The 72,089-nt window shown below is 40.9% G+C and overlaps 1 protein-coding gene and 1 long non-coding RNA gene across 2 annotated transcripts; both read right to left on the minus strand.

Annotated features, from left to right (window-relative positions):
• Window positions 1-4,715: 4,715 nt before the first annotated feature.
• LOC135461989 (uncharacterized) lies at window positions 4,716-19,384 on the minus strand. Its single transcript, XR_010443418.1, has 3 exons — window positions 19,207-19,384; window positions 7,504-7,623; window positions 4,716-6,727 (listed from the first exon to the last, which is right to left on the minus strand). It is a non-coding gene; the product is annotated as an uncharacterized LOC135461989 (long non-coding RNA).
• A 4,362-nt stretch (window positions 19,385-23,746) lies between these two features.
• On the minus strand, window positions 23,747-53,706 carry LOC135465100 (latent-transforming growth factor beta-binding protein 4-like). The gene is made up of 5 exons (XM_064742583.1): window positions 53,605-53,706; window positions 37,999-38,118; window positions 33,945-34,076; window positions 25,635-25,766; window positions 23,747-23,820 (listed from the first exon to the last, which is right to left on the minus strand). The coding sequence occupies exons 1-5, from the start codon at window positions 53,669-53,671 to the stop codon at window positions 23,747-23,749; spliced, it is 525 nt and encodes a 174-aa protein (XP_064598653.1). The 5' UTR covers window positions 53,672-53,706.
• Window positions 53,707-72,089: the final 18,383 nt, after the last annotated feature.

The raw sequence follows: 72,089 nt of genomic DNA on the forward strand, positions 1-72,089 counted from the left end.
TCATGTACTGTTAGTCTGCGGACCTTTGTGAAAGCATAACAGGCCCTGTTATATGTGTACAGCGCGGACCTGATCGAAAGCACCTTGTTCAATGCTCTGTTTATTTAACTGGCTGTTCATTGACTGTTAATTCTGTGTTTAAAAATAGTTGAATCCACCTGGGACGTATATAAGCCGTGTTTTCTGTGCAGAGTGGAGGTATTTTTGCTGCATCCACTGGGAGCCAGGAGAGTGTGCCACGCTCTCGTATCGAGTCCATTATATTTATATGAGCTGGTGATGCCAGTTTCATTTGGGAGGACAGATTTTTATGCCGGCACCGTTTGTGTACCACAGTAGTACTGATGTCTGGTTTATGTGAATTTCTGCGGAAGTCACGTTTATTGGTGTTCGGATCTTTATTATGATTACACAGTGTTGACTGTAGTTTGTTTAACACGCTGACCTCACCTTACCGACAAGGTCGTCAAGGACTCTAAACTGAAGTTTTCAGTTTTGTAAAGGACGTTCGTTCTGCCACAAGGTGACATTATTCTACGGCTCGTTTGTGAGTTTCTGCGGGAAACTGTTCTAAAGTGGATTATACCTCCATGCCTGTATTTACCCTGTGTTGTGCTCTGCGGGTGTGACGTCATTCAAAGGCTTGACTGTTCCAGTTCTGTGTAACCTGTGTACGCGTTCGCTAACCTAGCGAAGTACCTGACTAGGACAATTTGTGACTTGTGTGAATTGTGTGCTTATCCCATGGTCTTTACGTTGGATCTCCTGGAATACGTTCCTTGGGATGCAAAGGTGAACTGGAAACTTTTAAAGACCTGTAATACTGATGTGTATGTTTTTTTATGTTGTTGTTGTTGAACTGTCTGTAAAACTGTACGTCTCACTTTATATATAAAGCCATTGTTTACATTGTAATATTGAGTCACTGAGTCTGTTTTCTGTTGCTGTTTACAATACCGTAACAGTGACCCACAGGGGACACGTAATTCCTGTCATCATATGAAACTGCCCTGAAAAAATGTGAGTACACGGATTATACCTAGCCCTTTCCCACCGTTCTGAGTTGGTAATTAGTGTTGGTTGATTAGTGCCCCATCCCCGCCGAAACACAAAACATGCCCCTTTGCATTATTAAGATTCATGTAAGTTATAGTTGGGAAGCTAATCCGCATAACATGGGGTCAAGTCGACGAGAGAGAAATTTAGAGATTTACAGACCTGTCACACTTTTATTTTTATTTATGAATTAAAATGAAGAAAGAATCAAGCTGCAATTGTTGCAAACTTGTAAATTCCAAAACTATCTCAAATCATGATAGTGTCAAACAGGCAAGCTAATGACTGCTTCACTGATTGTCTTAAGCTTACTAACTACACTGCATTATACGGGGAAAAGTGTTGTCCGTTTACAGGTCCAGAATTAGGTGTAACAATTAAATCATTTAATGTTTCTCAGTGATAAAGATCTGATTTACAAGTATCTATCTTCAAATGCAGTAAACGGTTTTGCAAGCCTCACGCACGTGTGGTTTTGTAACGAGATAGTCCAGACAGTTTCAAAACTCGTTTTCATAAAATGGCGATCATAAACCCAACGTGCATCGATTGAACATTGTGTTCGCATGTGTGGAATTGGATACCTTCACACTATGCCCATTGCCAGCTTCATATTACAACAATTTTTAAACATTGTATTTGTGCAGGGTTATTTCCATTCCATTTCATTTTCTGAGAACTCAAAGTCACGTGTGCGTAATTGTCTTAAAGGTAACTGACAGCGTAGAGAATCCAACATTAACCAGTTAGATGAGCTTATTTTGATTCGCCCGCCCGTTGTAATAATGAGTCGTCACTATTGCGAAATTTCTCGCCAAATGTATACTATTAGACGGGAGTTTTGACCTGACACACTGTCACATGGACAGTGATGAGTGTTCGCATTTTCTTGAGATTTTGCTTTTGACTTTGTTACAAAATCTTTGCAGTAGAGGCATCATGTGTACATAGAGTCATGCAAATATATCACAGTGATATCCACGAGACACATTTAATCCATTTACCGCGGTAAGAATTGAAAACAATTACCAAACCAACACGTGGTCCGATTAGTGTCTGCAGTGATTGACGGGTCTCAGAAACAATGTTGGAACTTCAAAGGAAATACCCAGAGCTGTGCAATGTTGAAAATGGCTTAAGACTGACCATTTATTTGGTGTCTCCACTGTAAAGGGCTGCAAATTATCTGTGAGGTCTACGTGAAGTATTTGATTGTCATTAAAACCCTGGCGCCCCAGTTGTCCACATCTCTGTCCGAGTCGAGTGTCAAGTTCCCACATGTGAGGCGAGGCTTCGATGTTGAGTTAGCCCTGAAAACGATTACCCATTCCGCCATTTCACACACCCAACGCTCATAGGGGCGTCCTCTGTGGTAAGGCGGCAAATCCTGTCCGAAATTTTGGAAGAGTTAAGGTACCCATCAGAACTTTCAGCCGTAGAAAACTCACCCACACACTCCCCTTTAGTCAGTGTATACCCATCAGGACTGTCATTATTACAGTGGTACATAACTCACCCACACACTCTTCGAGGGGCCTCCGTGGCTCAGTTTATCGCGCTAACGCAGCGTATTGACCCAGGAGTCTCTCACCAATGCGGTCGCTGTGAGTTCAAGTCCAGCTAATGCTGGCTTCCTCTCCGGCCGTACGTGGGAAGGTCTGTCAACAACCTGCGGATGGCCGTGGGTTTCCCCCGGGCTCTGCCCGGTTTTCACCCACCATAATGCTGGCCGCCGTCGTATAATTGAAATATTCTTGAGTACGGCGTAAAACACCAATCAAACAAACAAATCAAACACACACTCTTCGTTAGTCAGTGTAACCAGTGTATACCCATCAGGACAGTTATCACTATATCTAGTCCACGTACGATGTCTAACAATCGTACGGTGTCTCATGTACGGTGTTTAACAATAGAACAATTAATAGAACATTAATTTTTCACAACGGGATCATCTTCAGAAATCACAGAAAATGAACACATTTCAATCTGACTCCCACACATAATGCATGCCAGCATCGTTATGATAAGGTCGCAAGAGCCTTGGCCTCTGCTGAAAAGATTGAGGATGGGTATGGAACATGACGAGAATAGACTTATTGCGCAAAAAACAGCTGAAGACACAAACTACCCCCATCTTTCCACCCACTAGTATATAAACATTTTAATACAGATAGTTGGCTTTAATCTCGGAAAAATTTATAAATGATAAGAGTCATTTGACCTCTTATGTTTTCGTAGATACATATTACCTTAGTTTTATTCGAAATATTGGTGATTTTAGGGCAGCCATGTTGTATTTATACAAATCAGGATCTGCTCCTCTACTTAGATTTTGGTAGACAATTTGCAAATTGTGGTGAACAAATAGTTTTGTCAGTTACTCCTAACATGTTTCACAAAGCTGTCCAAATACCATAGTTATTCTGCATGCTCGAGTGGTTCCCTTACCCTTTCCGCAAAACTGTATTTAACACTACATACGGGTATAGAATAAAAGGGTCATACATAGAAGGCCTATAATGGAATAGATTGCTCTCCGAAAAATCAAAGCCTGCTGTCCCAGATCCGTTTTCAGTTCACAGTTATAGTCTAAATTGATCAGAAAAAATACCATTAGGCAGATAGCCTGTAGACAAACCGAATAACATTTACATGTTGTCACGTTGGCAGCAAATTAAAAAAAATTCGGCTATGTACCAAACCTTATATACAAGCTATGTAGTGTAATACAATGTATGGATGGCTGCAAAGAGTATGTCTCATATATATGTTCTCCTAATTATTTGGTTTGCACTGCAGTAGCGATTGGCTCAACCAGTGTATCTTGTGTATGTATTTCCAAAAGTTAGCTTTGTTTTGCGCAGACCTTGTCTTCTTTACTGTAGGCTAACCAGGCCAGGGTGATTGACAGATATCGACATATGCAGTGGCCCAGGTGTTGACTTTCTAACTACGGCCGAGCTATCAGAAGAGCAGTCAGTCTGTGCATGGCAGATCGTGGATTGAGACGTGAAAGTACAAACTTGCTGTTAGACGGGCCGTGTTTTTGCATTATTTCTTACATGAAGCGGGGCAAGTCTGCCAAGGAATGGCCGTTTTTCACTGGGCATAGCGTAACATCATAAAGCTCGCGGATGTATTCGCGGGAATGCGAATGGCCGGCCGACTGCATCAGTGACAAACGGTGTAAGGTCAAATCGAAACTTTGAAAGCCGTGTATCTGGATGTGTTGATTTTCGACCAATAACTTATGCTCTCATATGAAAGATATAAGCGTAAAGAAAAGGCTTGTGTAAATTTGAAGTGCGAATTGCGACTGCCTTGGGAACTTAGTGAGGTATATAAAAGTGTGGATGGTAGGGGAAATGCTGGAGAAATTTCTCCGACTTGACCTAGTACACAAGGATTTAAACGCTAACCAGCTGTGTGGTGTGACGCAGATGTGTCTGGGGCAGTCGAGCGGCGAAGATGATCGACGTCAAGAAATGGACATCAGGCAGATCGCGCTGGGTTTGCTTTTCTTTCTTTCTGTCTTTCTTTTCTCTTATCGCGCACGCCTGTCAGTCATGTCAGAGTTCGATCCCAGCTTAGCCAGTTTGTCAGGCGATGAAAATGTTGTGAATTTCAAGGTTTTAAGTAGGCTGCTAGGCGTTCTCATGACGAATCTGGTGGTTTTTGCGTCCTCCAACGCACGGTTTTGTCGCCAATTGCCATATAAGTGCGAAAAAGTGCAATTTTTGCCCATGTTTGGAGGTCACGTGACACAAAACCACTGCGTGCTGAAAATCATTGAAGTGTGTCAATAAATGTTTGATGTCCCCTTGTTATATGATGCATTTTAAATGCATTTGCGACTAGTATGAACGCACGAAAATTTAAGCATGTATAGTTTTGCCGCAAATTGCGATCAAAACACGAAAAAGCGCAATTCCCACCATATTTGGAGGTCTGTTGCGAGAAAATCGTTCCACCTGTAAAGCTGAACATCACTGAGTACAAAGCGCTACACATGTACTCTATGTGTACAAAAGTATGGCTGCCTAGCCCCGTTGTCAAGAGGGAGGAGGGTGCCAGGTAGTCTGTGCATGGCAGGTCGTGGATTGATACGTGGAAGTATGAACTTGCTGTTACAAGGGCCGTGTATTACTGGGTGGGGAAAACGTCTTCAATCCGATCCGGGATCCCGGCCTAGGATCTACTGTTCGCAGATCCATTCTAGTTACACCTGATTTTATTAATTTATACTTGCATTGCATTCGTCAAAACCGTATAAAAAGTTCATTGCAGGAATATCTGAAATTTGACGTTCGTGGTTGCTGGCCACACCCTCCAAACCCAGCAGATGAGGATTATAGCTCGTGAATTTAAATAAACTTCATGCACATCTCCATGACATAGGACTGAAATAATGTCAATGTGGCGTTATCCCTCATGCACTCATTACAAGCACCAAACGCTACACCGATGACCTATAGGAGTACAGAATGAAATGAATCGAGCAGTGATGGAAATATGTCTTGCTAAACTCACTAGAATTAAAGGAGGCAGGTGATAATCATTATGCTTGGCTCACAAGCGAGCTGACCGATTCACTTTGACATAGCTCACCACAGATTGTGCGGCTGAATTCTAGTTACTTATTTGATTATTCGATTGGTGTTTAACGCCCTATCCAACAGTATTTAAAATGCAAGTGTTGAAATGCCGACATATTCTAAGTGTTATAAACACGTTAAATGCGTAAAATATGAGCCGCCGTCGTACCACTGGAATATTCGTGAGCACAGCGTAAAACATCAATCAAATAAATGAAGTAAAATATGAGAGTCATTATTTTAAAATATTGTACACGGGCAGGGAGTGAAATATTGGTGGATTATAAGATTATTTAATCTATGCTGCTGAATGCAACATTCAAAGTTGTTACTTTGGCATTAAAACATGTTAAACTACAAAATGTCATAATCATTTTGTAAGGATAAACTTCCAACACTTTACAACTTAGTCTGTCAACTTTAGAAAGTTGTAACGTGATGCTATGAATGGCTCCCTCACTACTGCAAAAATACTGAATTATGAAAGTCATACATTCCGTTTTACGACACCATGTAAAAGCTCAAAGTGAATACTATATTAGTGAATATTTATTTAATTGATTTAATTGGCGTTATACGCCACACTCAAGAATATGTCACTTATACAACGGCGACCAGCATTATTTGTGGAGGAAATCGGATAGAACCCGGGAGAAACCAACCATCCACTGGTTGCCAACAGGCCTTTCCACGTACGTTTATTGAAGGAAGACCTTTCCGCGTACGTATACTGAGGGAAGGCCTTTCCACGTAGGTATATTGAGGGAAGGCCTTTCCACGTACGTATATTGAGGGAAGGCCTTTCCGCGTACGTATATTGAGGGAAGGCCTTTCCACGTACGTGTATTGGGGGAGGACATTTCCGCGCACGTATACTGAGGGAAGTTACAAGTTACAAAATGAACTCTTAGCTTCTAGCTAAAGGTCTCTAATTTCGCTGATGATCTTGTTACCTGTACAGCTGCTCCCATCTCCAGTAAATCCGACGTTACATTTACAGCTGTAACTACCAGGTACGTTCATACAAACAGCATTTGGAGAGCAGGCGTCAGGCTCCGTACACTCGTTGGCATCTACAAACGTACATGAAAAGAAACGTTAGTTCATGGATGGTAGTGGGACATTGGAAAACAAACTTATTGCCAGTTAACCATTAACAACTCACACAAAAGTTATGATATGAGATTATATTAGTTAGCAATACCTTCACTTCATAGAATTTGTACAATATTGCGTTTTCTGTGCGATGTTAGAATAGATTATCGTACTCAGATATAAGACTGTTACGCAATACCACTTAGGATACGAATTTGCGCATCGAATACTAATATCTTAATGCTTTGCTCAACCTATTGCAAGTCATGGAAAAGATCTTAAAATCTGTATTCTATATTGCTATTTACTCCATGATATCCACGTAGATATGGATGGCACGGCCATGAGAAAAGTCATTATTTGTTTGCATGACGCCATGTTTTACACCCTACTCAAGAACCCGCCGGAATCCTACTACTATCCGCAGGTTACTGACAGACTTTCCCACGTACAGCCGGAGGGAAATTTAGCATGGGTTGACCTTGAACTCACCGTTTTGGTGAGAGATTCCTGGGTCATTCCGCCGAGCTGGCACGATAACCACCTCGGTCACGGAGGTTCCCAGAAGGATCATTAAATCTTACAGATATTAACACTATTTCAAAGCAGGATATGGTTACTTCGTTTGGATAGAATTAATCCCATGTTTGTGCAGACGATTCTATCATGGCGATGAGAAAGATGACTATGTCGACAAATGTAGGTATGTGGGCATGCTATATGTATGATAATACCATGTTAAGTTTATATTTACCTTCACATTGGCTTCCGTTCCCATGGTAACCAACCTTACATGTACAGTTGTAGCTTCCAACAGTATTGTTACAGTCCGCATTAGCAGAACAGGAGTTATCCCCATTACATTCGTCTACATCTAAAGACAAATGTGATATGTATTAGTTCCATGTTCCAATCCTAAGGCGTTAAAATATCGTGATGGAGACAATTGTATTACCAATAGAGGCGACCTGCAGCCCGGTCTATTAAGGCGGCACTCGACGACACTCAGGTTCGATCCTTCCAATTGGCCTTATATCACTGTATGTCACTGACGAAAATATCAAGTATTAGATGAACAACAGTGCTGATGAAGCAGATCCAGATTTATGGTTTACCTTCTTGTCCACGATAACCATCCTGACGTATACAGCATTGCCACAGACAACATTTAATGATGGAGCAGCGATGAAATCTAAGATTCTGAATAAATTAATTACACATACATGTTCATCTGATCATTCAGTGTCGATTCCATTACATAATTTACCTTGTGTCCTGGGTAGAAATAACTACTACGTGACGTATTCTGCTTTTGAGGAAAAAAACTAAGCTAATAGACTAAACTGAAATCCCACAATCCTTAGCTATTTAAATCTCCACACCTTCAACTGTATAATGGTTGGGGTGTTCATTGGCGGCAGCACTTTGGCGGCTTGGACCCTGAGACAAGAAGACACAGTATATGTATACACACCTAATCACTCGTCGTCGTCATATGAGTGAAAAATTGCAAAGTGCAACGTAAGCAACCAGCCATTTATTTATTTTATGGGTGTTTTACGTCGCACTTCTGAATTACTAATATACGAGGGCGACCAGCTCTATGGTGGGAGGGAACCGGACATAGCCCGGCGGAAATCCACTGCCATCCGCAGATTCCGACGCGAATATACATGATACTGTGTTTACCCACTGTCAGTTTTTACAGTTGTGTAAAAGTAGATAGTCCCAGCAAAGCCTTCTTTGTAACTTTTAAACATGCCAATGTGAGTAATAACCCACAGTTTTATTGCCAAAGGTGCTAGGCACTATATCCACAAATACGACACTTACCTGTACACACGATCCCATTCCCCTTAAAACCAGATTTACAGGTACATCCATAACTTCCGATTGTATTGAAACAGTCAGCATTATCTGAACAAGGTGAAATGCCATCACATTCGTTTCTATCTGGAAATGAGCAAAACTAAGGCCTAAACTACACGATGAGTGAATCATACATAGTGTACGTATATTAAATCATTATTTTCCACCATATGTCCATACACAGGATCATCTTCAGAAATCACACGGTATGAACACATTTAAATCTGAATCCAACAGATAATCCATGCCAAAATCGTTATGATAAGGTCAGAAGTCGGTTTGGCTGAAAAGATTGAAGATGGGTATGGAACAAGACGAGAATAGACTTATTGCACAAAAAACAGCTGAAGAAACAAACTATCCCCATCGTTCGACCCACTGGTATAAATACATTTAAAATCCAGATAGTTAGCTTTAATCTCGGAAAAATTAATAAATTGTAAGTGTCATTTGACCTCTTATGTTTTCGTAGATACATATTACCTTGTTTTATTCGAAATATTGGTGTTTTTAGGGCGGTCATGTTGTATTTATACAAATTAGGCTCTGTTCCTCTACTTAGATTTAGCAAGTCATTCTGGACAGTGATCTGAGATATATGCCACCAAAAAATTCTTTTGCAAATTGTGGTGAACAAATATTTTTGTCAGTTATCCTAACATGTTCACAAAACTGTCCAAATACCATAGTTATTCTGCATGCTCGAATGGTTCCCTTACCCTTTCCGCAGAACTGATTTAACTTTACATGCGGGTACAGAATAAAAGGGTCATATAGAGGAGGCCTAGGATGGAATAGATTGCTCTCCGAAAAATCAAAGCCTGCTGTCCTAGATCCGTTTTTAATTCACAGTTAAAGTCTAAATTGATCAGAAAAAATACCATTAGGCAGATAGCCTATAGACAAACCGAATATCATTTACATGTTGTCACGTGGGCAGCAAATAAGAAATTTCGGCTATGTGTCATATTCTGTATCTAATTTTATATAATGATTAATATACCTAAACATGGAGTATTACACGCACACATATAACAGTGTATAGAGATCATTTCTATATATGTAAACGTGTACAATTGTAGCCACCTCACCCACATATACTTTGGTAACTCTGTTCCATCAGTAACCCGTGAAAAACTCTTTCCAGCATGTGAATGACACTGGAGAATTCTGACACAGCCTTAAACCACACTAAACCTGGTTGCACTCATTTATATGTCACACAAACATACAAGACATTCATTGTAAGTATTAATATACAACTTGAAGCCGCCACAGCAGTTTCTGTTAAACCAATTATTATATGGGTAAATAAAAAACCTGTGCCCGTAACAATACCTTATCTTAGCGGCTAAGCATGTAATCTGCAGACACTGAAGCCGCAGAGCTTTTGGCAGCAGCCAGTCAAAAATGGCGGGAAAGAATATGAGGGTCTCAAGTCTGTGTGTGAATTTACCTTACACGGAAACTATAATCGATTTGTCAGAAACAATTAAACGTTTATATTCCGTCAAGACATTTACACATGTTCAGTTTGTTTCAAATTCATGTTAGCATGTATATTACTTTAACACCGTGGTAAAATACTGTTGACAATATTTTATCGCCGGGTTTAAGGTAACCTCTCTACAGCCTCTCACACTGATTTCCCAGGCCCTAACCCTGCACTTACATGTACGTTACTATAGTGTGAGACTTTAATACATAGCAACAATATTGTAAATTGTTGTAAAGCTGTTGAAATCATTTGCATTTTTGGTCAACTTTAGAATCCTGCCATTTTTACCAACTTCTCAACGCGTGTGAAATGCTGTATGGCCCAAGGTGACCCGCAGGGAACACGTAATTCCTGTCATCATATGAGATTGCCCTGAAAAAATGTGAGCACACGGATTATACCTAGTCCTTTCCCACCGTTCTGAATTAGTGATTAGTGTTGGTTAATTAGTGTACGTTATGCACGTGTCCCCGCCGAAACACAAAACATGCCCCTTTGCATTATTAAGCTTCATGTTGGGAAGCTAATCCGGATAAAATGGGGTCAAGTCGGCGAGAGAGAAGTTTAGAGATTTCCAGACCAGTCACACCTTTATTTTTATTCATGAATTATAATGAAGAAAGAATCAAGCGGCAGTTGTTGCAAACCTGTCAATTCCAAAACTATCTCAGATCATGATACTGTCAAACAGGCAAGCTAATGACTGCTTCACTGATTGTCTTAAGCTTACTAGCTGCACTGCATTATACGAGGAAAAGTGTTGTCCGTTTACAGATCCAGAAATAGATGTAACAATTAAATCATTAAATGCTTTTCACTCATAAAGATCAGATTTACAGGTATCTATCTTCAAATGCAGTAAACTGTTTTGCAAGCCTCACGCACGTGTTGTTTCAGACAGTCCAGACAGTTTCAGTTCCCGTTTTCATAAAATGGTGATCATAAAGCACACATGCATCGACTGAACATTGTATTCGCATGTGTGGAATTGGATACCTTCACACTATGCCCACTGCCAGCTTCATATTACAACAATTTTTAAACATTGTATTTGTGCAAGGCTATTTCCAGTCCATGTCATTTTCTGAGAGCGCATAATCACGTGTGCGTAAATGTGTTACAGGTAACTGAAAACGAACAGAATTCAACATTAACCAATAAGATGAACTTATTCTTATTGGCCCGCCCCTTGTAATAATGAGTCGTCACTATTGCGAAATTTCTCGCCAAATCTATACTAGCAGACGAGAGTTTTGACTTGACACACTTTCACGTGAACAGTGATGAGTCTGCACATTTTCTGGAGACTTTGCTTTTGACTTTGTTGCAAAATAATTTCAGTAGAGCCATCATGTGCACATAGAGTCACGCAAATGTATCACAGTGATATCCACGACACATTTAATCCGTTTACTGCAGTAAGAATTGAAAACAATTACCAAAACAACACGTGGTCCGATTAGTCTCTGCAGTGATTGACGGGTCCCACAAACAATGTTGGAACTTCAAAGGCTATACCCAGAGCTGTGCAATGTTGCAATTTGCATATCAATACAACTCGGCTGTATATATTTGATTACCCTCAGCCTCCTATCTCCTCACCGAAATTTCCTTAGACTCAATATTGTTGTTAGATTATTAGAGCCTACATTTGTAAAGTGTGAAGACGTAGATCTATGTATGTTCTGATGCAAACAAGCTGAGTAAAAATGGATTTTCTGATGACAGCAAACCTGTAATGCCGAGCCTAATTTCGATAAGTCAGAGCAGTACACAGTGTTAGACAGTGTTTTGTTCAAGGTAAAAAAACGAGTTCGCCAAAAGACGCCCCCTTACCTTTTTCTTTCTACCCTGTCACCCTCTTACAAAGCTCTGCCCAGGTTTACCCAGCTGTGTTTTAGGCGACATTATCCCGGTAAATCGTGAGTAGAGACCGAATAGGTATATTTCAAATTATGATTCTTTTGTTTCTCTTTCTGTAAGCCAAAAAAAATGAGACCTATTTTCAGTCAATCAACATATTTTTAAACAAGAGTAAAATATTTTTATTCCTGTGCGATTCGGACAAAATAAAATTTTTGATCGGTTTTAGTGGCGCATTCATACATATACAGGCCTTGGCGGTTGGTTGAAAATTGCTTCAGATTGACCACTTATTGGGTGTCTCCACTGTAAAGGGCTGCAAATTATCTGTCAAGTCTACGGGAAGGTTTTGACTGTCATTAAAACCCCGGCGCCTCAGTTGTCCACATCTCTGTCCGGGTCGAGTGTCAAGTTCCCACATGTGAGGCGAGGCTTCGATGTTGAGTTAGCCCTGAAAACGATTACCCATTCCCTCATTTCATACCCCCAACGCTAGTAGGAGCGCCCCCTGTGGTAAGGCCGCAAATCCTGTCCGAAATTTTGGAAGAATTACGGTACCCATCAGAACTGTCATCATTACAGAGGTAGTTAACTCACTCAAACACTCCCCGTTAGTCAGCGTCATCAGTGTATAACCATCAGGACAGACATCACTAGAGTGGTAGATAACTCACTCCCAGACTCTATGTTAGTCAGTGTAAACCCTACAGGACAGTCATCACTACATTGGTAGATAACTCACTCACACCCTCTGTATTAGTCAGTGTTATCAGTGTATACCCATAAGTACAGTCATCACTACAGTGGCAAATAACTCTCCCGCACACTTCCCGTTAGTCACCGTATACCCGTCAGGACAGTATTGACTTCAGCGATAGATAACTCACCCACTCACTCCCCGTTAGTCAGTGTATGTCCATTAGTACACTTATAACCAATAGCGGTAGATAACTCATCCACACCGCCGCAGATACTCAGTGTAATCAGTGTTTACCCACTAGGACAGTGTTTGGTTATCTACCGATGTAGTTATGATTCTTCATGAGGTAGCAATATTTTAGCCACATCGTGACAATGTCCTTTATATATGTACACGCATTCAATTATTGTTTCCCTTAATTTCATATAATTCGTCGATAATACAATCGTTTTATTGGCTCACAACAGCCCACGTTAGTTAGCTGGGTTCTTAAACCAGATAACTGATAATCTTTAATCATTAATGATTTTGAAGTCATCAATTATCACTCAACATTCAGAAGTATGGGGTGAGAATATTTCGTCTCGAAAGACATAGAAAAGTCTATAAAATGTTCCATTATCCTTAGCCCACATTCGGTAATTCTGTATGGCGCGAGTGAATGCTTATGGTTTAACGTTGTATTTAACAATTTTCCAATCATATAACGACTAGGGAGTCCTTAGATTTATTTATTGATTTATTTATTTGATTGGTGTTTTACGCCGTACTCAAGAATATTTCACTTATAAGACGGCGGTCAGCATTATAGTGGGTGGAAACCGGGCAGAGCCCGGGGAAAACCCACGACCATCCGCAGGTTGCTGGCGGAGTCACAGTCTCGGTGAGTCACAGTGGTTGTACCGAATTTCTTAACTACCTGTTCGGTCTCCATGTTTCTTCACGTAGGTAAAAATAGAAATCTAGCATTCTGGGCAAGATTGGCGTAAAGAACAGAGCTCTCGCGTGTGTTGTAGAATTATGTGTTCTGAACCCGAATTAGTTAATACTTTTATGAATTAACCCACGGGCCATGTAATGAGCTTTTGTTGCCGGTATTGATATAATGAATGAACCTAATGTAGCAATATTTTAGCCACATCGTGGCGATTTTCGTTATATATGTACACGTATTCAATTTCCCTTGTATCAGATATCATATAATTCGTCGATAATACAATTAGCTCACAACAGCCCACGTTAGTTAGCATGGTTCTTAAACCCGATAACTTAGAATCTTTAATCAACAATAATTTTGAAGTCATCAACTGTCACTCAGTATTAAGAAGTATGGAATGAGTGCATTTCGTCCCATTTGACAAAGAAATGTCTATACATGTTCCATTATCCTTAGCACACATACGGTATTCTTGTATGCAGTGAGTGAGTGCTTATGGCTTAACGTCGTATTTAACATTCAGTCATATGACAAGGGAGTCCTTAGAGTGCATGTATCTGCAATGTGCCTCCTTGTTGCAGGACGGATTTCCACTTCACTGAGACGACTTACTGAAGGCAAGTTACCCTGCCCACCCGAGTCATTATACTGATATGGGTCAACGAGTCGTTGCACTAACCCCTTCATGCTAAACGCCAAGCGAGAAAGCTACAACTTCCTGTTTTAAGGCCTTAAAGGATTGACCCTGACCCTTCCGCCCCCAAAAGGACCCTCTACCAACAGAGCCATCGGAGCCGGTAAATACTGTATGGGATATCACGTTGACCTCATCTGTTATGCCTTTTTAAGCTATCCAAAGCGCACTTTCCACACCATCACTTTCTCTAGTAAGAGGATACAATGTACTCTAATTCTTTAAATGTTACATCGCTTCTATCAGACATTTATATATATCGGACCACCAGTTTTTCTTGACACATTTCATGAGGCAGCCCACATGCATGTAATATAGATATTCTGTTCGAACGGTCCCTTTATATCCTTCCCATAATACTGACTTGCAACTGAAATCTTTTAAATAATTTACGCCATGAAATTGTCGAACTGAATACATGCATCCATTGACAATTCATAAACGATACATTATGGATATTTATGTTCAGTTAAAGATTGCAGTTATTAAAAACAATCGATGATACATGCTTACTCAGCAAAATGTTATAATACTATCTTGGATATGATAAAAGTAGTGAGTAGATTAAATGTATAAACACTTCAAACTCAACGTCAGCCACTTATCTGAAATGTTTGGTATCGAAAATTGCTATTGTTGTACAAATGTACAAATCAATCATGGGTTAGAATTTTTCATAAATTATGTAAATTTTATCATTTAGGTAACGTTAAACACGCTATGCCACGGAGTTTTATCAAAAAATCCACATTGGCTAATTAAATGATTTTTTCTGTATTTACCAAGGATAACTTGAATTAATTGCTTTCGGTACATAATCAGGCTCCTACCTGTACTATATATAGTATTAAAATGAAAAAGCTGTAATGCGACCAGTTTTATAATGTTTAGAACTTTTTATCGACTTTAAGCGCTAGCCCGTCTAGTCCAGTAAATATACAGAATGACCCACCGTACATTGCAAAAGAATTTATTTCGGTTTCATTTGTCTCAGAAATGAAAAAGCACACATATTAAATGTCTACCAAAATTAAATTAGCAGAACAGTGTCTAATTTGCATCAATCTACTAAAGTACAATTTGAGGCTGAGAACTGAGAAATTTAATATGAACATTCTAATTAGCCAATTTTTATGAATGCCTTAAGAATTCTGAATATGTGTTCTACAGAATATGGAGTGATATTTACCCACACACATAACCTTATATATCCTCTATGGACGAGTCCTGGGCGCGCAGGAAAGGGACTCGCAAGCTCGTCCCTTTCCGGCACCCAGGACGAGTCCATAAAAGACCATACAATCCAATAACCTATTTATTATACACCCACTTGTCAAACACGTAAGTAAATAAGCTCGAACGCTAAACAGATTGGGTAAAACCGTGCTAATTATTTCATATCGCGTAACAATAGCGGATAACCGGTTGCGGATGAATATGGAATACTGAATGGAGCACTTTCATTGGCTGACGGAAAACTGGGTCAGGCGCACGTGGCCAAAGCGGTATTTTACAAAGAGAAGTGTAAAGAAAAGGACTGCAGACGTTTCAGTGAAAATCAAAAAACAGTTATTGAAAACTGTGCCACCGAACAGACTAGCGTAATCTTTACAGGATGAGGACGAAAGAGAAGTAGAGTTTGCTGAGAAAGTTAGCTGATTATCCTTGGGATTCTGCGCGGAAGTTGATGACATCGGAGTCGTGAAAACTTCGTTTATGTGCACTTGAACTGACCGGCCAGGGAGTGGAAGCGCGGGAGATGGTTGACTGAAGGCGCGATTGCCCTTAAGTAAACTCGACATTTGCTTCTGCTCTACGTGATCTAATTTAGAATCATATTCCTGGATGCTAGCAAGGGATTTGTGTCCGGCGACCTGCATAATTTTATGTGGGGCGACGCCAGATTTTACAAGGGTTTTGACGGCTGTTTTTCGGACCGAGTGTTTAGTTGTCCGGCCTTTCAATCCAGCAGCCTCGGCTGCCCTCTTCATTAGCTCTCCCAAATGATCCTCTCCCATTAGAATCGAGTAATACCACACAGCTGCATCAGGTTTGAGGTGACATTCGGAAATCTGCTTGTTGACAAACAAAAAGTAGTCCGTACGTCTGACGTCACAGTTACAACTGTCCAGTATATTAAAAATATTAGACAGTTGTGTTTACTACATAATATAGTAGGCGCTGGACACTTAAGTGTATAATAAATACATTTATAATCCGGAAAGTTAGCTTTAATCTCGGATAAAAACTTATAAACTACATGTATAAGAGTGACTTGATGTCATGTGTTTACGTAGATACATGTTACTTTAGTTTTCAGGGAAAACCGATGTAGGGGTGTAGACACAAAAAAACACCATATACAATCGTCGAAATTAGAGAAACATTAAACACCGATCACTGATTAGTGTAGTCAAACAACACGGCATACCTATTTTCTTTTTTCACAAGATTCCACATAAGATGGGCAAATGAGTAAATAAAATTAACACTGTTAAAATTTAGAAATACGTTTGATTTAAAATATTAGGGATTTTAGGACGGCCATGTTTCATTTATGCAAATTAGGCTGTGCTCCACTTCTTAGATTTTGGTAGACCTTTAACAAGTCATTCTGGATATCTCTGAGAGATATGCCTCCAAAACAAATTCTTTTGCAGTTTGTGGTCAGCTAAGCCAATTTTCGTTTTATCTTGGCTGGACTAGTTGACAGACAAGACAGATATTCTGTGAAAGATAATTATTTGTGCTATTCTAAAATAGCAACAAAAATTCCGTTGGGTTTTGGCAGCTGATCGATCTTTTGACAAAAAATATCCGTTATAGGCTCATTTCAAAGCACTGTGCGGCCTGAGACATTCCGCGTGTGTCAACCTACAGTTTTCACATTACATTGGCTGGTGTCATTTAGAAAGTGGTTTTTAGGAAAAAGATTTTATAATCGTATTTTCCAGCAACCTGCGGATGGTCGTGGGTTTCCCCCGGGCTCTGCCCGGTTTCCACCCGCCATAATGCTGACCGCCGTCGTATAAGTGAAATATTTTTGATTACGGCGTAAAACACCAATCAAATAAATAAATAAGTAAATTATAATCGTAATTAGGATCGCACTTTCTGGACTTAGCACAGATTCTGGCGTTGAAAAGCGACTAGTCCTGGGAGCCGTTCCGTTTCGGAGCCATAGAAGTGATGTTTAACATTCAGCTACTCTTCTTTCTGTTGGGAACCTGTTAATTGAATGGTCTAAACTGTTGGCATGTATTGTTAGCCAGGTGTCTGAATTTGTAATCGCTGAATCCAAAACCCGATTTTTGCATCAGCCAAGTTTAGTCTTTTTCAACTGTCTGTAAAATCAGCCATATCCGCTACCACAATTGTCTTCAGTCAGCGACAAGCTCTACACATGAATATGTTTGAAGTTCATAACCTTTCTAGGAAAATGAAGCTAGAACACTTTCTTTTATTCGTAACGTTAAAGTCCATAAGCTTAGTTTCGATGGCATAAATCAATTGCCGCGGATGACGTTACAATTAATAAAAAAACCAGTAGCATGATGGGTATTGGGCGGAGTTCAACCCTGTTTCTGACACTGCCACATTTGAAATCGTTTGCACGTTTTAATATAATATAACATTAATAACTGAATTTTACTTTATGTCTTGTAGTATGTGATCTCACGACAGTATAGTTTTAGAGATGGATATTAGGAAATTAAAGGGATCTACTTATTCGCACAGACAGTAGTGTAGGCTGTGTTATTGCATGGAGTTTGTTCAAACCGCTTTTTTATGCAACCATTGTAAAACAAATTACTCTCCACGCTTATTGTCCAGCATGCAACTTGTTTTTTAAAAATTATGACGTCACCTGAGGCAATGAGTTCTTGGTGTCGAAACTGAGCTTATGGACTTTAATATTATGAGCTGAAAAAAGTGTTCTGACTGCAATTTCTTTGTAATAATATGGACGTTCAACATGTCAATGTGTAGAGCTCTGGTTGTTACGTGACACTGGCTAAAGGCAATTTTGGTAGCGAGTATAACTGATTTTACAGGCACCTGAATCGAGATCGCGACTTATCTCTCATCGACATGTTGGCGATGTTCCTCATTACATATGAACTGCATGATAATGTTTCGTTATCATGCACGTGCAATTCGCCGATGACACAATCTTTACACATAAGGGGCCTAGAATGGAACATATTCACAGCTGCACACCGCCTGTAAACAAACCGTATATCATATGCATGTTGACACGTGGGCAGTATATAAGACATTTCAGCTATGTATCTTACCTTATCTGATTTCATGCAATGAGTAATATACCTAAACATGGAGCATTACACGCACACATATAACGGTGTATATAAACCATTTCTGTATATGTGTACGTGTAGAAATGTAGTCACCTCACCCACACATACTCTGTTAACTCTGTTCCATCTGTAACACGTGAAAAACTCTTTCCAGCATGTGAATGACACTGGTCAATTCTGACACAGCCTTAAACCACACAGAACCTGGTTGCACTCATTTATGTCTCAAACATACAAGACATTCATTGTAACCATTAACATACAATCTGAAAGCCGCCACAGTAGTTTCTGTTAACCAGTTATTATATGGCTAAATTAGACCTCTGCCCGAAACAGCACCATTATCTTAGCGGTTAAACATCAGGTCCTCTATCAAAAGTTGAACACCACCCCCAAAAGCGTAAGAGGGAAGTGGGTGGGAAGGGGGGGGGGGGGGTGGAGTAATGATTTTCTTGCATGTATGCACGTGCGTCCACGTAACAGTCTAAGGGAAATATCGAAGACAATCATTTCCTCGTTATTTCTATATTGGAGTCAACCATTTCTACATCTACGTGCAGGAGTCTAGCCAACTCACCCACACACGCTGCGTTAAAACCGTTCCGTCTGTATCCCGTGACACATTGGTACAGACATGTGAATGACCCCACAGAATTCTGACACACCCTTAAGCCACATGGGCCCTCATCGCACTCGTTTATATCTGAAATGATGAAACATACAGATCATTCACTGTAATATACCATACAACCTACAAAGCCGCAGTAGCAATCTCTATATATAACCCATAATTATTTCGGCAAATCAGACATCTGACCCTAACAATACTTGCGTGCACTTTTAAATTTTCTAAAAAATTTGGATACTTGTATCCATTCTTGCTTCATAGATAACACATTATCTCGGTCATGAGTACATTTACTTTCAGTAACAAAAATCGGCAATACATGCAGATACAGTAAAAATGTTATGATTAGTCTGAGATATCACAAAAAATACTAAGGAGATAAATGTTTTATACTTCACATCCAAAGTCCTCCTCTTATATCTCAAACGTTTGCTGTTAAAAATTACTAGTGTTTTTCACAAATAAATCAATCAATATCGGTTGGAATTTTTTCATCGATTATATAAATTTAAGCAATTCAGTAACGTTTAACAGGTTCTGCTGCAGATCTGAGACAGAAAAAAGCCACACTGGCTAACCAGATAAAACAGATAACACGTACAAAGCCGAGACTGATATTTTGTGATAAGTAATTATTTGGTTTATTCTAAAATAAAAGAAAAACTTTCAGTAGGATTTGGGCTGATCGATGCTTTGCCAAAACTCACCGTTTTCAGCATCACACTATTAAAAGGGCGATTGACAACTTGTTTGGGAGTCTCAACAATAATTGTGTTTAATAATGATCACAACGAACTATAAGTAATTATGGTGAAAAAAAGATGATCTGAATTATCAAAATAACCTACCGAGTCTACCGTATGCCCTTGCTAGCAAAGAAGTTATTTGAAAATGGCGTTTTTAGAAATTTGGTTACTGTCCGAGTGGGTGCGCCAGTTATATTTGTGTCAATTACGACGTTATGGTCTTTTTTGTTACCGCATAATGAAGTGATATCAGTTCAGAAATGCTTTAAAATCACGGAAAACCAGTTTTCGTTACGTACAGCTTTCACACTTTGAGGACAACAGGCAACAGGGTCGAGTACCAGGTTTGTGAAAGTAAAGATTCAGACCGGTTAATGAGGAAGCTAGGAAGCTAAGCTGGGAGTATGGCCGACCGATCCCAGGCCGATCTCCTAGTGCTGAGCGCTATTGTTAGTGTTCTATGGCGCCGGCGGAAATCCCCGACCACCTGCAGATTCCGACATGAATAAACATGAAAGTGCGTTTACCCACTATCAGTTTTTAAAGTTATTTAAAATTTATATTTATTTATTCATTTATATGGCAAACAAACATACAAGACATTCATTGTAACCATTAACATACAACCTAAAAGCCGCCACAGTAGTTTTATTTATTTCATTTATTTGATTGGTGTTTTACGCCGTACTCAAGAATATTTCACTTATACGACGTCGACCAACATAATGGCGGCCGGAAGCCGGGCAGGGCCCGGGGGAAACCCACGACCATCCGCAGGTTGCTGCAGGACCTTCCCCCCGCAGCAGTTACTGTCAAACCAATTATTATATGAGAAAATTAGACCTCTGCTCGAAACAATACCTTATCTTAGCGGCTAAGCATGTTATCTGCGAACACTGGAACCCCAGTGTTTCTGGCAGAGGCCATCCAAAAATGGCGAGACACAATATGGGCGTCTCAAGTCTGTGTGTGAATGTGTGTGATTTGTCTGAAACAATCAAACGTTTATAATCCATCAAGATATTTACATATGTTTAGTTTGTTTGAAATTCATGTTTCCATGTATATTACTTTGACACTATGGAGAATATTGTCGACAATATTTTATCACGGGTAATCAAGGTATCAAGGTAACCCCTCTAGAGCCTCTCACACTGGTTTCCCAGGCCCTAATCCTTCATCTACACCGTTACAATAGTGTGAGACTTCAACGCATTTCAAAAGTGTTGTAAATTGTAGTAAAGCTGTTGCAATCAATTGCATTTCATGTCAACTTTATAATCCTGCCATTTGTTTACAAAGTTCCCAGCACGTGTGAAATGCTGTATGGCCCAAGGTGACCTGCAGGGAACATGTAATTTCTGTCGCCATGTGAGACTGCCCTGAACAGATGGCAGTACACGCACTATACCTCGTCTCTCACACAGTTTGGAGCTGGCGATTAGTGTTGAATGATTAGTGCCTTCTCCCCGCCGAAACACAAAACACAGTCTCTTTGCATTATTAGGCTTCATGTAGGTAATGGTTGAGAAGCTAAGCCGGATAACCGGATGGTTTGGAAGCTAATCCGGTGTCAGGTTAGCGAGAGTGATGTTCGAAGACTTCCCGACCAGTCACACCTTTATTTTTATTTATGAATTATAATGAAGAAAGAATCAAGCGGCAGTTGTTACAAACCTGTAAATTCCAAAACTGTCTCAAATCATGATCCTGTCAAACAAGCAAGCTAATGACTGCTTCTCTGATTGTCTTAAGCTTACTAACTACATTACATTATACGGGGGGAAAGTGTTGTCCGTTTACAGACCCAGAAATAGATGTAACAATTAAATCATTAAATGCTTTTCACTCATAAAGATCTGACTGACAAGTATGTGTTGTCAAGCTCGCTTAAAATGCAGTGAACTGTTTTGCAAGCATCACGCACCTGTTGTTTCGTAACAAGGTAGTCCAGACAGTTTCAGTTCTCGTTTTCATAAATGGCGATCATAAACCCAACGTCCATCGGTCGAACACTGTCTTCGCATGTGTGGAACTGAACACCTTCACACTATACCCATTAGCAGCTTCATATTACAACATATTTTAAACATTGTTTTTGTGCAAGGCTATTTCCATTCCATGTCATTTCTGGGAGCGACATGTATTTGTATTTATGCATCATAAATGAATGGATGATATTTATATGGGAGGTATATAAAGGTATATATAACCATTTAGGGTGTAAAGTCTCTTTTCGCTGAGAGTCTGCCATTTTTGGTGTGCAGACGTATGCTTCGTATCAAAATGGTGGAAACTGTCTAACTATTGGGCAGCTATGAGTTTTAATTTTGAAGGTTTGAAACTCTGGGCGAGAGGACATCAGAGTATAGGTGGTGATGACGCTGTGAGTGACGTCCGCTTGGTGTTGCTGCGATTTAATTCAGGCCTACAACGTTTCCATGGGTTAGATGTTATATTACATATTATAGGGCTGAATGTTACATTTGTTATATATTTATTTAACTGACTGTTGCATAACTACGTGCTCAAGAATTTTTCAGAAAGTTACATTTGTGGCACATCCATTGTCACAGCATCTACAGTGTCGAATGCAAAAGAAAAGATATTTCAGTGTAACTGAAGCCGGCTACAATTTTCCGATTGTATGACCTGTGCGTCGCTTCAGTGCATGCTTGGAGGTTTGCAAGTCGCATGCTAGTCATATAACTGGAAAAGAAGAGTAAAACAGAACTGGAAAAAGAAGTAGCCTTACGAATGTGTCAGTACCTTTGACTTACACTTTTGACTTACACTGAACACCTTCACACTATACCCATTAGCAGCTTCATATTACAACAAATTTTAAACATTGTATTTGTGCAAGGCTATTTCCATTCCATGTCATTTTCTGGGAGCGCACAACCACGTGTACGTAAATGTCTTATATGTAACTGACAGAGTACAAAATTCAACATTAACCAATTAGATGAACTTATTTTGATTGGCCCGCTCCTTGTAATAATGAGTCGTTACTATTGCGAAATTTCTCGCCAAATCTATACTAGCAGACAGGAGTTTTCACTTGACACACTTTCACGTGAACAGTGATGAGTCTGCGCATTTTCTGGAGACTTTGCTTTTGACTCTGGTACAAAATCATTTAGATCCATTTTGAGTGGAGCCATCTTGTGTACATAGAGTCATGCAAATGTAACACAGTGATATTCACGACACATTTAATCCATTTACCGCGCTAAGAATTGAAAATAATTACCAAAACAACACGTGGTCCGATTAGTCTCTGCAGTGATTGACGGGCCCCACAAACAATGTTGGAACTTCAAAGGCTATATCCAGAGCTGTGCAAAGTTGCGATTTGCATATCAATACAACTCGGCTGTTTATATTTGATTACCATTAGACAGTTCTAAACTGACACTCACCGAAATTTACACAGACTGAATGCTATTGTTAGATTATCAGAGCCTACATTTGTAAATACACTGGAGAAGGCATTCTTATGGATGTACAACTTCTTGGTTTATTTAACACAACGTTTCGATGCAGTTACTAGCATCGTTATCAAGTGAATGACATCAAAATTACTACTGCGCTTATATATAGCAAGAGATGCAAATGTCAACAGATAAAACAAAAAGAGGAGGGTAAACAGTGCTCAGGGGATTAAGGTGTCCTGGGGTGGGTGTTGGCGTACTGACTAGGCTCGGTGGGGTTCCTGAGCGGTTTGGAGGATTAGCAGATCATAAGCTGAGGGGAGGTAGATGCCGTGATCTCTGTTCAGGCTGGGCTTTAAGAATTACGGTACCCATCAGAACTGTCATCATAACAGAGGTAGTTAACTCACTCAAACACTCCCCGTTAGTCAGCGTCATCAGTGTAAACCCTACAGGACACTCATCACTACATTGGTAGATAGCTCACCCACACACTCTGTGTTAGTCAGTGTTATCAGTGTATACCCATCAGTACAGTCATCACTACAGTGGCAAGTAACTCTCCCGCACACTCCCCGTTAGTCACCGTATACCCGTCAGGACAGTTTTGACTTCATCGATAGATAACTCACCACTCACTCACCGTTAGCCCGTGTATGTCCATCAGTACACTTGTAACTAATAGCGGTAAATAACTCATCCACACCACCCCCGATAGTCAGTGTAATCAGTGTATACCCACCAGGACAGTGTTTGGTTGAGTTATCTACCCATGTAGTTACGATTCTTCATAAGGTATTCTATTAATTTTTCCCTTGTTTCAGATATCATATAATTCGTCGATAATACAATCGTTTCATTGGCTCACAACAGCCCACGTTAGTTAGCAGGGTTCTTAAACCCGATAACTTAGAATCTTTAATCATCAATGATTTTGAAGTCATCAATTATCACTCAATAATAAAAAGTATGGAATGTGTATATTTCGTTCAAAAAGATATAGAAAGGTCTATACATGTTCCATTATCCTTAGCCCACATAGCTCACATCCTGTGTGGAGTGAGTGAGTGCTTATGGCTTAACGTCGTATTTAACATTCAGTCATATGACAAGGGAGTCCTTAGAGTGCATGTATCTGCAATGTGCCTCCATGTTGCAGGACACTTTCCACTTCACTGAGGCGACTTACTGAAGGCAAGTAAGTCCACCCACCCGAGTCATTACACTGATATGGGTCAACGAGTCGTTGCACTAACCACTTAAGGCTGAACGCCAAGCGAGAAAGCTACAACTTCCCGTTTTAAGGTCTTAGGTGTGTCCGACCCAGGGTTGACCCTGACCTTCTACTGCCCCTGAATTGGACGGTCTACCAACACAGCCATCGTAGCCGGTAATTACTGTATGGGATAACTCATCTATTATGCCTTTTCAAGCTATCCAAAGCGCACTTTCCACACCATCACTTTCTCTAGTAAGAGGATACAATGTACTCTAATTCTTTAAATGTTACATCGCTTCTATCAGACATTTATATATATCGGACCACCAGTTTTCTTGACACATTTCATAAGGCAGCCCACATGCATGTATTATAGATATTCTGTTCAAACGGTCTCTTTATATCCTTCACATAGAACTGACGTGTCACTGCATGCGATTGAACTTAAGTGATCGCATCAAATGATGTAGATAGTCCTCCGAAGTCAGAGCCTGCTGTTCTAAATTTGTTCTCAAACCCTTGCTACAGTCTGACTGAATAGAAAAAACTATTACCACAGACAGCCCGCCTATAAATAAACTGAACATCGTATCTTATTGCACAGTTTGTCACAAGGGCAGCAATTTGCGAATATCGCCTATGTATAATGTTATATCTCATTTCACACATTTGTGTATCATGGCTAAACATAAGGTGTTATGAATGCTCTGTGGGTAACTGTGTTCCATGCACCCCGAAATACTCCTGCATGAATTATTGCTATACTGAAGAATTATGCAGCGTTAAAGAGACATGAATTGATAAAGAGTAAAAAATGTCTCTAGGCACGTGCAACCTGGATATATGTAACACTGCAAGGAAAACTTAACAGTAAGCTATTTCTGTGTAGGAGTCAACCATTTCTATGTAGGAGTCATATTTTTCTATGTCGGAGTCAATCATGTTAATATACCTGTGGGAATGTAGCCAACTCACCGACACACGCTAAGTTACCACTGTTCCATCTGTATGTGTAACCCGTGATACACTCAGACAGACATCTGTATGACCCTGGAGTATTCTGACACTTTCTGAGGCCACACGGATGCTGCTCGCACTCATCTATATCTGAAACAACGTAACATACAGGACATTAATTGTAATGGGTAAACCTACAGCCTGGTAATTAAGATTGCACTTTCTGGACTTTTTCTCAGATTCCGGTGGTGAAAAGCGACCAGCTCTGGGATCCGTTCCGGAGCCATAGAGGGGACGTTTAACAGTCAGCTACTCTTCTCTGTGTTGGGGGCCTGTTGGCTGTATGGTCTAGACTGTTGGCATGTATTGCTAGCCAAGTGTCTGTATTTGTGATCGCTGATCCCAAACCCCGATTTTGTATCAGCCAAGTATAGTCTATTTCTCTTAGAGTCGCTTATATTCATCTGTCTGTAAAATCAGCTATACTCGCTACCAAGATTGCCTTCAGTCAGTGACACGTAGCAACATGGATATGCTTGAAGTTCATACTCTTGCTAGGAAGGCGAAATTAGAGCACTTTGTCTGATCCATAACGTTAAAGTCCATAAGCTTAGTTTCGATGGCATGAATCAATTGCTGCGGATGACGTTATAATTATTAAAACCAGTAGCATGCTGGGTATTAGGCGGAGTTCAACTTGTTTTGAATGAGGATGACACCAGTTACCTGAACTCCTGTCGACTCCGAGCAAACCCTGTTTCTGACACTGCCATATTTGGAATCGTTAATTTTAATATAATATAAGATAAATTTAATAAAAGAATTTTACCTTATCTCTTGTAGTATATGATCTCACGGCAGTATAGTTTTAGAGATGGATATTAGGAAATTAGCGAACTACTTATTCGCACAGACAGTAGTGTAGGATGTGCTATTGCACGGAGTTTGTTCTGACCACTTCTTGGTGTGGTCATTGTAAAATAAATTACTCCCATCCCCATTTCCCAGCATGCAACTTGTTTTTGAATACTTATGACGTCACCCGAGTCAAAGAATTATTGGTGTCGAAAGTAAGCTTATCGAGTTTAACAATATGAATTAAAAAAAATTATTCTCGGTGCAATTTCTTTTTAATAACACGGACGTCCAACGTATCAATGTGTAGAGCTCGTGTTGTTACGTGACACTGGCTAAAGGCAATTTTGGAAGTGAGTATGATTGATTTTACCTGAATATAGGCGACACTCTAAAAGAAATATACCATAGTAGTAGAATCTGTGCTATTTAAAGACAGCGTAAAATCATATAACTGCCACAATGATTAACATCAACCAGATTGGGATCAGAACATGCCATTCTACAACACAGGCTTTACAATACTTGAGCTATGCGACAATTTCGTCACCCTAAAAGAGACTGGGGAATTTCGTAAACCTTTTGTTCTGGACTGGGGTAATCCGAAGCGTCCTCATCGAGAATTATGTCTCATTGCCATGTTGGCGATGTTCCTCATTACATAGGAATTGCATGGAAATGTTTCCTATTTACTATATCATGCACGTACTATTCGCCGATGACACAATCCTTACAATCCTTGCTCTCTCAAATCAAGGCCTGCTGTCCTAAATCCGTTTTTAATTCCCAGTTAAAGTCTGAATTGGTCAGAAAAAATACCATTAGGCACACCGCCAGTAGACAAACCAAATACCACGGGCTTGTTGTCACCTGGGCGGCAAAAAAGAAATTTCAGCTATGTATCATACCTTATCTTATTTCATGCAATGAATAAAATACCTAAACATGGAGCATTACACGCACACATATAACAGTGTATATAAACCATTTCTATAATATATGTGTACGTGTAGAAATGTAGCCACCTCACCCACATATACTTTGGTAACTCTGTTCCATCTGTAACCCGTCAAAGACTCTTTCCAGCATGTGAATGACCCTGGAGAATTCTAACACAGCCTTAAACCACACAAAACCTGGTTGCACTGGTTTATGTCTCAAACATACAAGACATTCATTGTAAGTATTAACATAGAACCTGAAAGCCGCCACAGTAGTTTCTGTAAAACCAGTTATTACACGGGCAAATTAGACCTCTGCCCAAAACAATACCATTATCTTAGCCGCTAAACATAAGGTCCTCTATCAAAAGTTGACTTATATGCAGGTAAACTTTTTGTGTCAGCCATCAGTATATGTCAGACCAGGCAACTTGTACACAAATAGTTTTGTTACCCAGAACTCGGTTGGGGGTCTGTTCCTGTCAGTAACAACATGATAAAACCAAAATAATGATTTTCTTTCATGCATGAACGTGCTTCCATGTTACAGTCTAAGGGAAATATCGAAGACAATCGTTATGTTTGCCGCAGTCAATCATTTCTACGCTGCAGTCAACCATTTCTACATATAAGTGCAGTTTCAAAATATTTCCTGCGTTAGATCTGTTTTATTCTTCCCGGCTTAGCTTTCAAAAATACAGATCGGTACTCTTCCATTCACTAACCATGAATTCGGTCTTTCGAGTGAGCTGTCCTCGACATGTCAAAGATGTACGCTGTCAAAACGTGTTTCCTTTCATCCTACAGTAATTCTGACTACATATCACCTAGTTATTCGTGGATGATAAAAAACATACTGTTGCAGTAAACACAAATGCACCTGTCGCACCGAAAACAAGTCAGACATTGCAAACAAAGAGCATTACGTCTGGTCCAGACGGTTGACATGTATTGATGGTGATTCGGAGTGTGACTTTGTGTTCGGTGGTTCCAAACCCGATTTTGTATCAGCCAATTTTCAGGATTTGTGCTATACCCAGCCGGTGTATAATCCCTATAACAGCGATAGCTTTGTCACACTTGTATAGTTTTCAGACAGTTGGTCAACAAACAGTTTAAACCGTCCTCACGTCTCTCCATAACAGAAAACAATAATCAAACGAGCAGCGATTAAATTCAGGCCTACAACGTTTCCATGGGTTAGATGTTATATTACATATTATAGGGCTGAATGTTATATTTGTTATATATTTATTTAACTGACTGTTGCATAACTACGTGCTCAAGAATTTTTCAGAAAGTTACATTTGTGGCACATAAATTGTCACAACATCTTCAGTGTCGAATGCAAAAGAAAAGATATTTCAGTGTAAATGAAGCCGGCTACAATTTTCCGATTTTATGACCTGTGCGTCGCTTCAGTGCATGTTTGGAGCTTTGCAAGTCGCATGCTTGTCATATAACTGGAAAAGAAGAGTAAAACACAACTGGAAAAAGAAGTAGCCTTACGAATGTGTCAGTACCTTTGACTTAACCTTGGAGTCAGTTTCTCTATTTGAGGTGCACCATTTCTCGCACCGAGGCCAATTCTCGTCCTTATTATACTAGGTCCTTTTGTTTTACTGATGTTTAGTGTTAATATATTGGTGACAAGTGAGTCATTCAACTTTTGTAGCTCACTTGACATTGCATTTGGTTAGTTGTGTCATTAACCACAATATGTACAGAAGTACCGTCAGCAAATCGTAGTAAGTTCAGTAAAGTTGTGGATTTTATGATATCGTTTATATACACAACAAAAGGAGCATATCCTAGTGCTGAGCGCCATTGTTAGTGTTGTATGACACCGGCGGAAATCTACGATCCCCTGCAGAGTCCCACACGAATAAGCATGATACTGCGTTTACCCTCTTTCAGTTATTAAAGTTGTTTAAAAGTAGATAAAACTCTTTACAGCATGTGACTGACCCTCGAGAAATTCTGACAGCGCCAAAGTCACACAAAACGTGGTTGCACTCATTTATATGGCAAACAAACATACAAGACGTTCATTGTGAACATTCACAAACAACCTAAAAGCCGCCACAGTAGTTCTATTTATTTGATTGGTGTTTTACGCCGTACTCAAGAATATTTCACTTATACGACGGCGGCCAGCATTATGGTGGGCGGAAACCGGGCAGAGCCTGGGGGAAACCTACGACCATCCTCAGATTCCTGCAACACCTTCCCCCCACAGTAGTTTCTGTCAAACCAATTATTATATGGGTAAATTAGACCTCTGCCCAAAACAATACCTTATCTTAGCGGCTAAGCATGTAATCTGCGAACACTGGAATCCCAGTGTTTCTGGCAGCAGCCAGTCAAAATGGCGGGAAGTAATATGAATGTCTCAAGTCTGTGTGTGAATTTACCTTACACGGAAACTAAACTCGATTTGTCTGAAACAATCAAACGTTTATAATCCGTCAAGACATTTACACATGTTCAGTTTGTTTCAAATTCATGTTTGCATGTATATTACTTCAACACTATGGTAAGTAATATCGACAATATTTTAAAACGGGGTTGAAGGTAACCCCTCTAGAGCCTCTCACACTGATTTCCCACGCCCTAACCCTTCACCTACACCGTTACCATAGTGTGAGACTTTAACGCATTGCAACAATGTTGTAAATTGTTGTAAAGCTGTTGCAATCATTTGCATTTCAAGTCAATAATCCTGCCATTCGTTTACAAAGTTCCCAGTACGTATGAAATGCTGAATGGCCCAAGGTGAGCTGCAGGAAACACATAATTTCTGTCATCACATAAGATTGCCCTGACCAGATGTCAGTTCACGGATTATACCTAGTTCTTTACACAGTCCTGAGCTGGTGATTAGTGTTGGTTGATTAGTGCCTCCTCCCCACCGAAACACAAAACAAAAATCTTTGCATTATTAAACTTCATGTACGGTATGGTTGGAAAACCAATCCACATAACATGGGGTCGAGTGAACGAGAGTGATATTTGAAGCGTTGCCCGTTTACAAACCCATAAATAGATGTAACAATTAAATCATTAAATGCTTTTCACTCATAAAGATCTGATTAACAAGTATGTGTCGTCAAGCTCGCTTAAAATGCAGTGAACTGTTTTGCAAGCATCACGCACCTGTTGTTTCGTAACAAGGTAGTCCAGACAGTTTCAGTTCTCGTTTTCATAAATGGCGATCATAAACCCAACGTCCATCGGTCGAACACTGTCTTCGCATGTGTGGAACTGAACACCTTCACACTATACCCATTAGCAGCTTAATATTACAACAAATTTTAAACATTGTATTTGTGCAAGGCTATTTCCATTCCATGTCATTTTCTGGGAGCGCACAACCACGTGTACGTAAATGTCTTATATGTAACTGACAGAGTACAAAATTCAACATTAACCAATTAGATGAACCTATTTTGATTGGCCCGCCCCTTGTAATAATGAGTCGTCACTATTGCGAAATTTCTCGCCAAATCTATACTAGCAGACAGGAGTTTTCACTTGACACACTGTCACGTGAACAGTGATGAGTCTGCGCATTTTTTTTGGAGACTCTGCTTTTGACTTTGTTAGAAAATCACTTAGAGCCATTTTGAGTGGAGCCATCTTGTGTACATAGAGTCATGCAAATGTAACACAGTGATATTCACGACACATTTAATCCATTTCCCGCGGTAAGAATTAAAAACAATTACCAAAACAACACGTGGTCCGATTAGTCTCTGCAGTGATTGACGGGTCCCACAAACAATGTTGGAACTTCAAAGGCTATACCCAGAGCTGTGCAAAGTTGCGATCTGCATATCAATACAACTCGGCTGTTTATATTTGATTACCCTCAGACAGTTCTAAACTGACATCTCTTCACCGAAATTTACACAGACTGAATGCTATTGTTAGAGTATTAGAGCCTACATTTGTAAAGTGTGAAGACGCAGACCTATGTATGTTCTCATGCAAACAAGCTGAGTAAAAATGGATTTTCTGATGACAGCAAACCTGTAATGCCCACCCTAATTTCGATAAGTCAGAGCAGTATACAGTGTTTATGTTAGACAATGTTTTGTTCAAGGTAAAAAAAACAAGTTTTGCATGATCGCTGAAGACGCCCCCTCCCCTCTTTCTTTCTACCCTGTCACCCTCTTACAAAGCTTTCGCCAGGTTTACCCAGCTGTGTTTTAAACAACATTTTTCGTTAAATCGTGAGTAGAGACCGAATAGGTATATTTCAAATTATGATTCTTTTGTTTCTCTTTTCGTAAGCCAAAACAAATGAGACCTATTTTCAGTCAATCAATATATATTTTAAACAAGAGGAAAATATTTTTATGCCTGTGCGATTCGAACAACATAAAATTTTTGATCGGTTTTAGTGGCGCATTCACACATATACATGCCTAGGCGTTTCGTTGAAAATTGTTAAAGCTTGACCATTGTAACGGGCTGCAAACTATCTGTCAAGTCTACGGGAAGGTTTTGATTGTCATCAAAACCCTGGCGCCCCAGTTGTCCACATCTCTGTCCGAGTCGAGTGTCAAGTTCCCACATGTGAGACAAGGCTTCCATGTTGAGTTAGCCATGAAAAAGATTACCCATTCCCCCATTTCACACCCCCAACGCTAGTAGGAGCGCCCCCTGTGGTAAGGCCGCAAATCCTGTCCGAAACTTTGGAAGAATTACGGTACCCATCAGAACTGTCATCATTACAGAGGTAGTTAACTCACTCAAACACTCCCGTTAGTCAGCGTCATCAGTGTAAACCCTACAGGACAGTCATCACTACATTAGTAGATAACTCACCCACACACTCTGTATTAGTCAGTGTTATCAGTGTATACCCATCAGTACAGTCATCACTACAGTGGCAAATAACTCCCACACACTTCCCGTTAGTCACCGTATACCCGTCAGGACAGTTTTGACTTCAGCGATAGATAACTCATCACTCACTCACCGTTAGCCAGTGTATGTCCATCAGTGAACTTGTAACTAATAGCGGTAAATAACTCATCCACACCACCCCCGATAGTCAGTGTAATCAGTGTATACCCACCAGGACAGTGTTTTGTTGAGTTATCTACCGATGTAGTTAAGATTCTTCATAAGGTATTCTATTAATTGTTCCCTTGTATCAGATATCATATAATTCGTCGATAATACAATCGTTTCATTGGCTCACAACAGCCCACGTTAGTTAGCTGGGTTCTTAATTCAGAAAACTTAGAATCTTTAATCAACAATAATTTTGAAGTCATCAACTGTCACTCACTATTAAGAAGTATGGAATAAGTACATTTCGTCCCATTAGACAAAGAAATGTCTATACATGTTCCATTATCCTTAGCCCACATACGGTATTCTTGTATGGAGTGAGTGAGTGCTTATGGCTTAACGTTGTATTTAACATTCAGTCATATGACAAGGGAGTCCTTAGAGTGCATGTATCTGCAATGTGCCAAAATGTTGCAGGACACTTTCCACTTCACTGAGGCGACTTACTGAAGGCAAGTAAGTCCACCCACCCGAGTCATTACACTGATATGGGTCAACGAGTCGTTGCACTAACCACTTAATGCTGAACGCCAAGCGAGAAAGCTACAACTTCCTGTTTTAAGGTCTTAGGTGTGTCCGACCCAGGGTTGACCCTGACCTTCGAATTGGACGCTCTACCAACACAGCCATCGGTAATTACTGTATGGGATAACACGTTGAACTCATTTATTATGCCTTTTTAAGCTATCCAAAGCGCACTTTCCACACCATCACTTTCTCTAGTAAGAGGATACAATGTACTCTAATTCTTTAAATGTTACATCGCTTCTATCAGACATTTATATATATCGGACCTCCAGTTTTTCTTGACACATTTCATAAGGCAGTCCACATACATGTATTATAGATATTCTGTTCGAACGGTCCCTTTATATCCTTCACATAGAACTGACGTGTCACTGCATGCGATTGAACTTAAGTGATCGCATCAAATGATGTAGATAGTCCTCCGAAGTCAGAGCCTGCTGTTCTAAATTTGTTCTCAAACCCTTGCTACAGTCTGACTGAATAGAAAAAACTATTACCACAGACAGCCCGCCTATAAATAAACTGAACATCGTATCTTATTGCACAGTTTGTCACAAGGGCAGCAATTTGCGAATATCGCCTATGTATAATGTTATATCTCATTTCACACATTTGTGTATCATGGCTAAACATAAGGTGTTATGAATGCTCTGTGGGTAACTGTGTTCCATGCACCCCGAAATACTCCTGCATGAATTATTGCTATACTGAAGAATTATGCAGCGTTAAAGAGACATGAATTGATAAAGAGTAAAAAAATGTCTCTAGGCACGTGCAACCTGGATATATGTAACACTGCAAGGAAAACTTAACAGTAAGCTATTTCTGTGTAGGAGTCAACCATTTCTATGTAAGAGTCATATTTTTCTATGTCGGAGTCAATCATGTTAATATACCTGTGGGAATGTAGCCAACTCACCCACACACGCTAAGTTACCACTGTTCCATCTGTATATGTAACCCATGATACACTCAGACAGACATCTGTATGACCCTGGAGTATTCTGACACTTTCTGTGGCCACACGGATACTGCTCGCACTCATCTATGTCTGAAACAACGTAACAAACAGGACATTAATTGTAATGGGTAAACCTACAGCCTGGCCCATTATTGTACGGGTAAATCAGACCGACAAGGGTTTGTTGGCAAAACCACCCTTCATGCGAACAACTAAAATCTTCTCATTTATTTACTCCATGAAACTGTCGAATTGAATACTACTTAGACTTTTAGCATTCTGGATATCCTTGAGAGGTGTGCCAAAAAAATATTCTTTTCTAATTTGTGGTGGGCTAAGCCTATTCTTTTTATGATTCTGACTGGACTTGTTGACAGGTAAGACAGATATTTTCTGAAAAATAATTTTTATTTAGGGTATTCTATGATGGCAGCAAAAATTCGGTTGGGTTTGTCGTCATATGATCGATCTTTTGACAAAAATTTCCGTTATAGGCTCTTTAGCATTTCAAAGCACTGTGTGGTCCGAGGCTTTCCGCATGCGTTAATCTACAGTTTTCACATCACAGTGGCTGCTGTCGTTTAGAAAGTAGTTTTTAAGTAATAAGTATTATAATCGTAATTAAGATTGCACTTTCTGGACTTTTTCTCAGATTCCGGTGGTGAAAAGCGACCAGCTCTGGGATCCGTTCCGGAGCCATAGAAGGGACGTTTAACAGTCAGCTACTCTTCTCTGTGTTGGGGGCCTGTTGGCTGTATGGTCTAGACTGTTGGCATGTATTGCTAGCCAAGTGTCTGTATTTGTGATCGCTGATCCCAAACCCCGATTTTGTATCACCCAAGTATAGTCTATTTCTCTTAGAGTCGCTTATATTCATCTGTCTGTAAAATCAGCTATACTCGCTACCAAAATTGCCTTCAGTCAGTGACACGTAGCAACATGGATATGCTTGAAGTTCATACTCTTGCTAGGAAGGCGAAATTAGAGCACTTTGTCTGATCCATAACGTTAAAGTCCATAAGCTTAGTTTCGATGGCATGAACCAGTTGCCGCGGATGACGTTATAATTATTAAAACCAGTAGCATGCTGGGTATTAGGCGGAGTTCAACTTGTTTTGAATGAGGATGACACCAGTTACCTGAACTCCTGTCGACTCCGAGCAAACCCTGTTTCTGACACTGCCATATTTGAAATCGTTGATTTTAATATAATATCAGATAAATTTAATAAAAGAATTTTACCTTATCTCTTGTAGTATATGATCTCACGGCAGTATAGTTTTAGAGATGGATATTAGGAAATTAACGAACTACTTATTCGCACAGACAGTAGTGTAGGATGTGCTATTGCACGGAGTTTGTTCTGACCACTTGTTGGTGTGGTCATTGTAAAATAAATTACTCCCATCCCCATTTCCCAGCATGCAACTTGTTTTTGAATACTTATGACGTCACCCGAGTCAATGAATTATTGGTGTCGAAAGTAAGCTTATGGACTTTAACAATATGAATTAAAAAAAATTATTCTCGGTGCAATTTCTTTTTAATAACACGGACGTCCAACGTATCAATGTGTAGAGCTCGTGTTGTTACGTGACACTGGCTAAAGGCAATTTTGGAAGTGAGTATGATTGATTTTGCCTGAATATAGGCGACACTCTAAAAGAAATATACCATAGTAGTAGAATCTGTGCTATTTAAAGACAGCGTAAACTCATATAACTGCCACAATGATTAACATCAACCAGATTGGGTTCAGAACATGCCATTCTACAACACAGGCTTTACAATACTTGAGCTATGCGACAATTTCGTTACCCCAAAGGAGACTGGGGAATTTCGTAAACCTTTTGTTCTGGGCTGGGGTAATCCGAAGCGTCCTCATCGAGAATTATGTCTCATTGCCATGTTGGCGATGTTCCTCATTACATATGAATTGCATGATAATGTTTTGTATTTACTATATCATGCACGTACTATTCGCCGATGACACAACCCTTACAATCCTTGCTCTCTCAAATCAAGGCCTGCTGTCCTAAATCCGTTTTTAATTCCCAGTTAAAGTCTAAATTGGTCAGAAAAAATACCATTAGGCACACCACCAGTAGACAAACCAAATACTACAGGCTTGTTGTCACCTGGGTGGCAAAAAAGAAATTTCAGCTATGTATTATACCTTATCTTATTTCATGCAATGAGTAATATACCTAAACATGGAGTATCACACGCACACATATAACAGTGTATATAAACCATTTCTATATATGTGTACGTGTAGAAATGTAGCCACCTCACCCACCCATACTTTGGTAACTCTGTTCCATCTGTAACCCGTCAAAGACTCTTTACAGCATGTAAATGACCCTGGAGAATTCTAACACAGCCTTAAACCACACAAAACCTGGTTGCACTGGTTTATGTCTCAAACATACAAGACATTCATTGTAAGTATTAACATAGAACCTGAAAGCCGCCACAGTAGTTTCTGTAAAACCAGTTATTACATGGGCAAATTAGACCTCTGCCCAAAACAATACCATTATCTTAACGGCTAAACATAAGGTCCTCTATCAAAAGTTGACTTATATGCAGGTAAACTTTTTGTGTCAGCCATCAGTATATGTCAGACCAGGCAACTTGTACACAAATAGTTTTGTTACCCAGAACTCGGTGGGGGGGTCTGTTCCTGTTAGTAACAATATGATAAAACTAAAATAATGATTTTCTTGCATGCATGCACGTGCTTCCATGTTACAGTCTAAGGGAAATATCGAAGACAATCGTTATGTTTGCCGCAGTCAATCATTTCTACGCTGGAGTCAACCATTTCTACATATAAGTGCAGTTTCAAAATATTTCCTGCGTTAGATCTGTTTTATTCTTCCCGGCTTAGCTTTCAAAAATACAGATCGGTACTCTTCCATTCACTAACCATGAATTCGATCTTTCGAGTGAGCTGTCCTCGACATGTCAGAGATGTACGCTATCAAAACGTGTTTCCTTTCATCCTACAGTAATTCTGACTACATATCACCTAGTTATTCGTGGATGATAAAAAACATACTGTTGCAGTAAACACAAATGCACCTGTCACATCGAAAACAAGTCAGACATTGCAAACAAAGAGCATTACATTATTAAAAGGGCGAATGACAACTTGTTTGGCAGACTTAACAATAATTTTAGTTAAATAATGATCACAACGAACTATGAGACACTATGGTGAAAAAAGAAGATAATCTTAATTATCAACCACCTGCCGAGTCTACCCTATACTCTTGCTAGCTATGGAGTTATTTGAAAATGGCGTCTTTCGAAATTTGATTACTATCCGAGTGGGTGCTCCAGTTATGTTTTGTGTCCATTACGACGTTATTATCTTTATAGTTATCGCATAATAAAGTGATATTAGTTCAGAAATGCTTTAAACCCACGGGAAACCCGTTTTCGTTGCGTACAGGTCTCACATTTTGAGGACAACAGGCAACAGTGCCGAGTACAAGGTTTGTGAATGTAACGATTCGGAGCGGTTGATGTGGAAGCTAAGCTGGGGATATGGCCGACCGATCACAGAACTACTCCTGTGTTAACCTATACTTTTTATATTAAATTGGCTCTTGTCATTTAGAAAGTTGCTTTTGCGTCGAGAGGCCTGAGATCAAACCCGACTCGGGTGTTACCAAGACTTTAATAATGGTATTTGTTGCCACCTTACTTTGGGCTCTGAGAGGTTAGGGCAAGGAAATAGAACTAGCTGGTTCGTTGTCAGTATAATGTGATTGGGCGGAGCGATCTCCTAGTGTTGAGCGCCATTGTTAGTGTTTTGTGACCCCGGCGGAAATCCACGACCACCCCCAGATTCCAACACGAATAAACATGATATTGTGTTTACCCACTATCAGTTTTTTAAAGCGGCTTAAAAGTAGATAGCCATAAAACTTTGTCCCAGCAAAGCCTCTTTCGTCACTTCTTAACATGCAAATTTGAGCAATAACCCACTGTGTACACTTACCTGTACACACGATCCCATTCCCTTTAAAACCAGATTGACAGGAACATCTATAACTTCCGACTGTATTGACACAGTCAGCATTATGTGAACAGGGTGAAACGCCATCACATTCGTTTCTGTCTGCAAATGAACAAAACCAAGGATTCAATATATCTAATCAAAGTCCGATGTCTAAACTCCAGGATGAGTAAATCATACACAGTGTGCGAATAATAAAACATTAACTTTTCACAATATGTCCATACACAGGATCATCTTCAGAAATCACAGGGTATGAACACATTTCAATCTAACTCCCCACATATAACGCATGCCAGCATCGTTATGATAAGGTCAGAAAAGCCTTGACCTTGGCTGAAAAGATTGAAGATGGGTATGGAAGTTGACGAGAATAGACTTACTTCGTAAAAAACAACTGAAGACACAAACATGTCTCCATTTTTCAATCCAGTAGTATATATACATTTATAATACGGATAGTTGGCTTTAATCTCGGAAAAACTTAAAAATTGTAGGAGTCATTTGACCTCTTATGTTTTCGTAGATACATATTACCTTAGTTCTATTCGCAATATTGGTGATTTTAGGGCGGCCATGTTGCATTTGTACAAATTAAGCTCTGCTTCTCTACTTAGATTTTGGTAGGCCTTTAGCAAGTCATTCTGGACAATGATCTGAGACATGTGCCACCAAAAAAAATCTTTTGCAAATTGTGGTGAGCAAATATTTTTGTGAGTTACTCCTGACATATTTTACAAAGCTGTTCAAATACCATAGTTATTCTGCATGCCCGAGTGGTTCCCTCACCCTTTCCGCAGAACTGATTTAACATTACACACGGTATCGAATAAAAGGGTCATTTTTAATCTAAATTAATCAGCAAAAAATACCATTAGGCAGATAGCCTGTAGACAATCCAAATATGCTTATTGTTACGTGTGCAGCAAATAAGAAATTTTGGCTATGTATCATACTATATCTAATTTTATACAAGGAATGAGTGCATGGGTTTGCATGTATATTACTTTAACACGATGGTGAAAGACTGTTTATATTTGATTACCATCAGACAGTTCTAAACTGACATCTCTTCACCGAAATTTCCACAGACTGAATGCTATTGTTAGAGTATTAGAGCCTACATTTGTAAAGTGTGAAGACGTAGATCTATGTATGTTCCGATGCAAACAAACTGGGTGAAAATGGATTTTCTGATGACAGTAAACCTGTAATGCCGAGCCTAATTTCGATAAGTCAGGGCAGTATACAGTGTTCATGTTAGACAATGTTTTGTTCAAGGTAATAAAACGAGTTTTGCATGATCGCCAAAAGACGCCCCATCCCCTTTTTCTCTCTACCCTGTCACCCTGTTACAAAGCTCTGCCCAGGTTTACCCACCTGTGTTTTAGGCGACATTTTCTTGTTAAATCGTGAGTACAGACCGAATAGGTATTTTTCAAATTATGATTCTTTTGTTTCTCTTTTTGTAAGCCAAAACAAATGAGACCTATTTTCAGTCAATCAACATATTTTTAAACAAGAGGAAAATATTTTTATTCCGGTGCGATCCCGACAACATAAAATTTTTGCTCGGTTTTAGTGGCGCATTCATACATATGCAGGCCTCAGCGGTTCGTTGAAAATTGCTTCAGATTGACCACTTATTGGGTGTCTCCACTGTAAAGGGCTGCAAATTATCTGTCAAGTCTACGGGAAGGTTTTGACTGTCATTAAAACCCTGGCGCCCCAGTTGTCCACATCTCTGTCCGGGTCGAGTGTCAAGTTCCCACATGTGAGGCGAGGCTTCGATGTTGAGTTAGCCCTGAAAAAGATTACCCATTCCCCCATTTCACACCCTCAACGCTAGTAGGAGCGCCCCCTGTGGTAAGGCCGCAAATGCTGTCCGAAATTTTGGAAGAATTACGGTACCCATCAGAACTGTCATCATTACAGCCGTAGTTAGCTCACTCAAACACTCCCCGTTAGTCAGCGTCATCAGTGTATAACCATCACTCCCCGTTAGTCAGTGTATGTCCATTAGTACACTTATAACTAATATCGGTAGATAACTCATCCACACCATCCCCGATACTCAGTGTAATCAGTGTTTACCCACTAGGACAGGTTTTGGTTCAGTTATCTACCGTAGTTATGATTCTTTTGATGGGTATGCGCTGACTAACTTGGAGTGTCTGGGTGAATCACAGTGGTTGTACTGAATTTCTTAACTACCTGCTCGGTCTCCATGTTTCGTCGCGTAGGTAAAAATAGAAATCTAGCATTCTAGGAACTAACAGAACTCTCGCGTGTGTTGTGAAATTATATGTTCTGAATCCTAATCAGTTAATATTAAGAAATTTAAGCCATGGATCATGTAATGAGATTTTGTTGCCGGTCCTCATATAATGAATGAACATGAGGTAGCAATATTTTAGCCACATCATGGCGATGTTCTTTATGTATGTACACATATTCAATTATTGTTCCCCTTGTATTAGATATTATATAATTTGTCGTTCCATCGGCTCAAAACAGCCCACGTTAGTAAGCAGGGTTCTTAAACCCGATAACTTAGAATCTTTAATCATCAATGGTTTTGAAGTCATCAATTATCACTCAGTATTAAGAGGTATGGAATGAGTATATTTCGTCCAAAAAGACATAGAAAGGTCTATACATGTTCCATTATCTTTAGCCCACATTCGGTAATCCTGTATGGCGCGAGTGAATGCTTATGGTTTAACGTCGAATTTGACAATTTATCAGTCATATGACGACCAGGGAGTCCTTAGAGTGCAAGTATCTACAACTTCCTCCTTTAAGATCTTAAAGGATTGACCGTAACCCTCTAACGCCCCCGAAGAGGACACTCTACCAACAGAGCCATCGGGGCCGGTAAATCCTGTATGTATTAAACTCATCTATTATGCCTTTTTAAGCTATCCAAAGCCCACCATCCACACCACCACTTTATCTGGTAAGAGGATAGAATATCATCTAATTCTTTAAATGTTACATCGCTTCTATCAGACATTTATATATATCGGACCACCAGTTTTTCTTGACACATTTCATAAGGCAGTCCACATACATGTAATATAGATATTCTGTTCGAACGGTCCCTTTAAATCCTTCCCATAGAACTGACTTGTCACTGCATGCGATTAAACTGAAGGCATCGCACACTCGAAATACTCCTGCATGAATTATTGCTATACTGAAGAATTATGCAGCGTTAAAGAGAAATGAATTGATGAAGAGTAAAAAAAAAATGTCTCTCGGCACATGCAACCTGCATATATGTAACACTGTAAGGAAATCTAAGAATTGAGAATTCTGACACTTTCTGAGGCCACACGGATACTGCTCGTACTCATCTATATCTGAAACAATGCAACATACAGGACATTAATTGTAATGGGTAACCTACAACCTGGTCCATTATTGTACGGTTAAATCAGACCGACAAGGGCCTGTTGGCAAAACCACCCTTCATGCCAACAACTGAAATCTTTTAATTAATTTACGCCATTAAACTGTCGAATTGAATACATACATCCATTGTGAATTCATAAACGATACATTGTGGGTATTTATATTCAGTTAAAGATTGCAGTTATTAAAAACAATCGATGATACATGCTTACTCAGCAAAATGTTATAATACTATCTTGGATATGATAAAAGTAGTGAGTAGATTAAATGTATAAATACCTCAAACTCAACGTCAGCCACTTATCTCAAATGCTTGGTATCGAAAATTGCTATTATTGTACAAATCTACAAATGGATCATGGGTTGGAATTTTTTCATAAATTATGTAAATTTTATCATTTAGGTAACGTTAAACACGGTATGCCACGGAGTTTTGTCAAAAAATCCACATGAGATAATTAAATGCACTTCTCTGTATTAACCAAGGATAACTCGAATTATTCCCTTTCGGTACATAATCAGTCTCCTATCTGTACTATATATAGTGTTAAAATGAAAAAGTTATAATGCGACCAGTTTTATAATGTTAAGAAACATTTAACCGATATTGAGGTCCAACCGGTCTAGTCCAGTCACTATTTAGAATGACCCACCATACACTGCAAAAGAATTTATTTCGGTTTCATTTGTCTCAGAGATGAAAAAACACACACATTAAATGTCTACCAAAATTAAATTAGCGAAACAGTGTCTAAATGGCAAAAATCCAGTAAAGTATAATTTGAAACTGCGAACTGAAAATTTAATATCAACATTCTAATTAGCCAGCATTCAACAATACCTTAAACATTCTTAAACATATATGTTCTACAGAATATAGAGTGATATTTACCCACACATATAACCTGATATAACCTGATGGTCGATAAAGTTCGATACTTACATGTACAAGACACGTTGTTGTTTGTGAAAATCACCATTACTATTGTCAGACAATATTATAACAAGAATGACACACTATTTCTGAGCAAACTAAATTCCCCCCTATTCTGAAGTAAGTATATTCTCCCCAGAACACAACATTATTATTGAAGAGCATGCATTTTGCATGACCTTCATGTTAGTTTGGTTGAGATCTATATGGAATGAAATGATGAATAAATGAGGACTGGTGGTACCCGGGCAATATTTCTGTTATATCGTGACGAGAACAAGTTAGAACCATGAAACAGTTATGCCTGACTTTTGGAGTAAGAATGGAAACATCCATAACCAAATATACGGACGGCTTTCAAATTCGAAAAGAACAATAAACATTTTAAATGTAGGAGGATAAAGTATCTATTCCTAATGATATAGGTCAATGGTTTTTCAAACATAATGACAGAATTGCCAGTGACGATGTCTGATAACAAAAATACAGTGTCAACGGCTATACAGTACAGGTTAGGTTTGATGCCATGTTACACATCACATAGCACACACTCGGGAGTAATACTCAACCAAGGATAAAACCGTTTGTTAAATAAGGATGTCAAATATCACTCGCTAAAACTATTTAGTCTGTTTTTTTTCTTATACCCTATACACTAAAGACATGGTGGGCAAAATCACCACACCAAAAATGCCGAAATTTCTGAAGATTATTTGATCAAAACTGTGTACGTGGAGTTTTAACCTCTGATTTAAGGACAGAAGTGCCATTGTCTCGACCGAAAAGATAGAAGATGGGTATGGAAGATGACGAGAATAGACTTACTGCGCAAAACACAGCTGAAAACACAAACATGCCCCCATCTTTTGGCCCATTAGTATATATACATTTATAATCCGGATAGTTAACTTTTATCTCGGAAAAAATGGACATCTTATGTTTACGTAGATACATATTACCTTAGTTTTCAGAGAAAACCAACACATGAATATAGGCCCAGAAAAAGACAAACATATACAATTGTTGAAATTAGGGGGAAATTAAACGCCGATCACTGATTAGTGTTGTCAAACAACACAGCATATCTATACAAAATATCTATAAATAAATAATTACACTACAATACAGCTGAACATTGAAATATTAGGGATTTTAGGACGGCCATGTTTCATTTATGCAAAATAAGCTCTGCTCCACTTCGTAGATTTTGGTAGACTTTTAGCAAGTCATTCTCGACACTCATTTGAGAGGAGATATACCACCAAAGGTCTGAGGCTTTCCGCATGTGTTAACCTACAGTTTTTTCATTACATTGGCTGGTGTCATTTAGAAAGTGGTTTTTTAAGAAATTGTATTATAAGTGTAATTAGGATTGCACTTTCTGGACTAAGCACAGATTCTAATGTTGAAAATCGACCAGCCCTGTGAGCCGTTTCGTTTCGCAACCACAGAAGGGACGTTTGACAGTCAGACACTCTTCTTTTTGTTGGCGGCCTATTGGCTGAATGATCTACACTGCTGGCATGTATTGCTATCCAGGTGTCTGAATTTGTGATCGTTTCTTCCAAACCCGATTTTGTATCAGCCAAGGTTAGTTTATTTCTTGTAAAGAGTCGCCTATATTCAGCTGTCTGTAAAATCAGTCATACTCGCAACCACAATTGCGTTCAGTCAGTGACACGTGACAACACAAGCTCTACACATAAATATGTTTGAAGCTCACACTCTTGCTAGGAAAATGAAGTTTGAACACTTTTTTAATTCATAATGTTAAAGTCGATAAGCTTAGTTTCGATGGCACGAATCAATTGCCGAGGATGACGTTATACTTATTTAAAACACGAGCAGCATTTCTGACACTTACATATTTGAAATCGCACGTATATTTTAATATAATATGCACTTAATACATGAATTTTATTTCATCTCTTTTAGTATATGATCTCACGGCAGTATAGTTTCAGAGACGGATGTTAGGAAATCAACGGGATCTTGTTACTCGCTGAGACAGCACCAAAGGCAGTGTTATTGCAGTGTGTTTGTTCAAATTGCTTTTGGTGCAATCATTGTAAAACAAATTACTTTCCACGCCCATTGTCCAGCATGCAACTTGTTTTTTTTACTAATTATGACGTCACCCAAGTAATGAATTCTTACTGTGGAAAGTAAGCTTATCGACTTCAACAGTTTGCATTAGAAAAAGTATTCTAACTGCAATTTCCTTGTAATAACATGGACATTGTACTCTTCCATTCACTAAGCTGGAATCGGTCTTTTCGTTCCTCAACTAGACAAAGATGTAAGACACAAAAATATGTTTCCTTTAATCCTACAGTAATTCTGATGAAAAATTATCAGTGGATGATAAAAACCATAATGTTACAGTGCACATAAACGCACCTGTTGCAACGAAAGCCAGTTAAACATTGCCAACCGCCATTTTTGCCATGAATCGACCTTAGCCAGCATCGTCAGGAAAGTCTATTTCGATTTCGATTCCGAACATTTCGATTGAAACAAAGAGCATTGCACTATTAAGAGGGCGACTGACAACTTGTTTGGGAGTCTCAAAAATAATTTTTTAAATAATGGTCACAAGGAATTGTGAGCAACTATTGTCAAAATAAGGAGATATCTTAATGATTAACCTGGCGAGTCCACCCTATACCCATACTAGTAGCGGAGTTGTTAAGGACGAGAGATCTGGGATATTATGGTCGAGAGACCTGGTATCAGACAAGCTCTGAGAGGTCCTGCAAGGAAACAGGACTGAACGGCTCTACAAATGTGATATGTTCTACCAGTGTGATAAGTTCTACCAGGGTGATATATTCTGCCTTTGTGATATGTTCTACAAATGTACTATGTTCTGCCTGTGTGATATGATCTACCAGTGTGATATGTTCTGCCAGTGTGATATGTTCTGCCAGTGTCATATGTTCCACAAATGTGATATGTTCTCTCAGTATATGTTCTACCAGTGTGAGATGGTCTATCAATGTGATATGTTCTAACCGTGTGATATGTTCTGCCAATGTGATATATTCTACCAGTGTAATATGTTCAAACAGTGCGATATAATCTACCAGTGTGATATATTCTACCAGTGTAATATGTGCTACTAGTGTGATATGTTCCACAAATGTGATATGTTCTACCACTGTAATATGTTCTAAGAATGTGAGATGGTCTACCACTGTGATATGTCTCTTGTGTGTTACCGGCTCTATTTCTTATTTGTGTAATTTCTTACATACCTTTGTCTTTGGGAGTTAGTTTTAAACGTTGTTTTGGAAATGGATCTTGCGATGTTTTTCTGATGTTTAGTGTTAATACATTGGTGACAAGTGAGTCATTCAACTTTTGTAGCTCACTTGACATTGTATTTGGTTAGTTGTGTCATTAACCACAACATGTACAGAAGTACAGTCAGCAAATCGTAGTAAGTTCAGTAAAGTTGTGGATTTTATGATATCGTTTATATACACAACAAAAGGAGCTGACCCATTACAGATCCTTCGGGCACACCATGCGTAATTGTAGACGGGGCAGACAAACAAGTACTATATTCGGTGTATCGAAAACGGCCTTTTAAGAAGGGCTTTGTCAAGTTTTTGCTATTGTTGCGAAATCCGTAGTAATGTAATTTGGTTAAAAGAATTTCCTGATTGACAGCATCAAAGGCTTTTCTTAAATCTAGAAATGTTACTATGCTGTATTGTACTGATTCCTTGGAGTTTCTCCTTGGATTTATTATCGCTAAGGATGTCGAGTGGTTTCAACGAAATCCGAACTGGTTAGCGTATAATAGCGTGTTACTTTCTAAAAAGTCAGCCATGCTAGTGACCATATCTTTTTAAATATTTGGCTAAAATATAGCAGAACAGAGATAGGACGATAATTTTCATAGAGTGATTTTTCCTTAGATCTATATATTGCGGCAAACTTTGGCACTTTTTAATGCTGACGGCAATGTGCCTGAAGTAAAGGATAAGTTCACTAGATGGCACAAAATCGTAGAGATGAGATCTTTGACGAGCTTAACAAGAGGAGGTTTTGTGCCATCTATACCACTTGCTCCATTTTTCAGATTAGAAACAATATTCAATATTTCTGTTTGCGTGCATGACTCAAAAACAAAGCTTGAACTGGAGGGTTGTGCGAGTTAGTCTGTCGGTAAACTATGATCAAGTGTTAGAGCTATACTTGAGACGTAATCATTGAAGCCATCAGCTATTGTTTGGGAATCTGACGTTATTCGATTGTTAATGTTAAAAGTATTAGACAACTTCCCTGATTTGGTTTTGTTCATGGGCTCATTAACTATTTTCCGAGTATCTTTTATATTATTACTGGCCTTAATAAATTGTTCTTCACAGAAATTTTTTCTTTGCTATACGTAGGGTATGATTTAATTTATCTCTGTATTTTTTAAACTGAACTGTTATGTCGATGTTTTATTAGATATACGTAATCTGTACAGTTTGTTTTTTTTCCTATAAAGAGATGAGAATGGCATAACTTATCCATCGTTTAGTGATTTTCACTTTTTTCATCGCCATTTTAATAAGGGGGAAACATTCATTACATGTACATGTAAAATCGTTTAAGAATAAGTCTAAAGCGTTATTCACATCCGCTATTTCTGAGAGGTGAATCCAGTTCAGTTGCTCGTTTAAGTATGAATCAAATCGTCAACTGATTCATTCGGGCATCGATGTATTTCTCTGAATAATGTCTCTTTTTATGTAATTCTCTCCGCAGATGTAAGTTTCCACAACCAAGGTTTCATATTCCCCATTATCGTATATCCCAGATGGTCGTTTCGAACAACAGAATTACTCCACTGTTTGTTTAAATACAGATCAACACCTGAGCACTTTCGGTTGTTTCTATTAACACTAAATGTTTTATATCCATTAACATCAAACAGCTTAAATGTTACTGGGTCTAACCAGCTTTCAAATAGGCCGATAGCTGAAAGATCTAAAATTAAACAATGTATTGTTCCTATTATCCCTGAATAATGTTTCTTTAAGCTTCGTGCGTTGAAATGTATGTAGGAGAGTGACTGGCGGCCGGCAACAGATTGTTTACCAATGGTTGAATTGAAGGTTTCAAGTAAATAATAATCAGTTTGATGTGAGCTAATATCGGACCCAGGCCAAAAACCCCAGCGGACAAAAACACCGCCAGACAAAAACACCGGTGGAAAAAGTCCCGTTGTCTTAATTAACCGACAAAAAATATCCGATAATCTAACAAACATGGTGTTAAGTATTTGTTGACAGGAATTCATGTAGTGTGACTTTGTTTTCCATCTAAAATATGTCATGAAAGCGTGTCCCACTATGTCCCTCAGGTTCCCTCTCATAAGCGTGTACACGTATGTTTTTCAAAACAATATTAACCGGCCCGGATAGCACAGTTGGTAGAGCGTCCTTTTCGGCAGCGGTAGATCCAGGATCAATCATGGGTCGAATCACGACTAAGACTATCAAGGGGAGAGTGCAACGCCTCGTTGACCCTTACTGGTATAATGGCTCGGGCGGGGTGCTTTGCCTTTGGTAAGTCGTCTCAGTGACGCACTAGATAAAAGAGCGTTGGAAATCCGTCCTGCAACAACGAGGTACATTTCATACACCCTAATGATTCCTTCGTCGTCATACGACTGAAAAATTGTTGAGCACGACGTTAAACCCCAAGCACTCACTCACTCAAAACAATATCACCAAAAGGACTGTCTGTAATGTCTCTAATATTATTATCGAAATCTTTTCATAGGTGCGAAGGTGTTGTTCTGTTGTCGAGCAAATATAAGTTTATCCTACCACTATATTGTTTGGATGAAATATTTCAGTATGGCACACAGGTTACAGGTTACTACCATTCACAGTATCACCTCATAGCTGCCGTCACGTATGTATTTTGCTTCGGTTTACGGCCATCTGTTGCAATTTTATGTGTTCACCAAAACAGATGTATTTTAAAGGTTTGCTTATTTAGACATTTAAACCGAATCATTTTATTGTCCGCACGAAAATTATTATTTTTGAATACTCTTACCAAAAATAAAAAAAGCTTATTGTTTTAGGTTACTGCGCATTGTTTTCTGTTTTATATGCCCTACATGGATGTATATGATGACTCTTAATGTTAAATCAGAAGCATTCCATAGCAATTGCGTAAATTAAAATTTACATATTATTCCCCGAAATCCGGAAAAATGAATTTTGGTTGCATGTTTTTTGAACATCTACACTCTGAAAGATTGAAACAGCCACTTTTTTTTTCTTTTGTTGTCGGAGGTTGAAACCATCACCCCTACAAGTATTTGGAATCAACCATTTTCTTTTTACAGGCGTCAGGCTATGCAAATTTCCGGGATAGGAACAAGTGAAAAAATTCTAACAACAGCTTCAATAAAGCAAGTGTTTACCATACTTTTTTAACTTTCAGATAACCTGGAATGTCGGTCGAGCATTCTGTATACCGCTGAGACATACATAGCTCTTTTCATGTCGTAAAAATGGTTATAATATATGGAGAACGAACGAGAAAGAAGGGTTCTATAGCTAGCAAACATGTACTGAAATATAAAACGTCACTTGAGGAAGAATGTTTCAAGTTTTCTCAAACAACCTATGTCATTTACCTTATACACTAAATACTGATCGAGGGGCTTATGTCCGCCGGAGGTTTTGTCCTCTGGGGGGTTTTGTACGAAGGGTTTTTGTCAGCGGGGTTTTCATCCCGCGGGGGTTTTGCTCGTCCCCCGGATGCCGTATAGGGGCCGAAATTAAGGCCTGCTGTTCTAAATCTATTTTTCATTCTTTGTTAAATTGTCTGATTGATTAGAAAAAAAGTTATCATTAGGCACCACGCCTGTAGACAACCCGAATATCATTTATTGGTATACATGTCAAACAAGTAGCAATTGACAAATTTCATTTATGTATCATACTATATCTAATTTCACACATTGTGTATTATAGCTAAACATGGAGTATTACAAACCACCGACGGTTCTGTTTCTGTCAAAACTTCTGTGGGAATTATTGCTATTGTAGGATTAGCGTCAAAAATGAAATAAGAGTATACATATGGCCACGAGATTGGAGTTTCATGAGTGTAGTTCAGGCCAATGACCCGAATGATTGATAATAATAAAAATATTCGTACAGTAGCACTGTTACGTCAAATTACAAACTACACGCAAAGTTCAAATGACGAATGCCGTCAGGGTTAACACAGATTAACATTCGTAAGGTATTAGAATCAAATATTCATTTATTGTACATTTGATAGCTGTTTTCTTAATACCCTGCAAGACGAAACAGAAGTAACTGTATGTCACGTTTTTGGCATACGTGGTGGGTGGCATGTTTTAGCGTGAACGTACTATGACTTACGGTCGCCAAAAGTCCCGAGAATACCTAATCGTTGTCGCAAAATTTAAAAGAAAGTAAGGCCCCTCATACACAAAATACCTACAATGTTGATATTGAATATTGCTATAATACAAACCCACAAATCGATAATTCAATATGGAATGGATTTTTTTCAAAATTATGTAAAATTAAGCAACTACTCAAGTAAACATTTCAAAATATGATGACTGTGTGGACTGACAAAGACTTGCTGTGTTAAACCATAGATTTTATATTCACAGATTATTTTTGGAAAGTGGTTCTGAATTAGAAGTACAGAATCATCACTATAGCGATTGGACTCTCTGGATACAGGGCTAACACATATTCTGGTACTGAAATTTTTGATTGGTATCCACATCACGGAAAGAAAGCGTTTATTTCTTAACGTTATTGTTATTTCCACTAAATTAGGCCTACCTGTCAACAGTGAAGATAAACCTAAAATAAGAAGTTAACTGTTGCCGACAGCTTATTTATAGCCGCTGACACACACCGATTAATTATTAGTATATTTATTTGATTGGCCTTTTACGCCGTACTCAAGAATCTGTAATTTATTCCACGGCGGTCAGCATTATGGCGTATACCTTGATACTGTAAAACACGGATATAGAGTACGATTTGTGGCCGTCCCTGAGACATTGCGAGTTTGTCAGTCAAGCTGTTTGTGAACTTCTCACTTAGGAGTGTGTGGAAGCTAAAAGTAAGCCAGCTCATGTTACAAACCTACTGCCAAAGTAGTAAGTGTAAGAGAGGACGGGCACTGAGTTAGATAGAACTTTGGGAAAGCAATTTACATCACTTGAATTGTGAATGCATAAGGCCAGAAAATCAAAACTTCACCTCAAGATTTTCTCGAATACTTCAGGTAGGGCATGTGGGGCGTATTCAACAAATCCCTTCTTGAACAGTACTGTAGTACTCGTTAACTGGAAATCAGAAGAGCGAGCTAAAAGCTCCACTTGGCGAGAGCTCAAAGCTATAGAGAAAGGATAAGAAACGTTGTCGTCAACATTGAAAACTCTTTCCATTGGATATACATAACATGAACGTAACCGGCACCATTTCAAAGGACAGTAACAGGGCAGAGGTAAATGAACTTTCTGTGTCAGTTCATAATATTTTATCGAATCACTGCAAGAAAATGTCGGTACATTGGATACCGAGAAAGGAAAACGTGAAGGTTGATTTTATTAGCCACATCGCTGACCACGACTGTTTGAATGGTTAAATTCAAAATGGGGAACAATCTGTGTCGACTGTTTTTGTCGTCTATGCACCCACGACTGTTTCAATGGTTAAATTCAAAATGGGGAACATTCAGTGTCGACTGTTTTTCCAATGATGATAACCGCCATACAGTTAAATACTATTCTAGGTATTGGCATCCTGGTACTGCGGGCATCCCCGCCCATACCATTGATTGGCACAGCGATATCAACTGGGTAGTGCCTCGCCACAGTTTAGGACGTAGAGTCTTCAGACTTATGTTAAAGTGCAGAGCCGGGGGATGTTTAATACTTCCTCGGTGGGTTAGCGCACACTACTGGCCCATGTTATTTCGAAATGACGCGATATGGCACATAAGTGGGCTTTGGATTCCATTTCCGTGTTTTATACCGAGAAAAGTGCGCAATACCATGTTTTCAGGTGAGCCCTTACCATTCCACATGTAAGCGATGAGAATTGACGGCACGTTTTGAACACTTTGATTGAGTTGCAGGTGGTAGGTGAGTTTACACACAAGTTGTATCACTGCATGTGCAGTGAGTTCAGTAGAGTCTGGAAGTGGTGCACAGATAACCCATCACAAGCACAGAGGTTGCTCTCATTGTCTGATGTGAAGTGTGTATTTTATGTTTAGTCAGCTGTGATATATCATATACATATATACATTCGGGGTATGCGCTTGTAACAGATCTGGACAGCCAGGTACTTGGGAGAACAACAAAGAGGAGAATCGAGCAGACATCAAGGTTATGCAACATATGAAGACATTGCCATTTCCATCAAAGGCCGATTGCATAATGGCGAATTACAACTCGACACTGCGGAAGTGCACCGATTTTGCAAGGAGTAGGAGCATGTCGATATTTCCTGATAAAGTTGTGGACATCTTTGTTTTGTGAGTTATCGCTGAACAATAAATCTGCATCCGTTATTTAACAATGTGTACTATGCCCTCAAGTGGATACATCAGATAGGGGGAGTAGATAACCCTCTGGATTCGCCATTCATCAAAAATATCTTGGAAGGTGCTAATACATTAGCTGCTCAACCTGTGAAACCAAAAGCCTGTGGACAGTAATTTGACAAAGAAGTTATGTGAACCGGCAAAAGTTTCAGAGGGTTTGTCAGTAATATTTATTTATTTATTTGATTGTTGTTTTACGCCGTACTTCACTTTTACGACGGCGGTCAGCATTGTGGTGGGAGGAAACTGGACAGTGCCAGAGGGAAACCCACGATTTCTGCGCCCTATATACAAGCTTGCTTGGATCTGCCTCATGCATTTGGATATATATAAGTCCATGAATGGATCAATCCTACTTACAAATCCGTGCATGCAAGTCGCTGTATAAATAACGTATTCAGTCAGCCTATCTTACAATGCTTGTAAATCCACGTGCCTGTAGTGTGATGTTTAACGTCCGCATTGATAAGCACACGAGCTGCCTGCTGATGAACTTTTGAATGATCTATACACTATAAAGAGGTCACTGTAAACTATGCAGTGTCTATCTGGGCTAAGGGGCTCTTCTTAAATTGACCAGTTTATATAATATAGCTTAATTCAGCTAGAATGGCTTTTGTATCTATACATGTGATACCTTAGAAGGTTAAAATTCCCAACAACACTTGTCATAAACACTATTTATGATATGTATATTGCTAGACAATACCAAAATTATCAATAATATAAATTCTCTTGCACAATAAATAAACTAAGCTTTCGGAAACTTCTTGTTCCATTTTCAAGTTACTGAAAGCCCGGGCATTACAGCATACTACGTATTTGTCTTTATTCGTGCTACACTGTGTTTAATATATATATAAACTGGTTTGACTCTGCTAATGCACTAGACTATATATCTGAGCTGCTGTAGCGATCATTCCAAGCGTTTACCATTATGTTAATGACAGATACGGCAGATTGTATGGTGCATCGAAAGACGAATATATAGTCTTGTATATACATATCAATGGGCAAGTATCAATTGTGAAGAATTCAAGATTCAAGTGGTTTTCCTACATGCTGTATAAAGCTGTCACGGGTCTCATTGTTGCCACATGTATGTCACCACATGTATGACAATATGCCACAGTGCTTCAGTATAAACAGCGTTCATATTAGAAAACTCAAGCCAGTAAAAGAGACATAGGGCTGGGTCAAAGGCTACTACTTGTTCTCTACTGACGTATGAGTCGGGGTAATGTTAAGGCAGATGAGATGCGGTTTGACACATTTTGTAATCTCTAGTGCACAGAAAGTGTTCAGCTAACTTTCCTTCGATGCACTTAAATCACGGCCCAGATAAATCATGACAAGTATATGTAATAGTTCGGTCATCTGCTCGGTACACATGTCGTTCATCATTAAACCAACTCACAACTCCCAGGTAACATGTAGGTATGTAGCAGGTCGATCATCGATCATATGAAGAAGTTACTTACCAAAGACACAGAGGTAGACTGACGACTCAGGTAACAAACGACAATCGCTGGTATGCTCCTAATAGACTGTACTTCAACACTACAGGTATATAGCTACAGATCGTTCTTCTTAACGCCGTCACAACTTACCTTGACTGTTACAGGTGACCGAAAACGCCAGCAGTAGACTGACCACTGTCCAGATAACGGACAACATTAAATCTCCTTCTGTTTGTCCGATGCTATAGAGAAGGTACGCGCTCTGACAGATACAGAGCGACTTGTGTAGCTGTATAGGCTTAAATGCTATTTGGATACGGGACCTCACAAACCAGGAAGTATTTATTTCGTATAGAAATCAGGATATGTTTGTGTTATATACTGACTTGCCTCTGTGTCTGACTATATACACTCGGTATAGAAAGTGTGGTGTGGGGGTAGACTAGAACCGGGAGCCGGGGTGTGGCGTGGGGGTATAGGTTATCTATGTAAAGCTTTCAGCGCGGTAGGCGTCACACATAATTGCACTGGTCCTCATCTGAACCATGTCAATTTCGCCGTACTTTTTTGTCATACATATACAGTATTTATACACCAGATGATAGCAGAGTCAAACAAGATATAGCATGGGCAGTATATACGTCCTGTCAGTAGTGTAGCGGAATTTAAGGAAGTAGGATTTAAGAAATAAATTTAACGCAGGGAAGTTTCATATATTCATTTCTTAATGAATTTTCACGGAAGTTTTGTTAAGATCGTTATCTGAGGCCATACTAATTAATTTACAAAGTCAATATTTTGACAATATAGCGTTCATTTATTCTCGTAGGAAGTTTTAAACTTACGTTTATCTGTTTCATGGACGAGTGATGTTGTTGTTGTTGTTGTATCGGCGTTCCTACATATTTGGGATAATTATAAGTATTTTTCAGCAATGTAATGATGGTAATGTAGAAGTTACGAAATTCTATGCCATTGCCTTATCTGGAAAATATTTACCTTCTATTTTCGTTCTTGTTTTACACATAAAATATGACATGCATTGTCCTCAGTTCAACCTCGAAGGCAGAAATTTGTGTTGCCGCCATTTTTGTACATTTATGGTCATTAGGGTGTCTGTAGAACCCGCACTTACAGGCTTTTAGAAAGCGGAACAGGATTTTCCTACCACAGTTTGAAAAGGAATTTATCATTTAATACCCTTGTGTGGAAATTGCTTATACTTTTTGAGTAATATGGATAAAAATATGGACTTTTCAGACACTGACATTTACATTTTGGCTTCAAAACAAAGCCATTATTTTGGAGTTCTTGGTTGCGATCGCGATGACGTCATCGTGTCATCTGTGTTTACAAACTGTCAAAAATGTCTCTTGTGACCAATCAGAGTCTCCTGATTCGGTTCATGGCTCCTCCCACACCATGTGGAAATGTATAAATAGGCGGATTTTTCAGCGTCTGCAGATGGCCTTGGAATTTGCCGAGAGTAGTCACCAAATTGCTGATAAGCATTCGCAGTAAGTAGCTATTTTATTAAGAGTGGGAAAATTCTTGTACCGTGAATTGGGAATAGTCCCAGTATCAGGAAAAGTGATTTGTGATCCAGTTTGAGAATTCAGAGACAGTTGACACTTGGTGGGAATCAGTCCCAGGAAGCCGGGAATACAGTGTCATAAATCTGGGAATTTTCCCAGTCCCAAAATTCTGGGACTCATCAGTCTCACGATACCTGAGAATCCAGCTCCAGGCTCAAACAAGTGGAACTTGTCTGAGACTATATACCAGAGTAAATCAACTGAACTTTGGTACCATAATTTGAAGCAGGAGTCTCATGAGACTTTTCCCAGTCCCAAAATTCTGGGACCCTCCAGTCTCACGAAACCTGAGAATCCAGCTCCAGTGCCATGCAAGTAGAAATTATCTGAGATATCAAAAGTGGACCACAGTGGACTATATACCAGAATAAATCAACTGAACTTTGGCATCATAATTTGAGACAAGAGTCTTGTGAGACTTTGTCTCATATGACACTCATCTGGGACTCTGTCCCATATGACACTTAACTGAGACTCTGTCCCATATGACACTTAACTGAGATTCTGTACCATATGACACTCAACTGTTTGGTACTTGTGTCAACTGCTGGTTCCTCCCTCGTCATAATAAATATTCATCATCTGATTCACTGAAAATCTGTTGTTGGAGAACTTTCATTTCGTATAGGAATCTAAAACCTCATGCGTAAGTCACACTGGATAACAGCCCGAGTTCAGGGAATGTTATGAAATCAGATCCAAATAGTAGCGGCGTCTCCGAGTTCAGGGGAAAGAATCCTGATTGGTTTGTCCATTTAACAAGCTTCGCTCGGCACGTTAAATATCAAACAGGATTAAAGTGATTGAATGGTGTCGCACTCATAGGTACCTGCATGCTTGAGAAGACATCATAAGAAACAAAAGCACATAAGACATGTACCAACAACATCTGAACCGCTACAACTGGTGGCAGCGGGGGGATTTTTCTCGACTCATACTCAGAGAACAAACCTGTTACAGTTGTATAAATTATCTGGGACTCTTTGGATCAGTGTCATGGGACGTGATACAGATCTTTATGTATACCCGGACAGTGATGATGACATATCATTTCGCCGTCGAGCTGAAACCATTAATGATAGGCATCCAAGGTCATCTCCATGTGGGGTTGGTAATGGCGATGCACCCCACATGTATCGCCGAAATCGTCAGCACCTGAAACCTGAGGTTTTTAGTGGTGATTCTAACTGGGAAGAATACCTGAAAGTATTCAAGACCATATCCAGAATTAACTGTTGGAGTAAAGATGAACAGGCTTATTATTTGTTTTCCCATTTAACAGGAGCAGCCAGACCATTGGCTTGTACTTTATCTGAAAGGAAGCAACGTGATTATGATAGCTTAGTCACTGCCCTGGATGACAGATTTGGTCCCAGAGGTCAAGCTGAACTGTATTTAGCCGAATTAAGGGGAAGGCAGCGTGGTGAGAGGGAGGGTCTCCGAAAGTTAGGGCAGGCCATCCGTAAACTCTCCACTATGGCATATCCTGGTATGTCGCCTGAGCACCAGGATAGACTGGCTAAAATTCACTTCATTGATGCTCTGGAAGATTATAAAATTAGAATGCAGGTTCAACAGAGTAAACCCAATACTTTACAAGATGCAGTGACACTGGCATTAGAAATTGAGGGTTATTGGAAAATTGAAGAACATCGGGAAAATTATGTTTCACGTCGTAGAAATGTGAGGGAAATTTCTGCCAGGGACAGTGATGAAAAATTACAGTCACGAATTGACGAACTAGAGAGAAAATTAGCAGAGATGTCAAATCGTCATTATGCTCAGAGGAGTGGGAATTATTTCCGATCTGGGAAACTCAATCTAAAGGACATGGAATGCTTCCTGTGTCATAAAACTGGACATTACAAACGGAACTGTCCATTAAACAGGAATGGGAATGGAGTTCAGCAATCGGGAAACGGTGTGCAGCCGAGCCAAAGGGACGGGGGTCGGTTGTAAACAATCAGTCCCGACAACCATAGGAAATTACAGTTTTAATTTCTGATTGAAGCATATCACACCTTACAGATGACACTATGAACCAACCAGTAGGTGTAGACAATGTAGTTTCGTCTGTTACTGAAGTAGGGTTGGAAAATGTGGACAGTGGAATGTATGTTTCTGGACATGTTGGCAATAGTAAAGTTTTATTTCTCGTTGACACTGGTTCATGTGTAACTTTAATTTCTGAACATGTTTATTTCAATTTGCCAGTCAAAGACAGACCATCACTGAAACCCACAGGTCTCACATTGTACAGTGCAGAAAAGTCATCTCTGAGGATTCTTGGCACAGCTGAACTTGATATTGGTATCTTGTCTCAACCTACTATGATAGAGGTTGCTGTGGTGAACATAGAGAGTGATGCGATTCTTGGAATCGACTTCTTATCAAAATTTGACTGTAGAATTCATCCCAAAAGAGGATGTCTTACCTGTTGTGGTCAGCAAATTTTCTGTGAAAAATTGTGGAGGTCTACTATGAGTTGTCGACTGATTACTGATAGCGTTATCAGTCTTCCCCATGGAGAACAGATTGTTGTACCTCTTAAGTCAAATACTGGTCAGGAAACTGTTGGGAAATGGGCTATTTGTGAACCCTATTTCAACCATGAAAAACATCCGCAATTATTAGTTGGTAAAACTTTAGTGGACACTGAGAATGATGTCTTTCCTGTAACCATTTTGAATGCTGGGAAAGAAACTGAGATAATCTATAAAGGGACAACTTTGGCTATGTTGAGTCCAGTGTTGAACACTGTTGAATTTTCGAACTGGGGATGTGAACGCTTTGAGAATAGGTCATGTGATGACCAGGTATTTAACACTGTGAACAGTGTTAAGGTCTGCTTGGAGCAGAGGGATTTACCTGACTTTTTAGTTCCCATGTTTGAACGGAGTACCAAGGATTTAGGTACTGAAGATAAAGCCAAAGTGGAGAAATTGTTGATAGATTATCAAGAAGTTTTTGCTGAATCAGATTTTGACCTGGGCAGGGCGAAGGACATTCGACATTCAATAAACACTGGCAATGCTCCACCTCTGAGACAACCAGCCAGGCGATTATCTCCAACTAAACAGGAAGAAGCAGATAAACAAATTAAAGACATGTATGAGAAAGGAATCATTGAGAAGTCAATCAGCCCTTGGGCATCACCTATAGTTCTGGTTACAAAGAAAGACGGTAGTACACGGTTTTGCATCGATTTTCGAAGACTAAATAGTGTGACAGTTTTAAGATGCATACCCGTTGCCACGTATAGATGATTCCCTGGATTCTTTACATGGTGCCACTTGTTTTTCGACACTGGACTTGGCCAGTGGATATTGGCAGGTTGAGTTAGATGAGTCATCAAAAGAGAAAACTGCTTTCATTACAAGGAGTGGTCTCTGGCAATTTAAAGTTTTACCGTTTGGGGTCTGTAATGGACCCTCCACCTTTGAGCGTTTGATGGAATTAGTCCTTGATGGATATCAATGGCAAATATGTCTCATATACATTGATGACATTATAGTTTTTGGGAAGTGTTTTGATGACGCCGTTGAGAATCTTCGGAAAGTGGTTGATAGATTAAAGGAGGCAAATCTAAAGTTGAAACCGAAAAAGTGTCACTTATTCCAAAATCAAGTGAATTATTTGGGGCATGTTGTCTCCAAGGCTGGGGTTTCAACAGATCCTGAGAAAGTTCAAACTATTAAAGACTGGCCAACTCCAACTTGTGTCACTGATGTTAGAAGTTTCATTGGACTAGCATCTTATTACAGACGTTACATTAAAAATTTTGGATCTATTTGTAGACCACTTCATAAGCTAACTGAACGTGATAAAGATTTCAAATGGACTGAAGAGTGTGAAACTGCATTCAGAACTTTGCAACAAAAATTGTGTAGTGCACCAATCCTAGCTTTCCCCAGTTCACATGGTGATTTTATTCTGGACACTGACGCTAGTGGAAATGTCATTGGAGCGGTTTTATCCCAAATGCAGGGAGGGGAGGAAAAAGTCATAGCATATGCCAGCAGAACATTGAGTAAAGCAGAAAGGAATTACTGCGTTACTCGAAGAGAGTTACTTGCTGTAGTAACTTATGTAAAAAATTTTCAACATTACTTACATGGTCGTCATTTCCCTATCCGTACGGATCATAGTGCCCTGAGATGGTTTCTGAATTTCAAAGAACCTGAAGGTCAAATGGCCAGATGGTTGGGACTGTTAAGCACCTTTGACTTTGACATTATTCATCGTCCTGGAAGGCAGCATGGGAATGCAGATGCTCTTTCTAGAATTACCTGTTACTGGTGTACTAAAATGGGTTACACAGTCAAGACAATAAACAGTATTATTACAAGAGAAGTCACCTTAAAGCCTAAATTCAGTGAAGTGTCAGTACAGACTGATCATTCCGGTCCCATAACAACTGAAATAACAAACATTAAGTGGTTACCAAAGAACTGGTCTTACAAACAAAAGAACCCAACAACATTCCGGATCAAGAAATCAAAAAGATTGGTTGTCAACGCTGTTACTACTAGGAAGCAATGCAAGGAGAAATCTGACAGTGATATTCCTACCAATCCATCACCTCCCCTCGAAAACATTGACAGATGGTCAAATGTGAACTTAACTCAGGCTCAAAGAAAAGACAAAGATATGGCATTGGTTATTTCACACAAAGAGGCCAGTAATAAATGTCCTAACTGGGAGGAAGTGTCACCTTATAGCAGAGCAATCAAATCTTACTGGGCCCAGTGGGATAGACTTTCACTACGTGATAATATCCTTTACAGAAAGTGGGAATCTGATGATGGTTTATTATGTCACTGGCAGCTAATTTTACCCACTGCTTATCGTAGAGAAGTTTTCCAACAGTTACATGCTTCTAAAACCTCTGGACATTTGGGTGTGGGAAAGACAATCCCTAAGATCAAAGCCAGATACCACTGGTACTCCATGAGTGACGACATTCGTCAATGGTGTAAACAATGTGACAAATGCAGTTCGCGAAAGGCACCTGGTGTACGACCTCGTGCTCAGCTTAAGCAGTATTTAGTTGGAGCACCTATGGAAAGAATTTCAGTTGATGTACTTGGTCCACTTCCTAAAACAAAGAAAGGAAACCAGTATATATTAGTGGTTCAGGATTATTTCGCAAAATGGGTGGAAGCATATGCAATGAGAAATCAGGAAGCAGAGACAGTGGCAGGGAAACTTGTGAAAGAGTTTATCTGTAGATTTGGAGTTCCAAGACAACTTCATTCAGACCTGGGTACCAATTTCCAGTCTAAATTACTGACCGAAGTGTGCAAACTTTTAGAAATCGATAAAACAGGAACAACTCCATATCATCCCCAGTCAAATGGTATGGTGGAGAGGTTCAACATAACACTAGAAGATCGACTTGCCATGATGGTAGATAAAAATCAACGTGACTGGGACGAACAGCTTCCATTTGCACTTATGGCCTATAGATCATCACAACATGATGTAACTCAGTTATCACCAAATAGGCTTATGTTAGGGAGAGAAGTAGATCTTCCTTTGGACATTATTGCAGGTAGACCATTGGAAATGACAACAAATGATACCACAGATCATGCTTATGGACTTAGGGAACGTCTTGAAGTAGCTCACGAGAAAGCAAGAGAATTTCAACAGAAGAATACTTTACGCCAGAAACGCAATTATAATGTAGGACGAAACGGGAAACTTTTCAACATTGGAGATGCAGTTTGGTTATATGATAACTCACGCAAGAAAGGCTTGACACCGAAATTGTCTTGTAGCTGGACTGGGCCATATCAAAGAACAGGGAAATTAGATGACATGGTTTATCGTTTACAACAAACTCGCAATTCAAAACCTAAATTGGCTCATACAGATAGACTGAAGTACTATGAGGGAACAGAATTCAAACGTTGGATTATTCCTTGTAAATCACCAAACCCACAATAATGAAGCGAACAGACAATGATAACTGACTTTACTTACTTAAATATACGTATATGTGTGTTTTATTCCAGTCTCAAGTCTACAGTTCCATGATCACCATGATGAATTCCGGCGATTTTCCTGGATTTGCTTGTAACTGTGGAACGAGCTACCGGTCTAAGTCAAGTCTGTACAGACATAAGCAGGTGTGTGGTTCCAGAAGAGGAGAGAGGCGCCATTTCTGTAATAGTCATTTCCAGAACCAAGTCAAGTTGTACAAGCATTTTGAGTCCTGTGCTAAGGCCACATGGGTGAGACAACCCACTTGCCCTGTGCAGAAGGCTAGCAGAGCACCAAAGCCCTTCATCAAGCCCTTGGAGGCCACCTTGAGAGATTCAACAGTGAAGGTTTTGTCCTGGAACCCCTCTTCTTGATGAAAGTTCATCAAAAGCTGCACGTACCAATATCACATGCACACCGGTTGCGAATATTGTGACCACATCACCTCTTGTTGTGGCACACCTTTCCCAGCCAGCTTCGCCATTTAAGATGAGGGCAGAAGTAGCAGACCTGTTTGGAGAAGTTATGTTACCAGAAGATATCAGTCAGTCATCATCTGCTTCCGTGTCTTCCCTATCAGCCCTTTTTGATTCGATCCCTGTTGAGTCATGTCCTGTTTCTCTGCCTGTGTGCTGCTCAGGTTCTGGGTCCAAAACCACCACTGCGTCATCATCCAGTACCACCAATATGTTTTCATCTAACGCCACCATCACCAATGTGCCGTCCAGCCTAATTTCTCGACTGGCACTCAGACCACACCGAGGTTTTTGTTCAATCACATCCATAGTATAACAACTACAACGTATCCTGATGGACGGGTTGTAAAACAAGAGGTAATTAAGAGTAAATGTGCTTGTGAGCTGTGTAGCAAATAATTTTTTTTGATAATTATACATTTATATTTCTTATAAAGGAAAATCATTAGGACATTTTGTGATACCATACCATTTGATGATTTTTTATCATATGTAATACAATGATAAACAGTGACTATTTTAGAATTTGGTCCGCTGTTAGAGTTTGAAATATTTTGGAGAAACATGTATATATGTCTGCTTGTAGTCTATATCCATAGGGTATCGTAGTTACATGTATGTAGTAGGTATAATGATATCTGTCTGAAGTTTTCATTCCTTGAGTTACTGTTTTACAAAAGTTCCAGTTTCATGAAAGTTACAGTTTCATATTTGCAGTTGCACTTGTATCTTATATTATTCGAGGGCGAATAATTAGAAAGAGGGGGATAATGTAGCGGAATTTAAGGAAGAAGGATTTAAGAAATAAATTTAACGCAGGGAAGTTTCATATATTCATTTCTTAATGAATTTTCACGGAAGTTTTGTTAAGATCGTTATCTGAGGCCATACTAATTAATTTACAAAGTCAATATTTTGACAATATAGCGGTCATTTATTCTCGTAGGAAGTTTTAAACTTACGTTTATCTGTTTCATGGACGAGTGATGTTGTTGTTGTTGTTGTATCGGCGTTCCTACATATTTGGGATAATTATAAGTATTTTTCAGCAATGTAATGATGGTAATGTAGAAGTTACGAAATTCTATGCCATTGCCTTATCTGGAAAATATTTACCTTCTATTTTCGTTCTTGTTTCACACATGAAATATGACATGCATTGTCCTCAGTTCAACCTCGAAGGCAGAAATTTGTGTTGCCGCCATTTTTGTACATTTATGGTCATTAGGGTGTCTGTAGAACCCGCACTTACAGGCTTTTAGAAAGCGGAACAGGATTTTCCTACCACAGTTTGAAAAGGAATTTATCATTTAATACCCTTGTGTGGAAATTGCTTATACTTTTTGAGTAATATGGATAAAAATATGGACTTTTCAGACACTGACATTTACATTTTGGCTTCAAAACAAAGCCATTATTTTGGAGTTCTTGGTTGCGATCGCGATGACGTCATCGTGTCATCTGTGTTTACAAACTGTCAAATATGTCTCTTGTGACCAATCAGAGTCTCCTGATTCGGTTCATGGCTCCTCCCACACCATGTGGAAATGTATAAATAGGCGGATTTTTCAGCGTCTGCAGATGGCCTTGGAATTTGCCGAGAGTAGTCACCAAATTGCTGATAAGCATTCGCAGTAAGTAGCTATTTTATTAAGAGTGGGAAAATTCTTGTACCGTGAATTGGGAAATAGTCCCAGTATCAGGAAAAGTGATTTGTGATCCAGTTTGAGAATTCAGAGACAGTTGACACTTGGTGGGAATCAGTCCCAGGAAGCCGGGAATACAGTGTCATAAATCTGGGAATATTCCCAGTCCCAAAATTCTGGGACTCATCAGTCTCACGATACCTGAGAATCCAGCTCCAGGCTCAAACAAGTGGAACTTGTCTGAGATGTCAAAAGTGGACCACAGAGACTATATACCAGAGTAAATCAACTGAACTTTGGTACCATAATTTGAAGCAGGAGTCTCATGAGACTTTTCCCAGTCCCAAAATTCTGGGACCCTCCAGTCTCACGAAACCTGAGAATCCAGCTCCAGTGCCATGCAAGTAGAAATTATCTGAGATATCAAAAGTGGACCACAGTGGACTATATACCAGAATAAATCAACTGAACTTTGGCATCATAATTTGAGACAAGAGTCTTGTGAGACTTTGTCTCATATGACACTCATCTGGGACTCTGTCCCATATGACACTTAACTGAGACTCTGTCCCATATGACACTTAACTGAGATTCTGTACCATATGACACTCAACTGTTTGGTACTTGTGTCAACTGCTGGTTCCTCCCTCGTCATAATAAATATTCATCATCTGATTCACTGAAAATCTGTTGTTGGAGAACTTTCATTTCGTATAGGAATCTAAAACCTCATGCGTAAGTCACACTGGATAACAGCCCGAGTTCAGGGAATGTTATGAAATCGGATCCAAATAGTAGCGGCGTCTCCGAGTTCAGGGGAAAGAATCCTGATTGGTTTGTCCATTTAACAAGCTTCGCTCGGCACGTTAAATATCAAACAGGATTAAAGTGATTGAATGGTGTCGCACTCATAGGTACCTGCATGCTTAAGAAGACATCATAAGAAACAAAAGCACATAAGACAATTACCAACAACATCTAAACCGCTACAGTAGTATACACACTATAGGTTCTGGCGCACCCTCCCCTGGGGGCCCTCCCCATAACAAATAGAGGCTCCCAACCCCCATTCCCTGAACACCCTCCCCCTGGCAAATAGGGGCTCCCAGCCCCATCACACTATAGGTTCTGGCGCACCCTCCCCTTGGGGCCCTCCCCAGAACTAATAGAGGCCCCCAGCCCCCCAGCGGAGGGTCTGGCGGCTATCGAAATTTCATATTAGAGAGACATCGCAACTAGGCATACGGCGATATTGCACAACGGCGCGTACAATGACCAATCACCAAGAAGCACGAGCACTACGGGAGGAGTATGAGACGCTCATAGGCGTGCGGCCCAGGTACCCACGGTCCCGCATTGCCTTGGAAGAAATGCAGGGGTTCCTCGACAGGTATAAAACGGCTGGGAAGCAAGACATCATGCCAAAGAGTCTCAATAATTGCCGGTGGCTTCTCATCGGCTCCACGGAGCTCTGTGGTAAGAGTTGTCTGGGGGAGTACTGCGGCTTCCACCTATACCGTCTGCGGAAAGGTCCTGGCACCCAGCCATGTATTCGCTGTGGTCGGGGCGTTAAAAACCAATTTCGGCTTTGCGGGGCCTGTGTATATCATAATGTCCAGACGCGTGAAAGGCAGCGGAGGCGCAAGGCTTTCTTGGACGAGTTCAAACGGCTGGCGGCTATCGAAATTTCATATTAGAGAGACACCACCACTAGGCATACGACAATATTGCACAACGGCGAGTACAAACAGCCGGCGGCTATCGAAATTTCATATTAGTGAGGCATGGCCACTAGGCATACGGTGCACCATCAAAAAGCGCGAGCACTACGGGAGGAGTTTGAGACGCTCCTAGGTGTGCGGCCCAAGTACCCACGGTCCCACAATGCCTTGGAAGAATTGCAGGGGATCCTCGACAGGCATAAAACGGCTGTGGCTGAGTGGAAGTGGCTGCAAGACATCAAGAACTCCTGAAGTAACGAGGAGTTGAAGCAAGACGTCAAGAACCCCCTCAGTAACGAGGAGTTGGATGAATTGCTAGGGGGAATACAGGGTGAAAAGAAACTAGAATTCACCAACACCGGCCGGGCCATAAGGAATCTCCGCCGGGTCTGGTAGATGGGCGTACCCGAAGGCGTTTGGACGGACCCAGTAGCCTTCTTAGAAGAAATTCGTGCCATTATTCGCTAGAAGCTAGAAGAAGAGATCCTGGCACTCAACGGGGTTAAGTTCCAACTAGGCCTCAGGGTTCAGTTGCGAAAGGACAACGCCGATGGCGTTGAGTATACCAGCCCAGTACTCCACAGCAAACAGGAGGCCCTCTTAGAGGCCGGTGACATTGACGGGGCTCTAGATAAGGCCTTCCCCACCATCCAGGAGGTGCTAGAAAAATGGACACAGCGAGGGCCAGGGTGGGTTGTGAATAGCGTGCAAACACTCTGGGTTGACATTGCAAGGTATCAGCCACTGAGAGGCGGGTCCTACATCCCCCTACCTGCAGCTGTGAGTAACAAGAAAGCAGTCATCAATGTGAAGAACAAAGACGACGACTGCCTCCGATGGGCACTCCGGTCTGCCTTATTTCCAGCCGCCCGGAACCCTCAGAGACCAACGAAGTATCCCACCAATGATTGTCTTGACTTTAGTGGGATCGCCGCCCCCCACCCCCCCACCCCCCGCACATCACTCGGATCCCTAAAGTGGAGGAAAAGAACGACCTCGCCATCAACGTGTTCGGGTGGGACAAGGGTGTGATCGTGCATCGTCTCAGCAATCAGCCCGGCGACACGCACCGAATCAATCTGCTGCTGATTGGGAAGGCAGGCAAATTCCATTATACGTGGATAAAAGATCTCAACCGTCTCCTCTTCCAAGAAAGTAAGGTGCCAAATCGCAAAAACTTCTGCGAGCGTTGTCTACACAGTTACACAAGGGAGGGCCTGCTCGAGGCGCATAAGCCGGAATGCCGTGGGATTGACCAGACGGCGGTGAGGGTGGAAATGCCCCAGGAGGGGGAAAACAAGTTCACCTTTCAGAACCACCACAAACAGCTACCGGCTCCGCTCATCATATATGCCGACTTTGAGGCTCTGACCAAAAAGGTTGAAGGCCCACCCGCGTCACCCACAGAGAGCAACACACAAAAGACTCAGCACCACGAGCCATGTAGTTACTGCTATGTTGTGGTGCGTTGTGACGGCCGCACAAAACACCCCGTGGAATACAGAGGCCCTAACGCGACGGAACACTTCCTCAGATCTCTCCGGCAGGAGGAGCGGAAAATTAAAGATGTTTTAGCCAACCCTATAGCCATGAGGATGACTCCCCAGGACTGGCAGGCCCACAACAACGCCACAACATGTCACGTGTGTGAGAAGCCTCTAGGCGCCGATTCTGTGCGCGATCACTGCCATATCATCGGCAAGTACAGAGGTGCGGCCCATGCGGGGCTACAACGGGCACCTCTTGATGCAAGCCATAAGTAAGGTGGAGGGCCGCATCTCCTGCATCCCCAACAACACGGAAAAGTACATCGCCTTCTCGCTGGGGCAGCTCCACTTCATCGACAGCGTTCAATTCTTACCGACTTCCCTTGACAATCTGGTAGAGGCCAACAAACCTGAGGCTTTCCACATTACAGCCCGGTACCAGCCGGCCGAAGAAAAACGCAAGTTACTCATGCGCAAGGGTGTCTACCCCTATGAGTATATGGACTCCTTGGAGCGCTTCGACGAGTCCAGCCTCCCACCTAAAGAGGCTTTCTACAGTAAGCTCAAAGTCTCAGGCATTAGCGTTGAGGACTACATCCATGCTCAACAGGTATGGAAGGTTTTCCAATCTAGGAGACTACACATACCTTTACTGCCGCACAGACGTGCTCCTAGTAGCCGATGTATTTGAGGTCTTCCGGAAGACTTGTTTACAGCAGTATGGATTGGACCCTGCTCACTACTTTACGAGCCCAGGTCTCTCGTGGGATGCGCTGTTCAAGAAGACCAGGGTAGAGCTGGAGCTGTTGACGGACTATGACCAACATCTCTTTATTGAGAAGGGGTTGCGAGGAGGTATCTCTATGGTAATTAAGCGATACGCCAAAGCCAATAATCCACAGATGGAGGGATACGACCCCGAAAGTCCAAACAGCTACATCCAATACCTAGACGCCAATAATCTATATGGCTGGGCTATGAGTCAGTTTCTTCCAAAGGGCGGCTTTAAGTGGGTAAGTGACGCGCAGCTTCTCGGTGAAACGATTGCTACCCACCCCCACGATAGTCTTGAGGGTTTAATCCTGGAGGTCGACCTAGAGTATCCGGCCGACCTACATAACGCACATAACGGCTACCCATTAGCCCCGGAGCGTCTGGTGGTCCAGAAGGAGTGGATGTCCGACTATCAGCACGGTCTTCTCGGTAAGAAAGCGCCTACCGAGGTCGAAAAGCTGGTCCCCAACCTCCGCAACAGGGAACGGTACGTCCTGCACTACCGGAACCTACAGCTGTATCTATCTCTGGGAATGCGCCTGACAAAGGTTCACCAGGCCCTGAGATTCGCCCAGAGCCCTTGGATGGAACCCTATATCAGGATGAACACCGAGCTCCGAAAAACAGCCGCGAGTAAATTCGAGAAGGACCTGTACTAGCTAATGAACAACTCGGTCTTCGGAAAAACCATGGAGAACCTTCGGAAGCGTGTGGACGTCAAGCTGGTACGCTCTAAAGAAGACGACAAGCTCCGATGCTTGATAGCCAGCCCGAGCTTTGCACGGGCAAACATATTTGATGATGACCTCGCAGCAATTCAGATGCACAAGACCCGTCTAGTCCTAAACCGACCTATCTACGTGGGCATGAGCATTCTAGATCTCTCAAAGCACCTGATGTACGACTTCTACTACAACCACATGAAGGCCCAGTACGGAGAGCGCTGCCAGCTCCTCTACACTGACACGGATAGTCTGCTACTCGAGATTCAGACTGATGATGTTTATAGGGATATGGCTGAGAATGCAAACCTGTACGACACCTCAGATTACCCACAAGACCACCCCCTGCACAGCGTAGCAAATATGAAGGTCTTGGGGAAAATGAAGGACGAGTGCGCGGGGCGGCCGATCGCCGAATACATTGGTCTGCGTCCCAAGATGTATTCCATTCTGGAGGCAGGTGAAGCCGACATTAAGAAGGCCAAGGGCGTGAAAAAGGGAGTTGTGGAAAAGTGCATCCACCATAAGCAGTACAAAGAGGCCCTCTTCGAGAAGAAGATCTTCCGCCACGGTATGGACGTGCTGCGATCAGAGCGCCACCATATCTATGGGCAGCACCTGAATATGGTCTCACTGTCCCCCTTCGATAGTAAGCGCTCGATGGCCGAAGATGGTGTCCACACCTTGGCTTATGGCCATAGAGATGCGGCGCCCGTAGGATGGGCTGGAATGGACATTCTCTTTGAGGAACTACTAGCATCGTAGAACCCCATCTGGGGGAAGCTGAGTATCGGAAGGCACTATAAGCAACTCCTCACGAACAAATCCCCGTCGCGGGCCATCCGACGTATCGTCTAGATAGTACAGCACGGGCTCATTAGGCTTTGTGACAGAGCGCCACAGCCGATATATCTCTACAGACCAGACAGGATCAGTCGCGCGACGGCGACCGCCCTCCAGCTCTCCAGGCTGATAGAGATATCGAACGGAAACACCCTCGGGCATCTTCCGCTCATTAAGTCCAACGGGGCGACCTGGAACCGTAGAGGAAGGCTTATGTGGCACCTCTTGTGCCTTGATGGTGTCTTTCGGCTTTTTACCGATCAGTCTAGTTGTCTCGTTATTCAGAGCGGCCACAACGGAGGGCAGCCGAGCCACCCATTCAGTAGACCGATGTTCGGGAGAGAGGCGCATCTCCTGGGCGTACTGATGTCCAAAGAGCCGCTCAGCCAGAATACGGTTGAAACTCTCCACTATGCCTTGGTCTCGGTGGATATCCACGCGGCCTCGGCGGACTGTGACATCGTGTTTGGCCAGCAGTTGGCTCACTGCACCCATGAACTCTCGCCCAGGGTCAACTTGGAGAAGCTTCGGCCATCTCAGGGGTCCCCGCTTGTAAATGCGAGAGAGAGCATCAGCGACTTCTTTGGAATCTTTAGTAGCCCGAGGTTCCGCCTCCTTAAAGCGAGGCCTCCTTTCAGTACCCACGAGGGCTGTAGTAGATATTAGCCAGGCGAGCAGACACCTTACTAGCCATGTCATCAAGGTATTCTATTAGCCCTCTAATAGATTTGCGAAGAAAAAGATGTTAATCGTCACGGCGTATTTGCGTGCGCAGAACCACCTCACTACTAAGATCGTGCCTGCCAAAATGGCTTGATGGTGAGTCCGGCACATTCAGTTCAGATTACTTGGTGAATTTTGCGATTCCGTAACTCACACCCCCAACCACACACATTCCCAGGATGACGAAGGTCATCTCGCGGTGTTTTTGATCTTCACTAGGCACATAGAAATCGGAGAGCTGTGGCTCTGAGCCCAGCAGCGCGTCGCGTGCATCGCGTGTAAGAGTTTTGCCCGTGAATCTAGAATACTCGCGGATTGTAGCGTCGACATCCCGGAACGTTTGGACAGCGTGGCCCTGGCGGCGGAGTTCATCGTTGATCCAGCCCAAGCGCTCAGTGCGCTTTCGGGCCCATTTTTCCTGGGCGGCTTGGAGCTACCCTACAGCGCAGTCATGGCGCCTCCGCTCTTCGTCGACACCGGAACTCCTCAGTATCGAAAACATATAGCTGCTCCCGCTGAAGGCCAAAGCGTTTACGAGGGCGCCGCCCATCATCATTGCGATGGAGGCCCTTACTACTGGATTATATTGGGAGGAAGGAGCCCTTGTTTAATTAGCAGTTCCTTCGAAAACATGGCCAGGCCTACATCTGCAATGACCATGCCGACGTCACGGGATGTTAAGTCTAGCTTGGGGAGGTCTCCATTCAGGAACATCTGGCCGAGACGAGCGTACCCAGTAGCCAGGAGAGAGACCACAGCGGCGTGGTAGGCCGCGTTGACTAGCACTTTTCCGTCACCGGGTGGAGTAGACATGCTGCTCTATATACAAAGGGTTGCGACGTGTATTCAAATGGAGATTCTTTTCTTGCGGCGTGATATCTTTTTGCGGCGTAATATCTGCAAATCATGTTCCTCTGGATCATACGGCTCATTTCTAGGACAGCAGTGGTGTTCAAATGAGCAGTGCCCAGCAGTGGTCAGCGCAATGGTTAACGGTGCTAAGTACTTACCATAGCAGTAGTATAGCCAGCAGCTAGCACTGCTAAGCGCCTGTTCAACAAATGGGTCAGTGGCGAGCTGTGCCATGAGCATTGGTCGATTCTCGGGTAGGATTGGTAGGAGCCAGCTGGCCGCCTTTACATATGATCTCAAGAACATACCTCCGAGACCGTTAACCATCCGCGCACCGAGCTTAGCCTCGTACCGGGAGTACAACCTTTCAACGTCTTTGTCGCTCATGGCGTCGATCTCAGTGGCTGTTGCGTCTTTTCCCAGATATCGCTTGGCCTGCCCACCGACCGCAAGTGCCGCCAGCCTATTCCTGAGCTGCCGTGCATCATCTTGTTGGCTGGGGTCGGGCTGTTGGCTTCGGCCGGGCTGTTGGCTTCGGCCGGGCTCCTCCTCTGAGCCCAGAATCTCGTCTATTATAAGCTCGTCGGTATCCATGCTTCATTGGAAAGAGGCGCCTAAGTCTAATATATAATCTTAGATGTGCCGGGCGTATCAGTCATTACCAGGAGCTTAGAATGCGGATTGTTCCTGAGCTTCTGTCGAACCTCTGCCTTTTCGCTCTCGGCCTCGATGACGGGGTTTTCCTCCAGGCATTCGTTGAACGAGTGCCGATATTTGCAGTGGAATAAAGCCACCCACCTTGTCTGCTCGCGAAAGTCTTTGAGGACGGCGTTGTATTTCTGAGTGAGGACCCAGACGCTTTGCTTTGCATGACGGCCCGAGAAAGCCATGAATGACAGCATTTTTTGTTTCTTCTTCATCACCTCCAACGCGCTACAATCATCGATGATGTATAGGGTGGGCTCCCCCTCGAACAATCTGTAGAAAGCTCTCAGACAGTCGTTGAGCCGCTCACCGGGGTCAAAACAATAGACCTCAGGGTCAGACAGTATCCATCGCCGCCGGTACGCCTCGTTATGCTTAAGAGTGGGGCACAGGATGACAATGTGATGAAAGAAACCGCGTAAAGGGCCCTCAAGCAGGTCCAACACGAAGACTGTTTTGCCGCAGTTCGTCTGCCCACAGATAATCGTGCAGTGGGCGTCATCAATAAAGCGCGCTAACGAATCTACCATTCTGGATGCACAGCTTTGCGTCCATGATCACATATAGATATACGTTCAACACGCCGGGATCTTCTCTCTCTTTTGTCACCTGTATCGTAATCCCCTCGCTGGCGTTCAGAACGCGCCTCCCACTGTCATGCAGCTTTGTCATCGTCGCTTGGGCGAAGGTCAAGCCAGAAGGCGTGCTTGTGCGTCAAGAACTCTTCCAGGGAGACGTTTGCCAGGCCTAAGTCTTTTACGACACTGGCCACCTCAGGGTCCCGCTTCCGTAGGGGTGAGCTGGCGAAGAACTTCTGGACCTCGCCCCATTGCTGGTACGCCCGCATGCCCTGGCTGTACAGCTGATTGGGGACCCCTTCTATTGTGACTTCTACTTTGGTGATCTTCGGGTTGTAGAAGGATTCCGACCTCCTCCCCCACGGGGTTCCTTTAGCCTCGAACAGCATGAGGATGCCCTTCATTGCTTTCGCGGGCGTGTTCAGGTTTATGTTCCAGAGAGTATCAGACTTGTCCTTCACAAACTTTCGGTGGCGGAGGACGCGATCATACAGTATGGAGACGCCCCCGGCACACCAAATCTTA

Source organism: Liolophura sinensis, chromosome 1 (genome assembly GCF_032854445.1).
Source record: "Liolophura sinensis isolate JHLJ2023 chromosome 1, CUHK_Ljap_v2, whole genome shotgun sequence".
Classification (NCBI taxonomy): Eukaryota; Metazoa; Mollusca; class Polyplacophora; order Chitonida; family Chitonidae; genus Liolophura; species Liolophura sinensis.

What these genes read in the sequence shown, in the direction of transcription:
- LOC135465100 (XM_064742583.1), bottom strand. Translation starts at nt 53,671, where the DNA reads ATGTTGTCCGTTATCTGGACAGTGGTCAGTCTACTGCTGGCGTTTTCG. An exon ending in TGGTAACTTAGCGTGTGTGG is followed by an intron (nt 25,767 to 33,944) that starts GTGAGTTGGCTA and finishes ACGTTGTTTCAG; the next exon opens with ATATAGATGAGTGCGAGCAG. An exon ending in TGGTAACTTAGCGTGTGTCG is followed by an intron (nt 23,821 to 25,634) that starts GTGAGTTGGCTA and finishes TTATGATGACAG; the next exon opens with TTCTGATGGGTACCGTAATT.